We start from the raw sequence: 67,622 nt of genomic DNA, 5'->3' as shown, positions 1-67,622 counted from the left end.
GGAGGAGGAGGAGGAGGAGGAGGAGGAGGAGGAGGAAGGAGAAAGAGAAGGAGAAATGTTTCTAGTAATTCATCCTCAGAGCCATATAATCAAAATCAGCTTGAATTAAGGCAAAGAAAATACATTTGTAATGAATAGCCCAAGTGATTTTAGGATATGTGTGTGTGTATGAGAGATCATTATGGCAGTAAGATATTGGATACATGGCTAAACCTTAAGTCTCTCTCTTCAGGGGAATTAGGCCAAAGTATAAAAAGTAGAAAGAAGGACTAGATGATCTCATATTATCTCTAGAAACCTATGATTCCACTAGGATAATACAGGTTTTATCCATCTTCCTCCCTGTTTACCTCCACTTGTCTGAAGTTGGTGAGTCATGCAAAACCAAAATTGCAATACAAATGGCAAATTAGGAGAATAATTTGTTTTACTTACAAGAATTTTTGTGGAAGTATGACTTAAGCTTTTGTGTCTCAAAAGATGAGGTGAATTACCCTAGGAAAAGACTCAATAAACCCAAGGAAATGGAAGGTTATTTTGTATTAAATACTTGGAAAAAAACAGAAGTCTCAACCCATTAGTCATAAATGGATACCCAGTGATGGTATTTGTCCTTTTATGACTCCCAGAAAAACCATTTAAAAAAAATTGAACACCAACCATTTAAAGAACCAAGGGTTCTTTACTCTAACACCACTACCCATCTTGCATGATTGGTACCTACCTCCATTTTTCTGAGTTGTGTATCTCATCTGGTTTAACTGTCTCTAACCTACTTTTGCTCCAATCCATTCTGAACTACTGTATCAGAATACTTTTTCCAAAATGCTATTTTCAAGTAACCAATATTATTCTTAACCTAATCAGTATTATTCCTAACATCTTTATCATTATGTGCATAGATAAATACTATAAAATTAAAGATTCTCACCTGGAAAATACCTTATCACTTAGTACAGTAAGCTCCTCAAACCCAAAGTTCTTGGGTATTCAAGGCCTTCTTAGTTATCTACATATTAATCATGGCTCTTACCTAGGAATGACAGAAACTGGCTTGGGTAAAAAAAGGAAATTTTAAAAAATAAATAAAGGAAATTTGATGATTCATAAAACTAAACACTATAACCAGGACCTTGATCATCATTAGGATTTTTTTTTATTTTTCTGGTTGGTTATAAGACTTGAACTCAGGGTCTGGGCACTGTCTCTGAGCTCTTTTGATCAAGGCCAGTACTCTACCACTTTGAATCACAGCTCCAGTTCTGGTTTTGAGTGGTTAATTGGAGATAAGAGTCTCATGGTGATTTTTCTACCCAGGCTGTCTTTGAACTATGATCCTTACCTCTCTGCCTCCTGAGTAGCTAGGATTACAGGTGTGAGCCCCCAGCATCTGACTCATCATCAGTATGGATTTTTTGCTTGTCTGTTTCTTATTAAATCTTCTGTTAGTTCTCTTTCTCTATGGTCTGTGCAGGCTTCAGATTCACACTTTACTCTCATTAGGTAGAAAACAGTTCTTTTAAAGGACTTCCAAAATGTCAGAGGCTACAACAAGTCTTGGAATATCTTGAGTTAGGTCAGAATGGAGACTATTTATGGTTTGTTAGATGCAGTTAACACCATGGTTGATCTGGGGGCAAGGTGAGAGAAAGTAGTTCCCTAAAAGGAAGAATTACTTACTAGACAAAAATAAATGGTTCTCATAGACAAAGCAATTACTTTCACCTATCAAAATTCATAGTGTCTTAGAAATGAACACCTTCAATGTTATCTTACTCTTCTCACTGAATATTTAAACAAACCACATGAGGCTAACCAATATTTCATCAATATGGTATGAAACATTTGAGCCAAACCCCAGGGGTTCTCCAATACAATTTCTACTATCTAACTATGACATCTATATCTCTTGCCCATGGTCTTCTATAAAACCATGATCTGTCCTGGGATCCACACATGACATTTGATGGTGGTGCTGTGTTTATTTAACTCAACTGGAATTAAGCATATATTATATGGCATTAACAATTAATCTTGCTTGAATGTGCCCTGTATCCCAAACAGATCAAGCCATCTTCATCCTAGATGTATTTAAACTCAGATCACAGATAGAATTGCTGAAGACTATTATTATTGTTAATTGCTTGTTTTATAATTTCCCAGTTTGGGGTAGAGAAAAGTGGGGGTGGGGAATCACAGCAAGAAAGCCATGAAGAACAGAGTCTAGTTGTATTCAAAACAGACAACCACAACTATACTAATTGTGCCTATAATAACCACTGGGAACTTTAATCAGGGAAGGGAATTGTAAAAGTCTACCATTCAGATTGAGTTTGGGCATTGGTTCAGGAAATAGCTTCAAAGGGATAGATTATATTAGAAAGAAGCTATTTCTCTCCCTTGATAACCAAGAACTCATGTTTTTCTATTCTTAGGGCTTTTTCTTTTCTTTCACACTCACCTCTATTCTCATGCAAATGTACCTTAGTATTTGACAAGAATGTTAGACAAACACCAAATTAAAACATCAAAAGACCTGATGCTCCTTAAGGCAGTGAATATTTACAATTGTGATACCTATTTGGAACTAGGCATAAAGTACATGGTTTGAAGCCTTAGAATTTAGAATTCAAAATATTCTTTATTTTTTCCCCAATGAATTAGCAAGATTTTTAACATATAAGTAATAATAATCTATATATAAATCAGTTGTATGCAGAGATTTCTTAAGAAAAAATTATTAAAATAAGTGTTTCTTGATTCTACAACTTGTGTATATTTCTAAGTGAACAAGGGAAGACAGTGGATCTAGACTTGCAAGTGTAGTATTAACTTTTATATTAACTGTTTAAGCAAAAATGTTGAATAATATAAATGTTGGCTTTCTCTACAGTATGCATAGAACTAGAAAATGTAGAACTAGAATTAGTAGTAATATTCCTAAATTTAGGACTAAAAATAACCACAAAGTGTCTCCATTAAAGTCAAGGTCAAAAACTAAACTCTAGCTGGTGCTAGTAGCTCACACCTGTAATCCTAGCATCTCAAGGCTGAGTTCTAAGGACTGCAGTTTGAAGTCAGACCCAGCAGGAAAGTTCATTATTCCCTTATTTCCAATTACTCGCTAAAAAGCTAGAATTGTAGGTGGTAGAGAACTAGCATTGAACCAAAAGCTCCAAGACAGCTCCCAGGCCCTGAGTTCAAGCCCTAGAGTTCAAGCCCTTGGACAGACATTAAATAAATAAATAAATAAGCAAACTTCTAGGGAGAAGACACACAATTGTATGCTTGCTTGGGGCATAGGTATCACCTGAATCCTAATTTTAAAAAAAACCATTCAGCTAGCTGAAAAATTGAGGAAGGATGAATATAGGTTACCTCCATAGTATCAACTACTGGAGAGTATGACAATGAAGGCAACCTGCACCTCTTGCTTCCTCCTCCTTTCTCTGCAAACTCCACTGAGTTCCAACAGGATAGAACTCTGAAAGCCATAAAGCACTGGATGGAGGAGGAAGGGTCTCTGTCTGGAGGGTAAGAAACCCACACAGAAAAATGGAAGGGTTAACTCATTTGGGAAAGGGCAAACCTGGTGGCTTTCAGATACTGGTGACAACTCACTGCAGCTGAGGGAAGGCAACACGAAGCGGGAGGGGGAAACACCCATTCCTGGGAAAAGACTCAGGATTCAAGGCTGTGCTCACAATTGCCAGGACTGAAAAGACCACCCACACATCTAAGACTCAGCCTTAATCAGAATACAAGAGACTATGTTTACCTCTCACCTCCCACTGTGAAGTGAAGAAGCTTCTAATAAATTGCAAATCCCAGCAAAATACTACAGAAAAAGGGATTGCCAAGCAATGAGAATGGGCAAGAAAACTTCTTTGAGACACAAAGGAAGGATCTAAAATTCAATTAAGCAAACATTGCTAGGATATAGGCCTTTCCACTACCCTAGAAACACTATATGAAATTCAAATCTGTGGTGCATTCAGAGGAACCATAGTAACAAGAACAAAACAATCAAAGTAAGGAATGGGCCAGTAACTAATTGTATGAGTACAAGTCATCTATTTAAGTTCTAACAGGAAAAAAGAAAGTAATGTTTATGGTCAAGTCTAAAACACAGCAACATTTGTTTATAGTGAACTTCACAACCTGTAGCAATATTTAGCAAAAAAAATTATGAGGCAAGAGAAAAGCTTGTACATTTTCAGACAACAGCTCAATCATCAGAAATCACTTCAACACTTTCTATAAAGTGACAGTAATTTACACATTATTGGTAAAAGTCTAAATTTACTAAATGTAATAAAATGGAAGACCCATAGACACATGTGCACAAATAGTATCCATGGATTTTTTTACAAAGATGCCAAGGTAATTCAACAAAGAAATACTAATCTTTCACAAAATCATACTAAAATGTGGATGCTCATAAGGAAAATAAGGACTTCATATACTGATAAAAACATAAGTAGATGATAAGCCTAAATTTGAAATATGAAATTATGAAAGAAAACAAAAAAAACATTTAATGGACATGAATTTGGTGATGAATATTTAAGTATTATACCAAAAAGCACAATCCATTAAAAATATACATGCATATATAAAACCACAGTAACATATAGAACTTATCCTTCATGAAATATGAAGTAGTATTCAAAGGGAGGCATAGATTTAGGAACCATGTTTGTAAGTCACATATTTGTAAGTCACATACTTGTGAAAGGGCTTGTACTCAGAGCATGTAAAGTACTCTTAAACTCAAATAATATAATTTCAGTTTGAGGCAAGATCTTTACCAAAGAAGATAAAAGATTCTGGAAACAGATGAAATGATTTTCACATTATTAGAGTTAGAGACTTGTGTCCCCCAATTTATACAGAAAGCCCTAATCTCCAATGTATTTAGAGAAAAGAAACTCTAAAAGGAGATATTAGTCTAAATAAAGTCATAGTGTGGTGCCCTAGTCCCTAATGGCAGTTAAGGCTGGAGGAAAAGTAGAGAGTTCCTCTGAATGTATACTGAGACGAGACCCTGAAAGATCAAAGTAAGAAAGAAGCCATCTATGAGCCAGCAAGAAAGGGCTCTCCATGTACCAATCTTGACAGCACCTTGATCTTGGATTTCTAGCCACCCCAATCTGTAGAATTCTATTATGATAGCTCTAGCAGGTTAATGCTGAGGCAAATATAACTTACAATCAGCGAAATGCTACTACACAATACAGGAATGGCTAAAATAAAAACAGTAAACCTGACATGAGGTACTGTCAAGGAAATAAAATGGAAGGAAAGCAAAATGGAATAGCCAAGTGGGAAAAAGGTTGGCAGCTTCTTGCAAAGTTAAATACATACTCAGAGAATGATCCAGAAATGCCACTCCTTGGTAGTTTCTAAGCAAATAAAAATGTGCACATATGTAAACATCTCTATGAAAAACATTGATAGGAACTTTATTCACAATCACCCATAACAGAAAACTAGTATATTTCAACAGATGATAGCCAAGGTGGATGTTATCTTCTTGTATTTCTATGAACAATTACCCAGAAATACAAGGGAGCTAACTATTGATTCACACAATGTCATGGAAAGAATGTTAAATGTGTTTTGCTAATGAAAATATTCACAATAGATTAACAGTTTGCATGACTTAGATCATACAATATATTGGAAGGCAAAATTATAGGGATGGAAATTAGTTTGGTGTTGCAAGGAGTTGGTAGAGCGGCCAAAGATGACAACAGAGGAGCAATACAAGCATATTGTTAATGAGATGGAATTGTCTGGCTGCACACCCTGAACTTGGCAGATGTACTCTGATCCCAAAGCTAAGGAGGATCAGGTCTGCTTTGTACCTGGATGGGAGAGCAATGGAATTGTTACATGTAATAATAGGTTTGTGGTTCTGGATTTTGTACACTTGGACCTTTTAGTGTGCCACAAATAAATAAACACCAGGAAACAGGAACTGAAGGATAGAGGATGAAGAGAGGAAGAGGAGGAGAAGGCAATCATAAATTCAGTGCATACCTACCAAAATTAAACTGAGGGGAGGGTTAGGGTTAGAAGGGATGAGTGAGGCTGGTGGAATTTATAGACTGCTTTGTCAAATGGTAATTCCTTTGTACAACTACTTAAAGATAAGAAAAATATACAGAGATGTAAAGTGAGGAGAAAGAGTAGGAACTTCCATCTCAAGGGACCCAGAGTTGTTCTCTACCCTTCAGGAAGCTTGGAAGCCACCTGGAGTAGTTTCCTATGGCCAAAGTAACAAATTACCACAATGTGGATGGTTGACTATAACCTAACACTATGCCCTTATAGTTCTGGAGGACAGATAACCAAAATCAAGATATTTTCAGGGCTGCATTCACTATAGAGGTGCTTGTTTGAACCTATCCGTGCCTGGTCTTGCTTGGCTTCCTTGACATGTAGCAGCATCTTTTCCATTGCTCTGTCTCTTCATATCATCTACTCTTTCATCTTCCCACTTTGTGTGACTTCTATAAAGATACTCATCATTTGAGTTAAGACCCATCTGGATTGACCCTAAATAGATATTCATGATTTGATCTCAAAATCCTGAACACAATTGCATTTATGAAGAACATAACTTGCACAGGTTTTCAAGATTCTGATATAAACATATCTATCTCACCCAATCAATATACCACCCTTCCAGTGAATTTCTTGTTTCTTTTTTTATTTATTTTTATTATTGTTTTTAAGAAGTTGTACAAGAGAGGGGCCATTTAACAAAGCAGTTTATGAATATATCTTGATCAATGTCACTCACCCCTTTCAACGTTCTCACCCATCTTTCCCCTACCCACCCCTCACTCTTCTTAATTTTGTTAGGATATATATTGGATTCTTGACTGCATTTCCCCCCTCTTTTCTTCATTTGTCTACCCCTTTCACCTTGACCTCAGAATTTCTTCTTTTGTTTCAACTAAGTAGTGCGAGTTTCTGTGAATTGCTATGGAAAGAGCTTAGTTTGATCGCTCTGTGTCAGTGACAGCACTTATAAGTGACTTGTATCATTTAGAAACTAAACCTGACTTCAGAAATTCTCCCCATTTTGTATTATGAAAATGGCATTGCATCAAGCTAAAAATGAAAGTTTCTTGGTTCAACCCCAGAGTTTCTCAGCAGGTTGCTGAGAAATTGTGACAACAGCGACCCATTAATGGCCAATCAAATGAAAACAAGAGGAAACCAAGTGAAAAATAATTTGAAAACTTTAATGATGATGTTTATATAGTGACACCATAAACTTTTAAATAAGGTACATTCAATTTCTCAGAGCATCTAATATTCAGATAATTTATGTTTCATACACTTTTTAAAATGGAACAATTGACTAAATGATGCATGTTCTATACAATGATATTACAGCTTATACAGATAAAATTTATTATAAAAATACTCCACAAAGGAAAAATAACAATACTTATTAGAAAATCCTACACACTTTCTATTAAAAATATATCTCTTTTATTTGTCACAATAATAAACACAATATATATATTTTTTCCTTTTGAAAATTAAGTCTTAATTTCTCTTTAAGATGTTAATATGTACAAACCTTATATCTGAATGAATATAAATAGCAATATGATAATAGTGTTACAGATATCTTAGTAAGTTTACAGAAAAAAATGGCTTTCTAATAAAAGCCACTAGCGTAGCTGAAATCTCAAAGCTATTTAAGTTAGATATTCCCCTATTTAGAAAGGTACAATGAAGTCTACATTTTATTTTTGTATTGTTATTATTTCCAGTTGAATTACTGAAGGCAGTATTAAAGAAAAAATATAGTCAGTAGATATGAAAACAGATCTGATAGTTGGTTCAACTATTTTGGATTTATTGACCTTTTGAAGGAGATACTTGTTTTTCTCCATAGCATAGTTTCTTTTATTGCCTCGCAGCAAAAGTTAGTCTTTGGTGATGAGGCAGAAATCACTGCACTCCCTCGAGTGCCCGAGAAATAGTCCATTCATCCATCAGATCTGGCCCATCATCAGGAAATAGCCCAATGTCCACTTCCGGTTATAAGCAGCTTATTTTTACTGATTGCACCTGGTTCCCTATCATTTCTAGAAATAGCTTCTGATACAGTCTGTACATTGTGAAGCTGTGCAGGAACCTGATGGTCTTCCTCAGACTGTGGGTGACCGCTTTAGGCAAGTGGTATGCCTTCAAGTGCTTGAGTGCATGCATCAGGCCCTTCAAGGAGTCTTGGTCGCCATTCTTTATTCTCCACAAACTGAGCAGCTTCAGAAGCTGCTCGCTTGATTTGCACATCTTTCTTGTTCTTTCAATGTCTTCTGTTCCAACTTTCTTCCCTGGCAAGCTTTCTATCAAGGCGCGAAGCTGCTCGAAGGTGAGGTTTGCGTGCCCAATGTGCCGCTGCACACCGTTTTCACAGAGGTCAATATCTGCGTGCAGAAAAGGAACAAAAAAGGCTCACACCATTTACATTCATTCGATGCCATCAGATAAAGCCGCTGGAGCAAAAGGCTTTCCTAGGACTTCTTCATTTCATGTTAAGACTAAAATTTCTGTCCTTCCTTTTTCCTTTCCTTTCCTTTCTTTCACTCTCGTCTCTCTCTCTTCCCTCTTTCCTCCTTTCTTTCAGTGGCATAAGTGACACTAGTTATTTCTGAGAATTAAGATGAATACTATTTGTGTGAGAAGAAGATAATACACTATATACTTTCTAGGCATCCGACAAACGCTGTGTAAGAAACCTCTAATTTTGAGAGTTGACAGTAGAAAATTATAGATATCACTTTTAGTTTTCTAAGAAAAGTTTGAGACCTGAAAACCATGACATTTAAGAAGAACAGAAATAAAGATTCAAGTTGGAAACTTTGTAAGATAAATCTTATTAGTCAACATCTGACATGAAAAGAGTCACTTTAGCTAGTATCTAATAAATATACATAATTCTAGAGGAGTACCATTGTGAGACATGTTTGCAGACTCAATAACAGGAGTCCAAGGAACTGGAGAATATACCTAGCCTAGAGGATATTTCAACAATGAGTTTGAGCATAAACATAAGAAGGAGTAACTAACATTTCTATTAATGACATGAATCATTTACTATCTGTGAACCCTAAGGCAAGTCAGTTCATCTTTCTGGGCTGCAATGTCTGCATTTATAGTGCTGGGAATTTGGTCCTTTCAAAACTGATGGCTTGTGATGCTCTCTTTCCCTTTCTTTTTGCTTCAGGGCTAATTATAGGTTAAAAGAAAACTATTGTTTTGCAATTATATATATATATATATATATATACACACACACACATACACACACAACACACACATACATATAGAAGAAAAGTTATTGTGTGTAAGTTCACTGTCAAAAGAGGTTTATCTTCTAAAACACCTTCATCTAGTCTTAAATGTTTGAGGTTTTCTGAATAGTGCTAAAAAAAAACCCTCAGTCTTTGAAACACGAGTGAAGAGCAGACTGAATTTCTCATTGGCACGGTCTCCTTACTTTTTCTGGTATGTCTTCCCTATGGTGATAGAAGTCTGAACTCTTTCCATTATAGTGCATCCTAATACTTCTTAGTAATTCTCAGCACACATACTCCTAAAATCATAATTTTAATATTGTCTGTGGGGTGAAGATGAATGAGAGGATCCTGTCAGATACTTGGCACCTATCAGAAGGTAATCGACAAAGCATCAGCTATATGTATGCATATGTGTATATACACACATACATACATGCATATGTCTTTGAGTTGGAAATAGGAGTGAAAATCCAAAGTGGCTAAGGATCTTCTCCTATGTAGACCAGATGGAAGGCTAAGAAAAGAACCTTGAGCTGGAACAGATCCCTAAAGTCTAGTCTTATGTTTGAACTACATCATTCTTCTTTTAGCATATCCAAAGCACTTTAAGGAGAAATTGGGAGAAGAGGTAGCATGGCTGCTACAGGAATTGCATGTACCTTATCATTTGGTGAAAAATTATTCAGACTAATGAAGACTCAGAAAGGGAAACAGCCACACAACCAAATATCCAGACACATAGTCTGTTTTATGACCAATGGGTGTCTTTTTGACACCCATGTGAGTCTGATGGACTGGTTTATTTGGGGTGCCCATACCTTGGATGATCTTCTTGACCATATCTTGGTCTTTGTTTTGAAGCTTCCATAACTTCAGCAGTTGAAAAGTTTGTTCTTGTGAGCTATGTCGTCGTTTTATCCTCGCCACACTCTCTGCATTCACTTTGGTGCCAGGCAAATTGTCTACTAGTACGCTGAGCCAATTAGGTGTAAATTTCGTAGGAACAGCAAACCTGAAGAACGCCTCCTCGCAAAGGGTGACATCTGAATGGAAGTGAGAACACAGGGAGATTTACTCGATAATCACATTTCTGAACACAAAGCATAAAACATGACAGTTGAGCTTTCTCAGATATGATATGCTAACATACAAAGATGAAGCAAACAGCCTTCCTCCTATTGTGTGTTCTTAGTGGAAGAGACTTACAGGGATTATCTGATTTTTAATCTTCTTTTTTGGACTTGTTTTGATAGAAGAAATTTAATGAATGTTCAAGCAATATAAATAAATTATAGCTCAACGTTCTAAAATTCAATTATTAAATCTGTTAAAATTTGTGTAGTGCCCACAATGTACTTCGAGGTCAGTATAAAAAAAAAAGAGAGAAACATAATCAGTGCCTGTAAGGAACTTGCATAATAATCCATAATAATCTATATTTTTGTACATAGGCAAACATGTAGTAGTTTATCTGTGGAAACAAAGCAGGAGATAAATACTAATGTATTATGTTGGTATGTATGTGTTAAGAACTGGGAGATCGAACTCGATGAGAGAATGCTTGCCTAGCAAGACACTGTGTGTGTGTGTGTGTGTGTGTGTGTGTGTGTGCAAATAATCCAGCATAAAAACCATTCAGTAGAGTGTGGAGGTTTGCCCAAGTGTTTGGGTAGGATCAGTATAGCTCACAGGTAGAAATGGTCTTTAAATTAATCAGATCTGGGTTGAAATCCTGATTCTGCCATCCACAATTTATACAGACCCAAAGAAAACGTTAGAGCACTTTTATATTATTACTAAAGGTTGTATTTATCACAAGTTTATATCATTTCTACTTCTTAGATGCCAGTTGGTACATTCTTCAAAGTGCTAAAAATATACATACAGGGATTCCTCACCTATTCCGGGAAAATCCCTGAAGGAGCTGAGTTAGTAGTTATCCCTGGCTACATCACGGTTCACATATTGCTACTTCGCAGATTTTCACCTGTCGCGGGGGTCTCTGGAACGTAGCTCTCATGTGATAGGTGAGGGATCATTATTTACGTATTAAAAAACAAAACCAAACAAGCAGTACAGTGAATCTGCAATCAGTGAACCGCGATATAGCAAGGGACGACCGCAACTTAAATTCTGTCCTTTGAGCTCTGCAAATTTTGGCTCACACAACAAACTTGACATGACTCATGAGTAAGACTTGGTTTGAGCATGAGATGAAGAGAGAAAGTCAGGGTTGGGGATGCTAATTGTGAGAAGATGAAGGCTTTTGGAGAGAGATTTGAGTTGTGACATTAACAACTGTGAGCTAGTTGAGATTCAAGAAAGGGAAGATGTTAAGTTTGACTAAGAATGTAAATAGGGGCTATTGTGTTCCTCTCAGACAGAAATGATATAGTACAATGCTACAAAGGCAGATAGTTAGGAACATAATTACCTATTCCACATTTTTGAGTTGATTCATTACTTCTGGAACATATATTGTCATGTGTTGCATTTCCTTTCTGAGTCAGAGAGAGACCAAAGACACTGCAGTTTGTGTGTTTCCTACAGGGAGCTTTTGATGACGTCTCATTGGAGAAAAACCCATCTGGACATCTTTTGCAAACGGTATTTCGCTCTGGGGTTCCTATAGAAAATACCAAGCAATTTAGCACTTCTTTCTCAAATACTTTCATGGTAGATACACTCTTAGCACAGTTTTGGAGAGGCTTGGTTTTTACTGTTCCTATTCTCTTGCACAAAACTTGGGCATTTTCATTTTTCAGTTCATTAGACAGAGAGAACAAAATGTCTATAGTCAGCCCCTTAGGCAGTATCCCTTTCTTGTAATACAAATGCAAGTTTGTTTTGCTGTTACCTACAAAATGCTACTGAAATGTGAGAGGAAAAAGAGAGAAGGGTGCTCATTAGTCTTGCCTCTGTTGGAGAGGCAGTAAGGCTTGTTGACAACTGTATTCTTCACACAATTATTCCTGGAAAACCATCAAGATAACTGCCATGTGTCTGCTGTAATACCATTCTTCAAAATCAGCACCCATTGAATGTAGCATCGTTAAATTTCAATCAGTTCCTGCTAAAGTTCTTTCTTTCCTGAATCCTAATTGTGAAGCAACTCATAAGCATGCTAACCTTGAGAAGTAAAAATTTACAACATTATAATAAAGTTTTGAAGGTGGCAATAAAGTTGGCTGCTGACTCAAAAGCGTAAGTCTGCTGTTAAGCTCCATAGTAAATGTGAGATGATATACCATTGGCTAAAACTATGAGTAAAGAACAGTCATTAAGACTTCAGGAAGGGTTACTGCAAGGACATTTTATCCCAAGGTATTTGACAAATTTGAAAACATCACTAGTAGGAAAACTTAAACCAGTCAGTAACTAAAAATCCTATTGAAAATAAGTATCTGGAAACACTTAACTCCATTCTACATGAATATGATCATACGTTGTAGTGTATTTGCATATGAAAATATCTCCATCTAGTGCAAGCTGCTTGAACAGATTTAGATGTGAACATTCAAATGTAGATTGCATGGGCCAATTCTTGCTTATCCAAGTTAACACATATAAAAGAGATAAGTGAAAGCTACTGAAAGTCATTTAAGTTTATTAATTCAAAATTTCAGCCTCCTACTTCATTATACCTTTTGCCAAAAGCCAAAAGAGAGAAGGAGAGAGAGGGGGGAGAGGGAAGAAGTGAAGTAGAGAAGAGAAGGAAGAGAAGGAAGGAAAGAGGGAAGAGAGGGAGGGAGGAGGAGAGAAAGAGGATGAAGGAGAAAAGAGCAAAATGGACTGGTTCTAGTTTCATTTCCTATCTCTTTCTTTTCTAAAAACCCTGATGATTCATTGACCTGAAAAATTGACAAAGAAGTAACAGAAAAAATGGGTGGGGTGTGGAAACCACAGCCTGAAACCTTCACACATTGAATGCTATTTCTAACATTGTAGTGATCTTATCTTAGGAAATACCTCACAAAGCCAAGAGGGTTTTTTGTTTTCCTTTGTTAAAAATGGACTTTCTTACTACCTCTCTTTCCTTAAATGGAATCCACCTCTGTACTAAACTCTATAATGTAAGCAGAGATATTTGGGCTGGATCTCATGACTTTTGCGGTTTATTTATCGGGAGGAAATAACGTGGACAGGTGGAGTCAAGTGACCTGTTTGCCAGCTGCTGAATGTTCCTCACACTCTTCATTCTGTGGGTAGCAGGTCACATGCACTCTAACTACATATCTGCTATGTGTCAGTGTTTTAGAAAAGCTCTCCTTTAAAGCTCTTTAACAAAATCAAGAATGAGAAGACTAAAGTTTCATAGTATGTTTGGAGTTCTAATCTAATGGCCTTCAGCACAGGACTTAGCTTTTTATTACTGTTAGAACTTTTTATGTAAGAAAAGATGAATGGACCTGGTAAAAAATAAAGTGATGCTAAATTAATTGTCAGCCCCAGAAAGACAAAGGACACGTGTTTTCTCTCAGATGTGGAAGCTAGAACAAATTTATAATTATACAAGTATACCCATCAGGGTTGTAGGCAAGTATGGCTCAAATGTATTAACCAAAATATATTATTCTTAGGGAAGCATTCAAATGGTGTAATTCTTTAGAAAGACTAACTCATAGTCCAACAAAATGAATGCCAGGAAGCATGCACTTGAAAGGTAGAGAATAAGGTCAAGGGAGGGAGTAGACAAATGAAGAGAGGAGGGAAGGAGGGAAGAGGCAATGATAAAAGTCAATGCATGTCCTACAAAATGGAGAAAATCCAGGGGAGAGATAGGATCAGGAGGGATGAGGGAGAAGGATGGAAGGGGTGACATCAATCACGAGGCACTGTATTCATACAGTGATTTGTTGAATGGAAACTCCTTTGTACTAGTTAAGTATAATAAAAAAATTGTAAAAAGATCCATTCATCCAAGTAATGATTTGGCCTTATCAGTATCCGTGAAAATATTAGAATTACAATCTAGCAGGCAAAAATCTGAACTACTATAATGATAAGAGGAATTTGTCTTTATACTTCTAATTTTTTCTGCTTCTGTAGGAAGCAGAGGGCTAGCTAGTAGACGCAATGAAAGCAAAACAAAATAGAAAAAAGCCCCACAAAACCAAACAAGAATAATGTGACTTCAAAACAACAACAACAAAATGGTTATTAAATACATTTTTTGAATAACAGCACATAACATTTCCTTCTGTTTGGGCTGGAAACCTCTTATTTTCTATGAGGAACCACCTTGTGAGTTTTTGGGGAGGAAGAAGTAAATAAGTCTGACTGAAATGCCTTTGTTCTCAGCTTCCTGCTACAAAAGGGTTGTCATATCTACTAGGAAAACATCCTTGCTCACTCTTCCCATTATTTATTTTTACTCTAACTTCTAAGCTGCATAGTCTATGTTTAATGTGTGGGCATATACCACATACTCCATTCGAGTACATGGATTTGGTTTTGTTGAATGGGTTTTTCTCCTCCATAAGAGTTTTCTTAGCATTTGAGTCCCAAAGTACCAATCAATAAAAAGTAGGAATGTCACAATTCCTCTCTCCAAAGTTTTTACTAAAGACATTTTTGAAGGATTTTCCATGCAGTTTGTAACTTATGTGATTAATACTTTAAGATTCTCTACTTAGGAAGATGAATAGATTTATTTCTCTCTTTTTTTGTCCTTTGATTTTGGAGAGTGGGTCTTAAGTGGTCCAGACTGGCCTTGAACTCGGGACCTTCTTACCTGTGTCTCCTGAGTTGCTGGGATTACAGGTTTGTGCCACCACACTTAGCACTCTCTTTTTGTTTGTTTGTTTTTTACTATTAGACTTAGTTTTAAAAGTCAAATCCTGTTCTGTCTTTCCCAAGGAACTGTTGATGACACTTTTGATACCTAATTTACTTTTTCTGGTCATCTGTTTGTTTCAGTTTTTTGATACAGGGTCTTACTATGCAATTTAGGCTGGCCTCAAATTTGCAGTTCTCCAACCTCAGCTCCGGGGATTATAAGAGTATGCCACCATGCCAAACTTTAATTATTTATATGTTTCCTTTAGACCTAAGAACTTATCTAGTAATTAAGACTGTTTATTATAACTTTTGAAAGATAAAATAGTGACAAATACTGGTCACATACTATGTGAGTAGCTCTTAACAAGGGAAGATCTTGAGAACATTTGACAATGTCTAGAGACATTTTTGGTGACCACCATGGATATGGAAGGAGGGCTAGCGGCTGGGGATGAATATCCCACACTCCACAGGACAGTTCCCCCCCCACAAAAAATTATGTCAATCAAACATGCTGCCATTGAGAAACATTACTCCCAAGGGAACAATGAGAATGTCCAGCCAGCGATCACTCCTTTTCTCAGCTAAAGAAATAATTCTTAATGTTTCCAAGCCAGGAGACATTACATTTTATACTGCAGCTTTGTGAATGTCAGAGAAAATGACAGCCTTAAAGGATGCACTGCGCATTGGCCCTCATCTGTGCTGTTGGGAATGCAAAGAGAGAAAGTGTGTTGTTTATAGACAAGGCCGCCCTCTTGCCTTGGACAATCTGTTTTGTCTAAGATAAACAATCATCTCGTTCGAGGGACTGTTACAGTGTGTCTCCTCCCAGACACTAATTCCCGTGCCAAAGGAAGAACTAGTTCATTTGTAATAATGAAATGTATTTCCCTCACCATTCTCATTTTTTAAACATAATTAATTATAACCGCTCATTGTTAGTACTCCAGAGACTCATTAAGATCAGCATAATTGCTCTCTTGGTATCAATTAAGATTTCTGATGTTTGTCAAAAAGTCTGAAACAGTCCATGGTGAAGTGAAATGTCGAGGTATAGATCAGCTATGAATGATGCAACTTGAAAGTATGTTCCTTTAATTAAAAAAAATAGAAAGAAAGAAAAGAGCAATCCATCATGCATCTCATTAGAGAGCAATTTGTTGCATTTGAGATTCTTCACTAAATTACCCTGTAGCAGGACACAAAGTATTCCTCTGAGAACGGTCCTTTGGATGCAAACCAGCCACACAACACATACCCAACAGATCTCGTTAACCTTTGCAATTTGCTCTCCTGTAAGGTCATTAGGACCAAAGTTTCCCTGAAACGTTCACCCCTACGTGGCTTGGCACTGTCCCCATTGATTCTCACCATGTCTAGGAAGCAGATACATACCGGCCTGCACCACTCCCGAGCCGGGGGGACAGCTCCTGTGCTTCAGGCAGAACTCCAGCTCCAAGTAACGCCCTTCCTCGCACTCGCACACGCGGTTGTGGGTGCTATTGCACTCCTGCTTGACAGACTGCAGCTCCTTGCACACTGAGCTGCAGTACAGACACTCTTCGCTCGTGTGCCAGCGGTCTGTGTAGTAGTCGTCAGGGCAAGGGATGCACATGGTCTCCCGACTTGCGGTGCAGTGCTCTTTTAGGTAGGTGCCTGGAGGACATTTGTCACACCTGAGCTGATGAGAAGTTTCTGGGTCATAATGAAGGTATTTTGGAGGAAAGGATTCTTGAGTGGTCCATTTCATGGAGATGTCCAGGAACTAGAAGGAGAAAGGAATGGCAATGGGGAATTGAGCTTGGCCATAGGGTTGGTCTTTGGTGCAAAGGCAACATTTAAGTGAAAAGTTCTCTCCCCACGGAAGCATAATCCGCCTCCTGTCTAGTGAGAGGTGTCATGAAGTGAGTTCAGAAGCCACACTTTTTTGCTTCCAGTGAAGCTTCTGTTTCAGGATTACCTCCAGATTATTAAATGCATCTATCGCCATACTAAAATCATCTAGAATTCTTGTTAAAAATGGTGCATTTTGGTTACATTGGTTTGGAGTTAGGCCCGAGTGGAGTGGTCTGACACACTCCTAAGTATTCATTCATTCATTTATGTGATGAATAGTTAATATGTGACCTCTATCCTCAACACCTGGAACAAAGTCCCCATCAGTACAATAAGCAACTCTGCCCTCATGTAGTTTACAATTCGATTGGAGAAGACTGCATAGTGAATACATTATGTCAGAAGATAAATATTGTTTAAAATCAGCAGATAATGGAGATAGACAATATGGAGAGATTTTAATTTCTTTTCTCTAGGTATATATTAATTGCACAAATGTATCTTATTGCAGCTTACCATACCTGCATATAAGGTACTTTGATTCTATTCACCCCCTCAAATTATTGTCCCTCACTTTTTCTTTCTTCTTTTACAATATCAACGGGTTTCATTATTCTATAATCTTCATATATGCATGAATACTTCATTAATAATAATAATACTTCATTAATAATACTTCATTAATATTCACCATTTCATCATCTCTCTCCTTTCTCCCTTTTTACTGCCACCCTCCATTTCTAGGTGGGCTGGTCATAGAAACCACATTTTGCACTAGATGATATATATCTCTATTGACCTTCCGATTCTTGGGCTTAGTAAAACACTAACAGTTAAGGGTTGGTGGCATATAAATGAATCTAGTAAAATTTATTCTTAACATTCATTCATTCATTGATTCAAGCAATGATTCATGCTCCTAGAAGTCAGGCACCAGCACATGCAGGTGAGTCAGGTATAGTCATGGGCAACATGGTCCTACATCCATTGGAAAGATCCTTAGAGTTTTTAGGTTGACGCTTTCTCTATCAACTGATGGCCTTTGACCATAGGGAACAACAATCTCCACTCTGATAGGTGAGTTAAATGACTACCACTCTCAGGGTTCAATTACAGCAGAACTGCAGGAGGCCAGACAGTGTTTCAGAAGTTGCCATGTGTAAGGGCCTGAAGAGGTCCGAGGAGCAGGAGGAAGGTTTTGATCTCTGAGAATGTATTTTGGACACTAGCTACTCATAGGTCTGGATCTTGTTTGCTAGATCTGCAAAAATCTTCTAGGGGACATTGAGGAAATTCTTTACACCAAGTACAGTAAGCATGCACAGAGGAAAACAGCATTGTTTGTGTGTAGCGGGTGGTTTGTTGATTTTTTATTATTTGTCTTTTGGTCCATGGACCAACAATGACTATTTTCAGGATTTGGGAGGAAGTAAACTAAGGACAATATTGCGTCTTTGCAGAACTTAGGAAATGTTGCAGAAAGCTCCTGATATGGGAGAGACATGCCAAACTAAAGAAGTAGCACTGCCTTTTGGAACTAGATATAGCAAAGATAAAAAAATAACCTTTTGATTAGCATTTATAGGTTTCAATCTAAGTAACTTCATTCATGTCCTATTGGACCATGGCAAATGTGTGTGCTGACCAACATGAATTAACAAATGAAAACCAAAGTACAAAATATTTCCTCAAGGGACATGGATATTTTAACAGAGAGTAATTTTCAAGGAGTACTTTGATGTAAGGGATTCACAACCAACAGAAAATAGGACAGAGTACAACGTTTGGTTACTTCGGTGGTCTTTCCAGATACTTCTTGACCTAAGAGCATCTGAGGAAACCATTTTCTTGAATTTCCCTGGGGCTTTCTACTGACTTGAAGAAGAAAAAAGCCCTAGGAAGGGACTGACTTGCTAGTTGCTCATTCAAATATGTTATGAGACATCTTTTAAGACTTAGTTCAAGTATTTCTAAAAATCCTGTGTTGTAGAATGAGGTTTTCCTGACACAGTTTGTAAACCCTTATGAAAACAATGAGAAATACTTTCTTTCTCTGGTGGGAAATCTTGAAGGTTTCCTGAAAAGCCACTTTTGAGGGTTTAGTCTGCTTTCCTGAGGACTGCCTTAGAGTTGAGAGAGAGACCCTCGTATCTCACACACCACTGCCTTCGAAGTCCCAACCTGGTAGGTGGCAACCCTGAAATTTGCCTCCATGCACTTTTCTTTCATTGATAGTGCTTATGTTCTTTGCTGGAAAGAACTACATAAATACTGATAGAGGTTGACCATTTCCTAATCTTGAGATCCAAAATGGGGAATACCTCAAAATCCAAAACCTTCTGAGCATCAGACTAAGCATGTCTAAATTGGGATTTGGAGATTTGGGAACCTCAACTAGTAGAAATCTGTGCAAGTATTTCCAAACGCAAATCAATATGAAAGCTGAAATTCTTCTTGTCCTAAGCTTTTTAAATAACAAATACTCAGCCTGTATAACCATGAATTCCAATACCATCTGTATTTTTCTAGGTAATTGACATGATACTGATGGCTTCCATGGTTGGAAATTTAGCTGACCTTTTATTAAGATACATGAAAGTTGAAGTGAAAGGAGTCCACAGAGAAAAATAAATAGCTGAGGTCAATTCAAGAATTAGTGACTAATTAGTGAAGGCAATTTCTCAAAACTACCCTAAGAAATTGTCATAGGCACTTTTAAAAATCAGAAAGCCTGGAGTAACTAATGAATTGTTTCAGCAAGTTCAACTGGACCTCTGTGTTTCATTTGAAAAATTTTCCACTTTGGTCAAGTGTCAGAACTCTATGTGGCCAAAATTGGATGTTCAAGCCTTAATCTTTGGTTAGCCCCAATTCCCACACAGGATTTCTGGAATCTGTTACTGGACAGAAGACTCGGCAAGATGAATAGAGCTCTTGATCTCAGTCCTTTCTATCACTTTCTTTCCCATTTCTTGAATTGGGAAAAAGATGTTATGAGAAAGATCAACTCAATATTTATTATAGCTCCTTTGCCAGCTGATAATATTTAAAATCTAATGAAAATGTAAAACAAATTTCTGTGTAATGTAGAAATAATCACTGATAGAAGTTTGCAAAGAATGAGCACTTGTATAGATGTGTTTTCCAAAGCATGAAGTGCTTCCTTTAGAAAATGTCACTCTTCTATGTTTTAGTGGCTTGCTTTCTTTCTCTCTCTCTTTCTTTCTTTCTCTCTCTCTCTCTCTTTCTTTCTTTTTCTTTTTTTTGTTGTTGGTTGTGGGGCTTGAACTTTGGGCTTGGGCACTGTCCCATAGCTCTTCAGCTCAAAGCGATCGCTCTACTGCTTGAGCCATAGCACCACTTCCTCTTCTATGTTTTAAACTAGACTTATAAAGAAGAATAATTAATAAGATTTTCTCTATGTTTTTTGATTTCTTCTCCTATTCTCTGCTTGTCCACTATTTGGTACTGGGCACTATTACTTGAAGAGAATCTAAAAGACCTCCAATTCAGTGCTTTCTACCAGTCCAGAATTTGTTCTTCAAGCATCCATATCTCTTTCCTTGGAATCATAGCTAAGGTTGTATCACTAATAGTTTTACTACTCCCCACTCCTTCCATTTTTAATGTTGGGCAGTACTAAATGGTTTTCTACTTCAACCCATCTTTTTCTACCTATCAAATGTTAGCAGATGACGATAGTGGGAAATGATGGTGGATGGCCTGAATTACGCTTTTTCTTTGCCTTTTCTAGCTCTATCACAGTACTTTGTTTTGACAATTTATTTAGCCTATGAACTTGGAAACAAATGTCTTAGTCTTCCCTTCTGAGTTCTCGCTTCACTAGTGCCACCCCTTGGTATGCAGATTTAAAAAAAAAACCCTTACTTTTTCACCCATGCCTTCAATTCCCTTTTGCATCACAAGTGGTTGAACTACAGCATTCTCCTGGTTTATTCTTCTTCCCAAGGCAAAATGAAGTATATACTTCCTCTTTGGTCAAGTTTATTTTTCCATTATGCAATGCAGCCAATCCCATTCTCCTGGGCTCACTCTGGTATGCAGAACCATGAATGACCCAGTGGGTTTCTGTTTATGGAAGATTCATTAAAGGAACCCACGCAAAGCCTGAAATAGCCACTTGGTTTGGGAGTTCCTTTTGTAATCCCTCGTCATGATCTTTGCCACAGAGAACTATTTGAGAACTCTCCAGAGTTAGCTAAACTTCTGGTCAGTTTGTACACTGGACCACATTCTAGTTTATCTTAGCCATGATTATATATTTATACATTATATATATGCATGCAGTAGCCATGGTTGATATTCTGGTGTGGCACTTTCTAATAAATGCTTATAGAGTCAATGACAAAGTTTCTTAAGAATAAACTTTGTTCTTGTATGGGTTTATTTACTGGATATTTTTAGGGTCTTCTAATGCAGTTCCTCTCTTTTTATTCCCATTCATTCAACAATTAGTTTATTCATTCATTCACTAATCCAGCAAGAATGATTGGTGTTAGAACTGAGTAAGGTAAAACAATTGGTGGGCAGAAGAAAGGAGATGGAAGATCAATGAAAGACAACAGAGAAACAGGTCAGAAATCATGAGAAGTAATGGGATAGCTGATTGCATTGGGAGGGCTTGATACTAAAAGCAGCAAATGAAGAACAGGCCTTTGAATTGTAAACTCTAGGTATGTGATGTTGCCATTCATTTTGACAAAAGGAGAGCCAGAGTTGTAGAGAAAAAGGACAGATTTGGGTGGTGACATCTTCAACCTGAGACTCAGTTCATCTGATGATTCTTAGCAAACAGCTGGTTGAGAACTAAGGACAAAAATGCAGCTAAAGGCAAAATCTTCAGAGTTCTGAGCACATTATAAATGACTCTAGGAACAGAGAGAGAGAGAGAGAGAGAGAGAGAGGATGGAGTAACCCAAAAACATTGCATTCAAGTTGAAAGGGGTTAAAATCTTTAAACTTATGAATATTTGTGAGATGGGATAGAAAAGACAATGTACAAATAGAAGGTGATCATGTCAAATTTCAAAAGGGTCAAAAACAGTCATGAGTACGAAGTTTGGAAAAGTGCATGTTAATTCAATATAATTGTGAATTACTATGAGCACTTTTAGTTGCATTTAGCATATGCCTACTGGCCTCCAACTCAGTTCTACCATTAGCTTGGTATTATGGTTCACTTCTGAAATGAGAAAAAGCAGTATTTTTCTGGGTATACGTGTTAAATTTGAAGTCAATAGGGAAGATAGCAATAAAGCTGGTAAGGCAGAAAATTCCAGTCAAACAAGAAATATTAGTATATGCAAATTACCTGAGAGGTAGGATATAGGAAACGTGTAATCCAATTCTTTCCGTTTTGAGTCTTTTGGTCAGCAGGAAGTTACCTATCTAAAGTGTGCTTTTATCTGACTGCCTATGTAGTTCTCAAGTGTCTTTAGAAACAATATCTCTGACTTGTTAAAATTACTTTCAGTATCTTCTCAACTGGTAACATTTTCTTGGTCCTGTTCAAATGATTCCATGGAAAAGTTCAGATGGAAAAGTATTGGTTTCTAGATTCCTCAAATGTTTAGCATGAAGATATCCAAATAGTACGTGTTCAGTACATAAGATTAGTTTTATTCAATCTGGTAGCTAGCTTGAAAACCACACCATGTACATTTCAGGTGATACTGGAGACTATGCAGAAGCAGATAAATATCCCAGATTTGGATAACAAAACCTGTGTTTTTCCTCATCTGTAAAATGACAAGGATGGCAGAAGTTGCCTAAAGGAAGTTTTCTTTCATTTTGCATGGTGTTTTGCATGGACTGTTCCTTTTGGCTTCCATATTAAAGGTGAATATGTGAAAAAAAGATAGCTCATGTGAAAGTCTTATCTACTGCTACCAGATCTCACTCCAGGGCCAAGCAGTACTTACTAATTTCCACAATAGCCAGTTATTTGGCTGAGGATTATGTCTCTAGGTAAAAAAGTAGGAGCAAATGAATTAAATCTGTTCATCTCCACAAAACTGACTTACCGCCAACAGGTTTTCTAGGCAATGAGAGGGAGGATCAGACATGTGATTGATTAGATGCATCATGGGGCCAAATTCTACACTCGTTTGCTTTCCTTGGGGCAGAAGAACTGTCTGCAGGTAAAATTTAACTTTCAATATAATTTCTTGTTCTTTTCAGAAGTTTCCAATAGTTGTCTAGAGGCTTCAAAATTAATTAGCAGTAGCTTGTTTGTTTGGAATCAATCAGAGTTGTCAAAATGAATTTACATATGATGCTTTTACAGTTTTGTGGGAGTTTTATAGACAATTAGCATCGAACAGATTGATGAATAAAGATATGAAAAAAATCCCAAACTTAAAAAAATAATAAAAATCAATTGCTAGAGAAAAGTACTTATTTATACAAGTTTATAACCTAAGGAAGATATACATTTAGCTCCTAAACCTAATATTTTGCTTCCCTGTACTAAAGACATAACATTAATTCTGAAAATGAACTTCACTGTGGTGCTGGTTATCTTTTCTACCTTGTAAATAATCCTCAATTGTCTCCATTGACAGGCACAAGGCATTATTACCTCAGTTTTCCAGCTATAATCCCTGATATTTGGGATTCAGAACTCTATAGTGCTTTGCTTTGAAGAGAATGCATTGCTTGTAACACCTCATAGATCATGTTGGTTGTTAATGAAGCTTCTTGAAGTTTAATCAACATACCTCCAGGGGCAGCTTATGAGAGAAAGTTAGAGAAGATAAGGCCAGGATGGTGATGAGTGAGATAGAAAACTAGAAGTAAAAATGGAATCAAACAGCATCCACATTAATCCTGTTGATACTGACTTTGTGCCTATGATGTAGGAAGCCTCCTATTAGAAGTTCCAGATGACCTGGTGATAACAGCATAATAATATATTCTGATATTATGTAACAAGCTCCTCTATACTAAGCCCATTCCTCACATATTGCATCATGCAATCCTGTTAACCACATCTGATCATATATAGGTATTCTCATTTCACTGAGTGACTTGTCAGAGGTCACGGAACTAACACACTTTTAAGCTTGGATTAAAATTCAATCGTGTCAGAACCTAAGTCTCTAACAACTAACTCTTCTCTTATAAACAATGAGAGTTTGCTGTCCTCTGACAAAGAAGTCAACTATAATGCAATATAAAGTTTAGTGATATATCTTTTGATCTATTGATCCATTTTCAACTATCAACCAAACTATTGAACTATCTATAGTCTATCAATTTATACATGCATCCATCCATACTGATGAGTAACTCCTCTTTTATGGCCATAGCCCTCAGAGTAGTAGTTCACAATGTCTTATGTAGATGGTCCTCTGAGATTGTGCAGTACCTTATACTTTATAATAAATACTAGGTTCTCAGTAATACATCCATGGATTGGCATCCCCTTCCTTCTCAGTATGTGCTCATTTCTGCCTCCTCAGGCTTGTATTTTATAATAAAGTAACAAAATGTAAGCTTCTTATCTCATGCTCTGTTACCTAGAAACTACGAGCTTAGGCTCATCTTCAGTAAGCAGACCAAGAACTTTCTTTCATGATGGCAAAGAGCTGAATGAGCTCCTTTGAATGATCCTAACCAAGAGTATAAAGACTATATTGGAATAACCTTGTTTGAAGATTTGAGGCTAATTAGCTCTATCTTGAGCATTCTTTACTGAGAAAATCCTGAGTTAAGGCACCCCAGAAACTTTGCTCTGATTCTTAACTATTTTTCACTAGATTTGGGTATTTGATTTTTAGCATAGTCTGCAATGAAGCAGAAAGCAAAACAAGACAAAACTAAGGGGGGGGGACACCAAAAACCAAAGCAAACAACAACAAAAAAAACAACACAAAAACTGTCTTAGGAAGTAATTTTCCTAGGAAAAATTACTAATCTTTTCTGAAAGTCCATTTCCTTGTCTATGAAATATTGACACTAATCTCTGGACCATCATATTTTTGCATAACTTAAGTACTCAATATGTACCATCCACATGTGACCTGCATTTAAAAATGATTAATGTGGGGCTGGGAAGGTGGCTCAGCGGTAGAGTGCTTGCCTTGCATGCTTGAGGCCCTGGGTTTGATTCCTCAGCACCACATAAGCAAAAAGAAAAAAAGCCAGAAGTGGTGTGGCTCAAGTGGTAGAGTGCTAGCCTTGAGCTGAAGAGCTGAGGGACAGTGCCCAGGCTCAGAGTTCAGGCCCCATGACCAGATGCAAAAAAAAAAAAAAAATGATTAATGTTGCTTGTCACCAGTGGTTCATGCCTGTAATTCTAGCTACTCAGGAATCTGAGATATAAGGACTGTGGTTTAAAGCCAGCTCAGACAGGAAAGTCCATGAAACTCTTATCTCCAATTAGCCACCAAAAGATCTGGAAGTGGAGCTGTGGCTCAAGTGGTAGAGCATTTATTTGCCATGAGTTAAAAAAAATTACACCTTCCTATTTTGTGTTTTCCACTTTTTGGCATAGTTTAAATGAGTTGAAAGTGAATATGGGTGAACTTTTACAAAGGAGGGATGGTTGGGATCAAGAGGGAAAACCCTCTTGGTCAATCTCATATAATGGAGCACTTGACTTGGTCTACTGCTAAGAATCTATTTACTTTCTAACCCTACAGCCTAAATAAGCCTTCATGTAACTGCTGGTGCCTAAATTTTGCTTTGTGATAAATGTAAGAAGGAGGTCTTCATTTTTTCATGAGTCCTTCTAATAATTACTTTGATGATAATCTAAAATTTAGACTGATGATCTAAAATCATAGATTTAGATCATTTCTGGTTTTTAAATGCTTTGTGCAGTTACTGAACCTCAACAATCATATATAACTGGGGTTTGGATAGCAAATCAGTCAGGACTGATTGGGTTTCATGCTGTGCAAAGTAATAATTTCAAAATCTCAGTGGCTAAAAAAGAACATCAAAAGTTTCTCACTTAATGCTACTGTCTATAGGTGTTCTGTTCATGGCTCTTACATAAATCAGTACAATATGAACTTTTAATATCTAGAAAATTGCTCATTTGAGAAGCAGCAATAGAAGAAAATGAAATTTCAGGGCTGCATACATTGGCAATTAAAGATTTTTTTGGGAAGTAATGTAGCATTTTAACTCAGAAGACATTGGCCAGAACTGTGCATATCTTTTCCCATTCTCTCTTTACCGAGCGGAATCTGGGAAGCACAGTCCTGCCAAATTTCTGAATGGGAGAGCCAGAATAACAGGCAAACAACACTAATAGCTACATTATCTGAAATACATGTTTCATACATTGCTCATAGTTTCTAGTTCACATCAGCAATGGCACAATCTATTGTTTTTTTTAATTTTCCTTCCTTTATTTTTATTTTACTGGACATTAACAGAGAAGACAAAAAGGAATGTGGGAGCAGAGGTCTTCTATCAGCCTGGTCTATTATTCAACTGTAGTTTCTAATTGTCTTTCCTAGCTACCTCTTATCATACTTAGGATGGCTGAAGGTTTGACATTTATTCCAAAGAGCGGTGTGCAGTTGTCAACGCCTTCTTTGTGAATACAAATTCAAAGGAAATTCTGCTCAATGGGTCTGAGATTGCTAGTGACCATAATTATACCTCTTCAGTAACTCCCAGTGGAATCTCTTGGACTTGGCTTTTAACTAAATGGAATATGAAAAAAAAACATATTAACAACTCCTATGCATACCAGATAAACACAAGAAAGTCTTGTTTCTGAATGAGAAAATATTTTTGGCTTAAAAGACTAATTTGTGTTCCTAAACTATGCAAGTCTTACCACCTAAAAGTAGGCAACCTTTCAAAATTTGCTTCCTCTTAAGGTCTCATTGACTTAAATAGAATTTCCTATGTATGAACCCAAGGGACAGAAACTTGGAAAAATGAGATAAATGACCACACAGCATTCTTACAATGATATTATAAATAAATAAATATGTTTGATTTTTGGAGTAGACCTAGTACAATTGGTCTTTTTATTTTTGTTTTTCAAGTCAGATGACAGAAGTTTTAAGTTACAGCAGACTTTCCATATGTGACCTGGCCTAACTCTTCTGTTTTGGAGATGCATGACATGGAGTCATTGATTTAACTTCAAAGACAAGGACAGACATAGGAAATTAGAGCTCTTGCCTCTCACTGCCTTTGATGTTGAAGAATATGTTCACAACACCTGGCAATTGAATTCTTAAATCCCACTGTTATGTCCAGTGGTGCTGATGCCAAAAGGAGGAAACTGATAAAAGAATAGTGTCCTGATATTTTCTAAAAATAAAATAGATGTTTTGAACAAAAACTTAATACCAAGGTTTACATTCAAACAAGTAAGTATAAGGTTGAGCCCAAGAACAAGACAAAGACAAAAATAAGAACTGACTAAAAAGAATGAATAAAATAATTGAGCATGAAACATGGCTTCTTATTAAATAGGAAGTCATGCCAAGGGAATTAAAGTTTTAAGGTTAAAGGTGTTGGGCTTTTTTTTCAGGGGAGGGGCTTAATTTACCAAAGGAAGTCATCAAGCTTAGATACATTACCATCTTATTTTAAATCTACATTCATCTCACCACCTATTTTTCTGTTGTAAGTTGATTACCTAAGAAACTGTTACAGACCACGCTGCCAAAATACAGACTGAATTGAAGTACAAACCTTAAGGGTATTCTTTTTTTTTTTTTTTTTTCATTTTTCATTTCATTTCAACAGTGAGGAGAGTGGGAATTTCCAGGGGTGGGGCAGTGAGAATAAGATGTTAGTTCAAGATAGGAAGTTTTAGTCTGAATGAATAAGCTCTGGAGACATTAACCGGATATAGTAATATTTTGTGACAACTATGTTTAACAAAGCTATTGCATGTTTATCTTTCCTAAGAGAGCAGATCTTAAGTGTTCTTACCCACATAAACAACAAAGGCTACTTTGGAGCAGATGGAGGTGTTCATTAGCTTGCAGTAAATATTTCACAAAATAGATGTGTATCAAAACATTGTATCATATGTTTAGATAAATATGAAAGAAGATACTTTGAGGAAATTAAACAATATCTTCAAGGTAAGACTATATTTAGAAAAGTCACTTTTGAAAAATCACATGAAAAAGCGGTAAGTCAAGGCCAGAACAACCCACTGCTTTTTGTTTTGTTTTGTTTTTCTCTCAGTTCTGGGACTTGAACTCAGGGCCTAGGTTCTGTTAGTTGTTTTTTTTTGTTTTTGTTTTTTTACTCAAGAATAGCACTCTACTACTCCAGCCACCATTCTACTTCTGGCTTTTGAAAGTCTCATGGCCTTTCCTACTTGGGCTAGCTTAGAGCAGAGATCCTTAGATCTCAGCTTTCTGAGTAGCTAGGATTAGAGTTGTGAGCCATCCATGCTGGGATAAGACCCCTGAGTCTTTTGCAACCTCTATCCATTTATAGTCTGCTGCATTCAAGTGCTTGTAAGAATTTTTTATAAATAAAAAAAGAATTTAGCCAAGCATCTGGGAAACGATGTTTCTCATTGCAACATTGTTGGTTGTCTTGGAGAACCTATTTAAGTGTCTGTAGTGTTGGAAAATTAATTAGAAAGGGCAGGTACCTATGAGGGAGTGTATACTTCTTACCTAATGTTCTTTAAAGCTATTCTTATCCCTTACAACTGTCTAAAAGAATTCCTTTTTTAGACTTTCTATGCTAGTTACCCCAAAGTATTCTGTGGTAGTGACTTCCAAAAGTAATTACATGTCACATAAAAATACGGCTCTTGTATCTATTTCAAGTTGGCCATACCTCACTCACTCTTCTCACACAGATCGTTTACAGATGGTGCTGGGACTTCCGATTCCTTAGTTCCTGCTATTGTGGCTTGCTAAGTTTTATTTTGATTTTTGTTTGCTTTTCTTAACATGGCTGACATTGCTGTTCATATCTGCATTTTGTTTACCAGATTATCAATATTGGAAATAGAATCCCAGAGTGTCTTTATCTTCTCCTCTCTTGCCGCATGCAATCATCTTTCACTAGGATGCCCCAAGCTTCTATCATCTGGAGTTTCTTGAGTCTAATGACTCACTAAACAGGTCTATTGGGATTTTTATAAATATACCCCAAATGAGTGCTTAATGCTTTATACCATGATCCTTGTTCTCTGCTTAGTACAGCATCCAATGAGATGGAAAAATCAAAAAGCTATTGCAGCTATGTTTATAGTGAACTGCCAAGGTCAATATATGAATATATAAATCTTGTTGACTTTTGTTACTTGCCTAAGAATGAACTTCAATGGAACTATTGATGTGAATGGTAGTAGACATGTACACAAGATATTTAAAATATTGATCAGATGGATAACGTGTTATATGACTATTTTGAAAGAGATAAAAATCAACATCCTATTACTAAATCATCACCAGTATGTAAATTCTGGTGGAACATTCATGGAAATTGCTGGCAGATTACCCAATGTCCTAGAAAAGTCTCACCTTAGCTCTTTTAACTCAGCAAACACAAATTATGTCAGTTACTGTAAGTGAGTAGGATAAAAAGCTTGCAGTAGAATAAAAAGCTTGCAAAGAGCTCAGACTTTACCACGGGAGCCATGCTATTGCTTTAGAGAAGTTGTGGAAATTGTGGGGTACCTCTAATGGCAATCTGGCTAGTGGTATTATGTCTCCAGAACAAGCAAAAATAATACTATACCACACAAATCTTCTGCAGTACTTTTGACAATTGATACAAATAATCTACTTGTCATTATCCAAGCCTAGATCAGAACCTCATTTTATGTATATACAAACTACTTTTGCATAATTGTTCTAAAGCTACTCAATTTCCTAAGAATTTAAAAGCACAAAATCTGCTAGACGATTGAACTTGAGCAAGATTTTCTCAGCATTTCAGAAAAACCAGAGCCAATGCGGATGCAGCTTTTGGGTCACCAGTACAATTCCTTGTCAGTGGCTGTTAAAATGCCAGCATCACAAGACTTCTTTATGTCTCCATGAGAAGCTTGTTTTATTATAGATTAATTTGCTTTTATTAATCCGTTATAGGTGCACCAAAATATAGCTCTAGCACTTGGCACAGCATGCTTTCTTCCTCTCCCAGTGGTATTTGATACTATTGTTTCAGCCTAAGAAGTAAAATTTTAAAACCAAACTAAAATTAGCACCTATGTTTGAAGGTAGTTAGAAGGCTAGGAAGGTTGCTATGGATAGGGATCCAGACTGGGTGAAGTTGAGTGTATGTCAACTAGGGAGTATTCATTCTTTTTGAAAGGAAAACAAAAACAAAACAACAACAACAAAAAACAGGCAAATCCATGAGCTCAACCACTAGGAGAAAAGTGGGGAGGGAAACAAACAAAAAAATCAAAAAGTCAGAGTTCCCAAAGAAAGATGGTTGGTGAAGCTTTCCTTAGAAGAAAACTCTTCCACCCTCCTACTCCTTCACCCCATCTCCTTGTATCATAGCATGAATTCAGAGCTCAGCTTTGAGAAATGGCATAACTGTTCTGGCACTGCATCATGGGACATTTCAACCACAGGCTAGCATGTTTCCAACACACCAGCAGTACTATAAGGCACGATCGTGAAAGAAATGAGTGGGTGTTGCTATCTTATCCTGCAGAGCAGGTCTCTGCGTAACCATACAGGGGATCATACTAGGAAAGCCCATGGCTATCGTATTCATTTTAATCATGACCCTTCCCCTTCCATCACTGCTCCCCAGCAGCAGATCCTCTGCTCTTTACATGAAATCTAGGATATTAATTTGACCCACAATTTTCCCTACTGCTATTCTGGTGCTTTAGGTTACTTTGATTTTATCCCCAACAAGACAACATTCTGCCCATCCCTCAAGGAGATGGTAGATGGTTGTCCCTCCTTCCTCTGAGTATCATCATCATCTCCTACATCATTCACTTGTATCTACATTGTACCTTTATTGTCTGTGAATGTAAAGCTCGACGCTAGTGTTGACACAGAGTGGGAAGATCATGATGTGTCCTAGATACATGTATAACCTTGAACACAGTTTATACAGAAGAAAACTAAAGCTCATGAGAAAAGTAACTTGGCCACTGTTGATGCTCAGGTAGAGATGGTGCTGAAATCCAAATTTAGGTCCAACGGGCAACTCCTTCATGAAACTTCCAGGTTGAGCATTCATATTCACAAGTCATCCAGGGGATTTCTCTTTTGTAACTCTAAATACATAGATGCAATATTCATCTAAATGTCTGCTTTCTTGTTTAGGCTATGCAGACCACAGGACTGGTGTCCATCTTTTCTCTTTGCTTTTATGTTCCTGGGGCTTGAACTCAGGATCTGGGTGCTGTCCCTGAGGGTTTTTGATCAAGGCTATCCTCTATCACTGGAGTCTCAGCTCCATTTCTGTTTTTGTTCATAATTAATTGGTGATAAATGTCTCATATATCTGCATCCTTAAGCAGTTCATATATGAAATATTTGTCTACTAATATTTAGGAACACTTCTTAAGAATGCATTTGATTGAGTAGAAATCATGATTTTCAGACATCACTGATAGTATGCTCATTATTGCACCTTTAAGTGAATACAAAGGATTAGGAGGAATGAAAATATCCCCAATATAAATAATACCATTACTTATATAAGCTAATATCTAGAATGAATAAATAACTCACATCTTTCAACAGTGAAATACTATACAGTGATGTAAATGTACAAACTATTGTACCTCACAAAAAGAACTTTGAATGTAAAAGCCAAATGCAAAACATTCATAAAAATCCATGTATGTGTAATATATATATAATATGTACATTTGATTAATGCAGTATTCTTGGACTCCTGTCCAACTTTTCCTGAGTGACTGTCATGTATTACCTATTTATGTTTGTGGATCCCATGGCTAAGTGTGAAATTACCTAGCTTTCCATTCATACTTTGTAGGTTAGAGGTGGAAATTCAAACATTTCCACCAGTAAATCCAAAACACAAATAAATGTGGCTTAAACATGGATTTTCCTAGCCTGGTATGAATGTCTGATTCATGACTTTAAGCACTCCACACTCTACTGACATGAAAGAAATATTGTTTTTCATAGAATAGCTTATATACAAATCATAGATTAGTGTATATACAAATCTCCATAATGACTGACAAAGACTCTAACCTAAAAGAAAAAAAGAAAACTAATGAAAAGTAAAATAATAGAAAACTTCACTCATTAACACATTATTTTATTTCCCAAAGAGCATTTTAACAAAAGTTTTAACTCTACTTAGCGCGGCACTTAAGTTGTTTATTATATTCTTAAACACCATTGACCTCATTCCATCCAGAGTTTCCACATTACATGGGTGTTGAGGACTGGAATGATTTCTGTGAGTGATCAAGCTTTATTAAAGTATTAACTTGCATAATTAAGTGTGTGTGCTTGAGGAGAGAGAACTCTTTCCTCCTCTGCTAAGGGTTCAAAATGCTCTGTACCTTATGTATGATATAGCAAAACCATGGAGACCTAAAATAACCTGAGGTGAAGAAGGCGAATAGAAAAGAACCCATTCACACTAAGAAGTCTCCATCTCCCCCTTCTCTCTCCTGCGCAAACTGCGGGAACTTTGCAAGGTTAAAGGCACAAGGGAAGCAGGACACGATGAGAAAGAGATTTCCTAGCCCCAAATCCCTCCAGAGAGAGCAAAAGAGAGAAGTGGGAAAGAGAGAAAGGAGGGAGGGAGAGAGAGGAGGGGAGGAGGGAGAGGGAGAGAGCTCTGGGCTTGGTACCCATCCCTGGCTGGAGGTGGGGAGAGGGCAGGCAACCTCTCCAAGGGAGGCCGGGGACTCACCAGGAGCGCACAACACAGCCACTGGTTCATCGCGGTTTGGTTCCGGGGAAACCTCAGGCTCTGGGCGGCGGGTGGCAGCAGCTGTGTGGGGGCCAGCAGCGCTAGGTGCCTCTGTGGAAGCCAGGGCTTCGGTGAGGTTTTATATATAACGCCCCAGTAACAGGAAGTGTCGCTGGCCTTGCCTTTAATCAGTCATTTCTCTAGCCTTTACCAATTTTGCACCTTTCCTTTTTAGGAACCCTGGGAGCGATCGGTAGGGTGGGTGGTGGTGAATAAAAAAAAAAAAAAAAAACTCCCGGCTTAACCCTTTCAGAGCCAAGTGGAAAGAATCCCTTTGGAGAGGTGGGGCACTGGGCGGGATGTCTGGCTTTGGCAAAGGGGTGGGGAGGTGCGGGGCCGGGGCGGGACGGAGGGGGTGAGAGGGGCGGGGAGGCCACCAAGCGGTGTGGAACAAGGCAGCTGCAGTCTGTGCGCCCTGGCTCTGAGGTTTCCCAGCCTCTTCCCGCCATTGGCCAGCCTCCTAGCAGCTGGGACTGGCGGGGGGGAGAGCTGGGCGCACGCTGGGCAGCTCCTCCACCCAGAGCCTCCACTGAGCCAAGATCCGGAGGCCTTTGGAGTGTCCTAGACACTGCCCCTTCTCAGGGAGAAGGCTTGCCCTGTCACCCGGCCCCTGCGCTGTGGGGTTCTGAGAGCTCCAATAACAAGGCCTGTTATTTATGCGTTGAATTGCAGGAAGTTTGTAATTATTAGTCCGCGAGGTGGCTGAGGCACTGGAAGAAGCAACTGTTCCAACTCCGATTGGCTCTGAAGCTGGTGTGTTTCCCCATTCATTCCTGTTTTCTGGGGTTGTCGGTCCCACGGTAAAAGCAGTAGAATAAAACTTTACTGTCTAATTCAGGAAAAGCCTTGTAAGCCACTAAGTTCTTCGCCAGCACTATCCTTAGAATGTTCCTGGTACCTTAGCATCCTCAACGCTGACCTTGTAGATCTTGCCTTGTTAAGGCGGATTCCGCTGCTCAAAGCTGTTGAAAAGTTCGGTGCTTTGTATGAAGGGTTCTTGCCCTCCCCATCAACCTCCCAGCTGTCTTGAAGTAGGACCTGATGGCTTCCATACTGAACTGCCCAAGTACCCAGAATTCCAGGGCCAGAGATGTCAGGCTGTCACATGAACGCTCTGTTTTCACATGGATGAAAATAAAAATCCCAGAAGAAGCAACTTCTGTCCTGACTAGGTGGGATCCTGCTCCACAAAAGTTCAAGGAAGGTGAACCACAGAGACTTCCTGAGTAGGGGGATTGTTACCAAGGAATGACAATCGAAAAAGCAAATGAATGTCACTATATATTCTGGGGGGGGGGGAGGGGAGTCTTCGTGCTCAGCTTTGTGCTTAAGAGTGAGACACACCAGCACCTTAAATGAACTAAGGCAGATCAGTGAATGAGAACAAATTTGTATGATTCCCTTTTGGTCCCTCATAGGCTGAATTTTTAAAATATCCATAACCAGAACTACTAACAGGCTTATCCTGAGACTCAAGTAAATCCAATGGTAGTAGCAAAACCCTATCCAAATGGCAGTAGTATTGTTTCCAGTTGGGGTAATATTTATCTAGGATATAGTGTGAAGTCATTTTAGTTCTCAAAAGAGGCTCATAGGATTTCATCCTAGAAAATGTCCGTGCCTCTCTAAGCCTTAGTTTTCTCCTTTGTAAGATAAAAGTAAAACTGATATTGCGCAGAAAGCAAACAGAAACATGTTTTTAAATATGGTACTTCTTCTTCTTCTTTTTTTTTTTGCAAACAACTGTAGTAACTCAGTTGTGATCAGCAAATAAAATAACCTAGGTAAAATAACAGCCCAATGCCCAGCAGAAATTTACCTAGACTTGAGATCCCCCCCCATTTCCTGCCTCTGTAACCATAGACAAATTGACTTACTTATGTTTCCTTATCTGCATAATGACAAGAATAATCACATGTTATGCGTGGGATTACTAACGGTTGTTATGAGGGCTCAATTAGATAAAACATGCAAAGCACTCAAAATAGGGTCTAGCACACTAATGCTGTTTTCGGTATTCTTAGTGTCTGAAGCCCTTGGGATATTTATATGGGAACGAATGATCTAAGGTCTGAGAACAGGAACCTTGTATTTTCCCATGGTATTTATTCTCTGAAGCTTTTAGCTTACCCTCTACTTCCCTGTAATTCTCCATAGTAGCTAAGAGCTAGAGTGGTAGCTCCAAGGAGGTGGTAATTAGCGGAAATCTTGACATAGATCAGGGCATCATTTATCTAGAAGCACAAAATAGACTGAGTATTGACTGTGTATCCCAGACCCTGACTGTAGGCCATCCATTAATCACTTGCTGGCAGAAAACTGACAAGAGACCATGAGTTATTGGTCATTTCATTTGTTATGTTCTGGGACCGATCTAACCACCCCCCTGGGGTACTCCTGAGTGATCTGCTACTGTGTGCCCTGAACACTGAAGCTAGAGTTCATCTGGAGATTTAATTGGAATGGACCTTGGGATTCTGAACCGAACCCAAGGGCAGATGTTTAAACAGTCACCTGGCAGACTGCATTCATCTTCCTGTGACAGAAAGATCACTCACAGGCAGAGGCCATTGGTGACATTAAACAGTTAGTCCTCAAATTAACTTTCCTTTCTAGGTACCAAATACATGTGATGCCAACTTTCTGGGGAAGACCTCATCAGCAATCCCCCATATTCTCTGAATGGAGTCCTGCTTTGAACACACTTGCATTGCAAACATTTCTGATTATTCCCAACAACACTGTCCATCTCCTTCCCTCCGCCCTTCAATGTCAGTTACTTCCAGCACTAGAGAAATGGTCCCTGCATAGTGGGAGCTCCTAGGGGAGAAGTTCTTCATCTCTTTAGCACAGCAGCTCAGCACCTCATATAGAAAGCCATTTATAATCATCATCATAATGGGAATAGCTGAAACTCAGACAGCAACTGATTTAGGTGATTTGAGAGATCAGGCAGGCTCTGAGGTGACAAGGACTCTGGGGTGACTAATCAACTATCTCAAACATCTTCTTCCTACTTCCTCATTTGAAAACCAGAAATACTCATTTCCAAGACAGATAGACAGACAGACAGACGGACAGATAGATAGATAGATAGATAGATGTATACATAGTATTAATTAAAATCTTCATTATTCCCCAAATTCATGCAATACTTATGATATATAATGTGTAATATATACATATATATATGAAAGGATATTAACTTGAAGAACAGGAACATATTCCTTGTTCACTTTATGTTCTAACATAGCAAAAGAAGATTAGAGAGCTAGTTCACTGCTCTTTTACTAAGGCACTAATCTCCCTCTGAAGGGCTTCATTGAAATGTCTAAATGTCCTTCCTTTTAATACCATCTCCTTGAGCAATAGGGTTTCAGATAAGAAATTTGGGCACGGGCCAGGCACTGGTGGCTCATGCCTCAGGAGCCTGAGATCTGAGGATCGAGGTTCAAAGCCAGCCTGGGCAGGAAAGTCCGTGAGACTCTTATCTCCAGTAAACCACTAGAAAACCGGAAGTGGCGCTATGGCTCAAGCAGTAGAGTGCTCGCCTTGAGCTGAAGAGCACAAGGACCGCACCCAAGCCCAGAGTTCAAGCCCCACAACTGACAAAAAAAAAAAAGCAAAAAAAAAGAAATTTGGGCACGATTACATTCAGTCCATAACAGAATACCATGAGCATCTGATAGATCCACACATAAACATAAAACAGAACACACTCTGAAACTGGAAATTACAGCCAAACTTCTGGTCAACCTGTAGACATTGGGCGTAGAGAAATAAGGAGAACTTCAACAGGAAGGAAGAGAGGGTCTATTGGTCCAATCATCAAGAGGAAGACAAAATTTGTGACCTCTCCTGCCAACATCACGCATTATTAGAGTTTTGTAAAACTCAATGCTGGCATGCTACCACTTGAGCCACAGCTCCACTTTTGACATTTTTTGTCAGTTGTGGGGCTTGAACTCCAGGCCTGGGCACTGAGCTTGAGCTTGGGCCTGAGCTTTTTCACTCAAGGATAGCACTCTTCTGTTTTGAGCCACAGATCTACTTCCAGTTTCCTGATGGTTAATTGGGGAGAATAGTAAAACTTTCCTATCCCAGCTGGCTTCAAACTGAGATCTTCAGCTCTCAGCCTCCTGAGTAGCTAGGATTACAGGCGTGAGCCACCAGTGCACAGCTTTGGCTTTGGCTCCAACCCCCCAGTTAACTGGAGATGAATCACACAGACTTCTCTCCCTAGCTGGCTTGCCTCAGTTAACAGCTTCCTGAGCAGCTAGGATTACAGACGTGAACTAATAGGAAAGTTTTATTGAGGAGAAGCCTATCATGGCAAGTTAGTATAATGATGAGTGGCTAAGAAGGATTACTCTAGCCAAGCTTCTCGTGAAAGGGCTCACTGAAGAAGCGATATTTGATCAGACAGAAGACACAGCGGGCCCAGATATCAGTGAGCACGGGGGAATGAGAGGGAAATCGGGACCGGCTGTGGTATGGCTACAGGGCCATACCACAGGCAAGAATGTGTCATGACACTAGGACCCCACTGGTGTGTCTTAAATGTGAGAGAAGGGACCTGAAGGACCATCTTCTGAGAGGGAAAAGTGGCTAATACAATGCAGGACACTGGGTAATGATCACTGGAACAACCATCCTTCAATCTTTAGTTACAAGAGAGGGAGAATGAATCTTAACAGGCAGGAAGAGAGGGTCTATTGGTCCAATCATCAAGAGGAAGACAAAATTTGTGACCTCTCCTGCCAACCTCAAGCATTACTAGAGTTTCATAAAACTCAAAGTATTTCTCTCCTTGGGTTTGATAAGGTCACTTGGTGACTCTTGAGTTTCTCCAGCCTCTGAGTTTCCCAGTTTGTAAAATGAATATTCCAGTCATGTAATAAAGCTATCTGTGCCTCATGGGAATTCAAAGGAATCAACAGATATATATGAAAGAGTTTACAAGTCCTAATGCCCTATGTAAATTTCCATCACAACAAATAAAGGGCACTTCTTGGGTTCGACTTTGTAGTGAGCACCCAACACGGACAGAAGGGTATAAGACAACTACATGGCAAAACAGAAGAGATAGAAGAAAAAGACTTCAAGAGCTTTTGTATAGGCTTGACTTGATTTGGATACTATACGAAATGTACATGCACTACAGTATTACATGATACCTTATAAATACTTTTTATGTATCAATTAAAAAGTATCCTTCAAAGGACTGAGAACGTAACTCAGTAGTAGAGCACTTAGCTTTAAACAAGGCTTGGGATTCAATCACCATCATCACAAACAAAAGAGAAATATATATATATATATATATATACAAATGTATATACAAATAATTATACATATATATGTGTATACCCAGTTTTTCTGCTTGGTGCATATTTTAACCTTATTTATTTTTTGTATCTACCTATTTCTCTAGATCCATGATACTTATTGTTCCCTCAAATAATAATGGTGTTTGAATGCACGTCACTAACATCTCACATGTATTAACTACTCTGACATGGACACTATTACCAGTCTTCTTTAAAAAAAAATGAAGAAGAAGACTGAGGCTCAGATATGTTAACTAACTTACATAAGGTCAACAGGTGCTGGATAGATCTGAGCTCAGACAGTCTAAATTAGACTAATTAAACAGACTAATTTGTTAAGAAACTCTGCTGCCCATGATAAATTTAAGGATTTTTCTAAAGTACAAAGTTGATTTTATTATGCAGAACTTTAGGTCTTTGGGATCTCTTCAGGGCAACCAAGAGTTAGAAATAGGTCATGGTTGGCTTCTCTTCTTAGACACAACTCTGCCAATGTATGCATGCTTATTAGCAGTCTGTCCCCAAGTAGTCACCCAATGTGAATTAGCACTTTGATGAAGTCCTAGCTTTCATCAATTTAGCAGGGAGAGTTCTGAACATACTTTGCATAATAACACATCAAGCTGAATCAAATGTGACAATCTCCAGAGGCAGAATGAAGCTACAATGCCTCTGTCTGTACTTCCAGAATCAGAGATGGAATATAGGACAGTTCAAGACTCAAACCTAGGGCATCAATTTAAAAATAAAGACAAAACTTGGCCACATTCTGTATTCAGACAAGGGCGTAGAAGAGTTGTAAAATGCTTCAAACCAATGTTTCTCCATATTTTAAAAAATTATTAACTCCACTGAAAAAAATGTTCATCTTAATTTTTAATATTCTTATTATTGGCTTATATTAATTATACAGAGGGGAATTTCGTTGTTACATTTTTGCACATTTGTATTTCAATCAATCTCACCCCTTCTGTCACTACGTTCTTCCCATTTGCCCAAATAATTTCAGTGGGTTTCCTTGTTTCATGGTGGCAAACCATGTATTTCAACCATTTTCATCCTCTTTCAAAATATATTTCAAAATTCTTTACCCTCTCTTATTCCTTTTCTTTCCCCCTTCCCCATCTCCTCCTAAGTAGTGCCCTAGTTAGATTTCTTAAATCTAATTTAGTTTAATGTGATAAAGACAAAGAATAAGATTTTAGTCAGGCTTGAAAGGCCAGGACACCTTAATTTTATCTCATACTTTTTATTTATATCCTTCAACCTTTAAAGATCAATTTCTTCCCACTTGCAGAAAATCTTACTCTTATTGGAAATGTGTGCTTTAGCCAGTCCCACACTTGAATATCCATAATTTCACCAGTGATAGTCCACTGAATAACACTCTATTAAGTAACAAAGCTTTTGGCATTACAGGGTGGAAGGTCTGGCATATGGAACTTTTAATGAAATTCTGGTTTCCTTCCTGGACATCCCTTTAGACAGATGCTCAACTTGACTACTGTGTTCACAGCTCTGATGCTAAAGACATTTTTCATATGATATTGAATTTTATTTCAAGACATCAATCTATTTCCTTGAAAGAGGAAAGCTTTTCTTTTGTTGTTTATTTTCTTTTTTATTGTTGAGGTGATGTGAAGAGGGGTTATAGTTATATGAGTAAGGTAGTGAGTACATTTCTTTGAACTTGTTATCTCCTCCCTCATTTTTCTCCCACTTTCCTTCCTTCTCCCCCCCCCCAGTTGTACAGATAATTTCCAATGTATTGTCTTGTATCGCTGTTGCATTGGTTCCCACTTTGTCTTTTGTCTCACCATTTTGTTGTTCCCCTTCCCTTCCCTAATTCAGATAAATGCATATACTATACCCAGGGTACCAAAATCAAATACAATGACAACAGGGGATAAAGCATAGTGGGGAAACACACACACATACACACACACACACACACAAAAGAAAGAAGAAATCACACAGTACCTTAAATACAACAACAGTAACAAAGGAAACCATTCTGGAAAGCAGTATGGAGGTTCCTCAGAAGACTAAACATAGAGCTTCCCTATGATCCAGCAATCCCACCTCTGGGATACTTCAGTGATGAGTTCGTGTTTGTGGAGTGTTTATTGCTTGTCAGGCACTGTTTTAAATGCCTTCCATATATTTTCTTGGAACAAGGACCAGAAAGTAGATACAGCCCCTAGCTTCTTGGTTTCTGGATGAGGAAATAGGGGCACAAGAGAAATGGAAGGGCCACGCTAACAAGCAAATGAGCATGAATCCACAGGCAAAGCAGTCCAGCTTCAGAGCCTGAGTTCTACCTACTTTTCTCTTGTTCTTAGCCTATAAATCCTTCACAAGACCTGAGACTATTTGCTGTTCAACTGCCAGATCTCTATCCGACACCATCCAAGCCTTATCATATGTTGATTTATTTAACAACCATAAAATTTCCCGTGGTCCATACTTTTCACTGCACTTGCTGTTGGAACTTCTGCTTTTGTCCTCCTTTCATCTCTCCTACATCTAAACAACCACTAAAGAAGAAGCCGAGCTTCCTTTAACTATAATCTGTGGTAAGTACCCGGCTGTTTGGAACCCAAGGAGCTCCTGAATCAGTTACTGTTTGCTGTATCCTCTAACAAATATCTCTTTGAGATTCTAAAATGAATGACTTAGTCACACTTCCCACACCTGCCAACCAGAATGAGCCATCCAAAGATCTGAGCTGTCCCGAGAGTTCACGATTTCAAAGGGTGAACCCATGTATAAACTTGCTTAGTATAATGATACACTAGCTAGAATAAAAGACAACCCTCATTTATAAAACACTGAAAATTCACTATCAGTATTCTGGACCAGAACCCTGGAAAGATAAATATTGAAATATGACAAATAATGATACAATAATATTATTATTAACCAAGGTACAAACATCTCTGTTAGTCCAAGCAGCAAAATGTTTCAACACATTCTAATTAATTTCCCCACTGGATCCCCACTGGATGTGACCCTTTGTAAGCCGAATAAGAAATTGGTTTGAGTGTGCATACATTTTTTGGTAGGCAAAAGGCCCTACTTTTCATGAATTTAAAAGTTCTAATCATGAGACTTTGTCTTGCCATGAAACCATTTTTGCCATATACAGGCTGGAGTTAGAACAATAAGGCAGCATTTGGAGACCCAGCATAATGCTCCCACCTGGTCTGACTTAGGCGTTCAAGGGTGCCTGGCTTTTTGGGAACTCCTCCTAGTCAAAGCAATGTGTCTCTTGAGAAAGGACACCAAAGCCCAGATGAATCTTCCTACCAGAAGCCAAAAGGTGGCCTTGATTATTCTCAGATTCCTCTGCTCTCTTATTCCTAATTCTCAACCAATACTATGTAGTACCTACAGAAATATGAACTTCAAAGGCCATTTCATGTGCAGAAGAAGGAAATGTAGGGAAGATGACAGGCTGCTTTTTTCTTTGGGCATTGTTTGTACTTCAAACCTTGCTCTTCCTTTCTCAGACTCTATCTCGTCTGGGCTATTCTCTGCCCACAAATCTCTACCTACACACTTGTTCTGAATTCCTTTTCTTTACCTGATTCCATTCTTTTCTTTCTTCCTCACCTCCACCCATTTTGGTGACAGGCTATAGTCTATCACTCACATATCAGCCTCCCAAATGTTGGGATTACAACACACACAATCATTCCTGGATAGATTCTTCTTATGTCTAGAATTCACTTTTTAAAAAAGTTTTAAGGTCATGTCTTAGAGTTCATTTCACTTAACATCATCTTAGATGCTCATATGTACATAGCTATTAAGCTACTCTGCTTATCTGCTAGGCATATCCTAGGCATATACTAATTATTACAAATGAGAGAAACCATGGGACCTATGTTTCTCTGGGTCTGGCTTACTTCACTTAATAGGACTTTTTCCAAGTCTTTCCATTTCCTTACTAATGGGGAAGTGTCATTCTTTCTGATGGAGGCAAAGAATTCCAGTGTGTGTGTCTATGTGTCTGTGTATTACATTTTCTTGATCCATTCATCTGCTGAGGAGTATCTGGGTTGGTTCCATATCTTAGCTACAGGGACAAAACTGTCAAGGTCATTGAATGCAGGAAATTTATAATTTTAAAGAGAGTTCATTCTACAAATACAACTTATTTGCTAGCATAACACAGATTTCCAAACATCCCAACAACCTTGCTGGTCAAGTCAGGTGAGAATTACCTGCCCACAAGTGCCTAAAAATGTGTTCAGTCCCTCACTTGTTACTGTAGAACTCACTGATGTTTGATCTCTTCCTGTCTTCTTCGTCTCCTATCTGATGCCTTAATTGGAGCTTACTATTACACACATTTCAGAAATTTCTGAAATAGAGTTAAGCAGAGGTTAGGGGTTAGAGGACGTAACGAAGGGCATAGGGTACAAAGATTGCAGAAGTTTAGAGGATGCATTTGAAATGGGATGGGGATGATATATGTGAAGGCTTCTACAAAGATAGGAGCTTTGGAAAGCTTTGGGAAGGAGATAGAAGAACACTAGAATCCCAGGTTTGGAGAAAGAAGGTTATTGAAGACTCAGAGGTGGGTGGGGTGGTGCATGCATTGTTCATGGAGGAGTGTGGGCCCAGCAGAGGCAGATATGCAAAGCTGAAGGAGGCCTAGACACAGGTGCTAAAGTCACAGAGAAGGAAGGCAGGGAGCATGGGGAGGATTTTGAAAGCTAGGCTGTATTGTTCTCTGAAGCTTCAGATAGAAGCTTCAGGCACCATTTGTAAAGTAATTTATTCTTTTTTAAAGTATCTTTTTTCTTATTTTAATTTGTCCCAAGGGCAAGACCGTACAATTCAGGAGAGTCAGTGTGTGTCTTATTTTACCCATGCATACCATACCCATTGCTCTTAGACCACAAAGATAACGAGGTTGTTGTGTTCCATGTTGAGAAAGGATTAAAAGGAAAAGTAGCAGACAATATGAATGACCTTGGACTAAAGCTTCCTCTATTCTGCAAAGTTTCATGTTTGGAAAATCTCTACTTTTGTTCCAGTCTATGTGAAAAGTCAAAATAGGTTGTGATATCATTAGTCATATAAATAGATCTGTTATCCTCCTATCTTCAGCTATATGCTACCAATTGATCATTGAAGCCACAAGACAAAGTCTAATTCATTCACACAGTGCTTTAGATCGTTGACAAAATATCTTTACATCAGTTTATCATTTGGCCTTTCAAGTTAAATACAGGTTAAAAATAATATTACTAATGTCTATACTAGAGATGAGATAATACTCAGGTTGAATCAGTCTAAGTGACATGAGTAGAAATAATGAAAGAAATGAAAGAAGAGCTTGAACTCAGCTGTGGCCTAACATATCTTGAGAGCAGTACTGCCTAACTTCATTCAAGACATTATCAATACATCATTTGAGCATAACTTGTCAATGATATTTAGTCTTAAAGGTGTTTTTAACCATGCTTAAAATGCTCCTTCACTGGTGCCTGGTTTATTGGGAGCCTGGGGACAGATGCCAAGTTGGAAGAATACAAACAACTCATCTGATTCGAGAGCTGGCTTTCTCTGCACAGTGCAGAAAGTGGTCAACAACATTGAGGGATTGTGCCACATTGACTTGGCTATGAGACATGTTGCACTCTGTTGATTTCTTGGCTTGCTGTCCTCTCCTCCCTTCTTCCACTTTTCACTCCCAGGTTAGAAGAGCAGGAGGAGCCCAACACGGAGCCTTACGTTTTTGGCCAGCTATCCATTTACGTCAAAGTGGTGTTGGCTTTGGTGCTTGGGTGGCTGGACTTAAGACCATCCTCAAACAGTTATTATTTTTTTTCAAATTAGTTTTTTGACCTGCAAAGCCAGGAGAAGGTCAGTTGTGGTTAGAGAAAGTTCTATATTTCGAAGGTAATTTCGGTCTTGGATACCTTTGGTAAATGCCTTAGTCAGTTCTTAACATAGGAGAGAGGCTAATTCATTTTCAGAGAAGTGCTTTGCAAGTTGGCATATCCACCAGTGGGCCTATTGCTCCTCAGAGCAATTTCATCTAAATAAGGCTAGGAAACCAACCACCCCCCAGTTGTTTTATATTACCTAAGAGCCTACACTCCAGCAGGGAGTTACATCTGTAAATTTACATCTGTAAATTCTGGCACCCATACAAAAATGTTGGGAAACATGTGCAATCTCTTAAGAACCTTGTAAGGCTAATAGCTGGCTGTGGTCTGCCAGGGAAGCACATAAAAATCCCTCTGAGAGTAGTCACTGCCTGTGGTATGGATGGGGAAAGCCCAAGCTCAGTATCGATCTATCATTCCATTGGGTCTTCCTGATCATCCCAGCTAGTCATTATATCCTGTAAAGCTACTCATTTAGTACTCAAATGAAATTTCATTGAAAGAATATCTAGATGTCTTGTATTTCAGTACAAAGGCCCTAATGATAATGTATGCTTTTCTTGGAACAAATCCAATAAATTACGTGTGTGTGTGTGTGTGTGTGTGTGTGGTGTGTGTGTGTGTATGTGTGTGTGCTGATATTGGGGCTTAAACTCAGGCCCTTGGTATTGTCCCTTAGTTCTTTTTCTCAATGCTGGTGCTCTACCACTTGAACCACAGCTCAACTTCTGGTTTTTGGTGGTTAATTGGAGATAAGATTCTCATGTATTTTCCTGTCCATTTTGACTTTGAACCATGATCCTCAGAGCTCAGCCTCCTGAGTATTAAAGGTGTGACCTATCACCTCCCAGCTTTAATTATTACTTTAACATCTTTATTGAGACACAGTTGACAAATGACAAACTATAAATACATAATGTGTACAATTTCTTGTGTTTGGACAGATGTAAACAATTTGTGATTATATCACCAAAAGCTAGGTAATACTCATAGGTTCCAAGGTTTCCTTGGGTCTTGTTTTTTCTTTTTGTTCTTGATCCTTCTAACAGATTTTGAACTTATTTGAGCTTATAGGATTGTTAACTATGAAGACTATGCTGTCTAGTACATCTTCACAACTTAATCATCTAATATAATCGAAATTTCAAACTGATCAAACAATTACCCATTTCCTCACTCTTCAGCTTGTGGAAAACATTACTGTGTTCTATGAGCCTATGAGTTTGAGTAATGTAGATATCTCATATAATCAAAATCAACAGTCTTCTGGGACTGGTCTGTCCAAAGTTATTTCTCTACTCACTCAGTGAGTATTTAGTTGCAAGGCATTTGGTATAAATGTCTTGACTCCAATGCATAAAGAGTTAATTTTTTGCTTCTGAATAAAATGATGGAGATAATTAAATCATTAACAGTATATCTTTTTAATTCACCATCTTTAGTATATTTTATCTTTTCTTTTTAAAAAAATAAGAAACTGAAACTAAAATCACTGTATGCACATGGATACAAAGTTGAGCCTGGATCTGTATGTCAATTTTAATGATCATCCATTTTCCCCATACTTAATACAACTTCATTCATGTGACAACTCAAGGAACTCTCCTGACCCATCCTGTCTACTTCTATTTTACATTAGCACTTATCATCATTTAACACGCAACATGATGTATTTCATCAATTGAGGATTCCCTTTTATTCATCTTTTCTATCTATGAAATGAGGGCACATCAAAATGTTGTTCTGGCAGCAACTGACTTTCCATTGCTTATACATAAAGCCAACAGTGCATCTTCAAAATGATTTGGCTTCTGAAATTCCTAAAACGTGCCCCCTTTTATTTACCTTTATTTATCTTCTTTTTTCTCTCCAGTCTAATATAAATTCTAAGAAGGCATAACTTTTCCCCCTGCCATTTGCATTTTCCTGTCTGCTATCCTTTGGAAAGTTGGTGAACAAATTAATAAGCTAGTAAGTGGTGAGTGCACACTGTATGTTGGAAATTATGTGAAGTGCTGGATATATGATGCAGAATAAAATAAACATTTTTTTGCCATCCTAGAAGAGACACAAATTAAACAGGTAATTGGATAAATATATAAACATGTGATTTGATGTGGGGAATTGAGAGCAGTGGAATACTGAAAGTGCTGAAGAGTGAGTAATAGGGGCTACAGTGTTTTCTAAAATTAGGTTAAAAGGTCCTGGAGGCCCTCTCCAGAGAAATGCCATCAAAGCTGACACATGTGGTGAAGGCTGTAGATCTAGGAATCGATGCTGCTGTGCTGCTGGTAATAGCCAGTTTTGATCATTCTAGCCAAAACCATTCTGGTAGGAATGCATGACACTTGCATCTGCAGGCACTTGGTGTTTACTAGGAAGAAGTATGTATGTAAAGGGAAAGGAATAAGTGGAATGATTTCTGTCATTCAAATTCAGCAAAGAAGGAAAATGGAGTTACTTAGTGATCTCATGCTCAAGACCTAGCACAGAGCTTAGCTTTCTGTCCTGGAGGCATTCTGTTGATATTGTTTGATGGTGGAATCATTATCATGGAAATAGAAAAATCAATATCAGGTCAAGCAAATGAGTTGTCAAAGCAGCTATTCTTTACAAGCCATGACCAGATGAAAAATAAAATTTAATTTTGTCACTTGAAATGGGTGACTATTGATTTTTTCCAGTGGGTGGTTTTACTGAAACACATATTCAACATCAGGAGAATTGGTGGTAGTATTTCTTAAACCATATCTAATTTAATAACAGCTCTATAATCTAAGACCAAATCAGGGGAAAGGCTGAGATAAATGGAATAAACCAAGAGAGAAACAGATCTTAGGAAATGAAAGTTCATTGAGAATACTATGTATGGAATTTTAATAAAAACAGTAACATGTAAGATGAATCTTGGGAAATTAAAAAATGCAGTACATCCTAATAAAATACTGTTTGTTGATTACACATGCAAACTCTCAGTAGATGATACTAGATTAGTTCATTTCTAAAAATCAACTACAGCAGCAGACAGTGCAATTTATAAACAAACTTCCTTTGCCTTTCCCACAACTACAAACAAAATAGAAAGCCATAAAGTTTTTTTTTCCCACTATATCAACAACAAGAATATCACATACAGACTAAAAGAATAAATGGGTTATTTTGTTGCAAAGGGTGAATTACTTTACATAATTTGTATGAAGTCATGCAGGGAGCTTTCAAAACCAGTCTGAACTTGTCACACAGGACACTAATCCTTCAGAAAGACTTTTCTCTATATCTTTATTTAGCCTGTAAATTCCATTTTGCAGAATTGTGAGAGCCTGGCCAGAAAAATGGAGCTGAATTTGGGATTATTACCCCTGCTCTTTGTTGGATAAGAATGCTCCTTTTTTCCCTTAAATGACTGTGCCTATTTAACTCCCATCACAATGTATTTTCAGTACTTTTTTCCCCATATATCTTTCTTCTCATGAATGCAAAGGCATACTGTAACATAGTGACCACCATCACTGTAATAAAGGGACCACAAAGGACCAAAAGAGCTCATTTTTCAAAGGTTTCCAATAGCACAGTGTATCAGGTCAGTTATCACCTTTCCATTGCAAATTTTTCTTTCCCTATGAGCTAGACTCACAGTCTTTTTGGAATTGTCATATGCTGTTGGGTTGAATTGTATTGATCAGCTTTCTAATTTGACTTGGAGTTCCTAGATTTCTCCAATTGTAAATTGTGACATAATGATACACTTCTTTCAAAAATAATAAGATCTGGTGAAGTGGTTCTCTCCCAGGAGACTGTAGTGAAGTAACATACAGGTGACTATTAGACTTGGCATGTAGTAACATACTAGGTGTCTACTGGCCTGTAAAATCAGAATCTCCGAGTTGTGCCTGAAAAGAATATCTAGAAACTCTTACTTGGGGTATTTTGAGGAAATCTCAAATATATTTTTTGTGGAGATAAACATCAGCTTTTCCTTAACACTCAAAGTGCCATTCATTTATATCCACTTGAAGCCCACACCTGGTTCAGAACCAATAGCAGATTAGTATTTATTAATTTACAATGAAAACAGAATATAAAAGAAATAGATTAAAGAAGTTGAAAGGAAATCATTGTAGACTCTGTGTTTTAATAATATCTTGCCACTGTGTTACTATGAATTTACCATAGCATATTGGTTTAGACACCAATCCCCTGGCTAATATATTCTTCTGCATAATCTGAACAAAACTCACTATCTTCTCCAGGCCTTAGTTCTCTAAACTATAAAATGAGTATAATAAGAATACTTGCCATCATTTTTTGGGTTAAATTCTGGATTACATGTATGACTGAATAATTGTTGGAATAACACAATTGCTAAATAATGCCAATTGCTTCTCTTTGTGACTGCATAAAGGCTCAGATGGGAAATAACATAGTATGGTCTAAAATATAAAAAGCACAAATTACTGTGAACAAACAAGTTTAGTGATCTGCATGAGATTTTTGTTTTATATCTTACATCTTTTATCTTTTATATCTTTATATCTTATATCTTTATATCTATAAATGGTGGGTCATTATTTCAATTTAAATAATTATGATAAAATTGAAAATGCCAGAGTCCTCTTAATGCCAGGTATCATAAAATGGAGGAATAAAATGGCATCTAGCTGAGTGGCAGTGGCTCATGCCTATAATCCTAGCTACTCAGGAGGCTGAGATCTGAGAATCGTGGTTCAAAGCTAGCCTGGGTAGGAAAGTCTGAGAGACTCTTATCTCCAATAAACCACTAGAAAATCAGAAGTGGCATTGTAGCTCAAGTGGTAGAGTGCTTGCCTTGAGCTGAAGTGCTGAGGGACAGTGCCCAGGCCCAGAGTTCAAGTCCCACGACCAACCACAACAACAATAAAATGATATCTAGAAATTAGTGGCTTGCATAAGTAATGTTAATTTTATTTCCTACAGGCTAGAAATATTTAAGACTAGATTATCCAATAAGAATTCACTTATTGCAACAGGAAATTCTAACAACAAAATGCCAGTTGTGAAAATAAAAGTATTCTATATAAATATTCCAAAAAAAGCATTCAAGTAGAAATCATAACTACACTTATATATTTGTTTTAGCTCTTTACATTGACTTTGTGGTTTAAAGTTTTTTGTTGAATTCTTCATCAGAAGTGAGAGAGAGGAATTTTTCAGGATTGGAGGCCCCTGTGGTTGTTAGTCTGTTCAGATTCACTCTAGGAGGTATGAATTCTGCCTCAGTAACTTCTTCAGATAATGTTCTCTTGCATTGACACCATTCTTGAAGGTGAAATTAGTAGAAACTCTGTAACTAAAATTCATGATCTTATCACTAATTATATGTCATAGACACTAAACTTTTGGTTCATCCAGTAGACAAAGTAAGTTCAAATATGAATCTCTGACTTGCTATAGTAATAGCTTTGTCCATTTTGATTATAAAACTCTGTAAGTTTTATGGACAACAACACCAGGTGTCCTATATGTTCCATAAAGTTGGTATCAGTATTATGAGCATCCCAGAGTTCTAGAATTTCAGCAATCTTGTGGGAAGCAAAATAAAATGGCTAACTAAGGATTTCTCCATTCTAATACTCAAAATCTTTGAATATTTTAACTTCCATGGTTAAGTGGACTTTTCACTTTTGATTAAATTCAGGATCTTGAGTTGGAAAAAAGATCTTATATTACCCAGTAAGTTGAATATAGTTATGGGAAGGAGGCAAGGAGTTCAGTCAATAGAAGGAATTGTGATAATGAAAGCAAAGACTGGAGTGATGGAGACACAATCCATAGCCTCTCCAAAGCCTCTAGAAATGAAAAGAATCAAGAAAGAGATTCTCCACTAGAGTTTCCAGAAGGAATTAGACTGGATGAACTGTGTGACAATGAATTTGTGGGATTTCTATACAAATAAATATAGTAATATATTACCAACAGAACAGGAATCTAACACAGGTTTCCTAGAACATCAAATTCAATCTTTTCAATTCTAATTAAGTGGTAAGACCATGACATATTGGGCTTTCATTTATATATTCCTACAAAAGCAATTTATTGAACTGCTAAGAGCTTCCAGGCACTGCTTACAGTAAACATATGATCTATACTATACTTTTCTAAACGTTTCTACCAGAGCCTTGAGATTAAAGTACAGAAAGGAGAGAGCCCCATATGACAGTGGAAAGCTGAGGTAATCTGATGGTGGTACATTTACTCCCTATAGCTATACTGGTTCTAGTCTGACCTGAACCTAGTGGATTCATGTGTCTTTTGATTTCTGAATCACCTTTCCTGCATCATTACAACAAATTCCTTTAATTATTTGAATTAGTCAGAATAGATTTCTGTGGTCTATACTCATTTCAGTAATGTATCTGGTCTTGATGGTATACTCTCATCATTTCAAGAATTTTTAAGTGTTTTCTATCAATACTTTCTTTTTTCAAAAAGATGTTTTGCTTCACAAAACTATTACATATATCATTAGCCTGCTGAAGCTGTTATTTTCAACAAGCTAAGTCTACAGCTTCATCTCAATATTTGAGAAACATTTTTCTCTGTGTATGTAGAAAAATATGATTGTGAAACAGTTTACAATCCTCTGATGGCTAAGTAGCTATAACTTGATATGGGAAAATGTGTTTTATTATGAAATGAAGTTGTATAATAATGTCCATGGATATTATCTATCACTAGTAAACAAGAAATTTTTCTCAGCCAGATAATTGTTGACAATAGCTATGGAAGGATTTCTAACAGATGAATACTTCATTAGAGAAGTGGTTACAATCCAGCTCAAGGAACAAGATTTTCCAATAATGAAAAAGGATGAATTGGAAGTACCCAACTCTGGAAGTGAATTCAAAAATTCTAACACATAGTGCAAAGGACTATTTATAATGAAGCATATTAACAGGAACTCCAAGTTCTGGGAAAAAGAGGCTCTCATTAGACCCTCTATATCATTTGTTCTTTTTCTCTATTGTTGTTTTCCCTCATTTCCAATAATTAGTAATTTTATCAGATGAGCAGAAAAGCTCAAAAGCTATGTACATAGGACCATGGAATATGATGCTAAGTGAAACAAACCCCAAGATAGGGACACAAGCGGTTCTTCTTTGTTGTTGTTGTTTTTTAATGTACTATGTGATTGTTGTGTTTCTTTTGTATGTTCTTCCCCCTGTGGTATATCTTGATATTGGTACCTTGCATCTTGTATATACATTTGTCCAATTTGGGGAGGGGGAGTGGAATAACAAAATGCTGAAACAAGGGCACAGGATGACCCATTGCAACAATGATACCCACAAGACACTATATGGGAAATGAACTTTATTACTTTGGGTGGGGGGGAGTGAGGAAAGAAGAGGAGGGAAGGGACAGTGGGAGAACAACAAAGGAGGGAGTAACAATTCTCGACAAGAAATGTGCTCGTTACCTTACTCATGTAATGGTAACCCCTTTGTACAGCATCTTTACAGTAAAATAAAATTATTAAAAAAATTCTAAACTTGGTCCCTTGACAACTCTGGTCTCAGGTATCCCGAAGCTTCACTGTGACTGGCCCTCATTAACATTGCCAAGGCAAGATGGTAACAAGATTCTAAGGCCTTGAGGGTAGTTATCTGAAGAAGCTGAGAAGTGATAAATACATGGACGATGTGCTAGGCTCCTTTTCTAGAACAAATGGAATTTGGTAACACTTAGTGATAATTGCTACTAAGTTCCTGACAAAGGGTCTGGCTGTTGGCCAAATGCCATGTTTGCCATGTGACTTTTCAACATGGCTCCCTGTTTCAAAGGGTACTTAAGTTAATGAGTGCACTAGCAAGACAGAAGTTACGGTGTTACATAAGCAAATCACAGATGCAACATCTGAACACCTTTACTCCATTTTATTGGGTAAAAGCACACCATAGGCCCTGCTCATACTCAAGTGGAGGAGATGACATGAGAACACTAATACCAGAAGTCGAGGATCATTAGATGACATGTGAAAAGCAGTTTATTATATCCATCCTCAGTTTATTTGTTATGAAAGGGCTGGAGAAATCCTTTGATGCAGAGATAGGTCATGCTATACCTCTGTTGTGAGCCTCCAGTTATTTCCTTAATTAAAAAATGTTTCCATATCCCTCACCATGGCTTACAACTGTGCTTGTTTTAGGCTATCCCCTCTCATGATACTCAATCTGATCCAGATGTAATCACTTTCTTCCTCAAACCACAACCACCCAGCAGAATTCCACTTCAGGACCTCTAGACTGCAATTGATTCTGCTTGGAGGTCCTTGCCTCAGGTTCATCCTTAGACAGACTTCCATTTAATGCAAGCTCTGCTCTCATGTCATCTTCTGGACCATGCAATCCAGAATACCAATTCCTTCTTTGCTCCCTGCTTCCTTATCCTCCTCTATTTTTATTCCCAGTATTACTTTTCTCTATTTTTATTCCCAATATTACTTTTAACCACAGAACATATAACACACCATAAATAACTATGCCCTTTTCAGTACAAAAAGGAAAACTTAATGAAGCCCAAAACTTCTTTTTTATTCATGAAATATATAGTGACCAATTCTGTAAAAGAAAGAGGAAGTGTGTTAGAACAAACAGAAATAGAGAAAGGGAGTGTTGACTTCTTTTAACAATTATCTTGTAATCATCCAAATGACTAGACTACTAGGGAGCGGTATATCTTCCTTTAACCTAAAAGAGAATGGAAAGAAAAGGGTGGGTGAGTAGAGTCATAATTGCAATGTACATATGTAAAGATAGAACTAGGTTACTTGAAAGGATGGCTGGAGCCTGGGCCAGATGGGGAAGATGATGGAAAAGGTAGCATTGACATGTTGAATTAAAATACCTTTGTACAACTAGTTAAAGATTTTTTTTACAAAAATATCTTAAATGAAATAAAAGAGAATGTCTTCAAAGATTTTCACTTCCCTTTTCAGCTGTCTTACCAAGCATTAATTTGGTTTGGTAACCACCTTGTTCTGACAATAGCTATGAAGGAAGGGTTACTGGGCATGAAGGATAGGCTCACTAGATTGGTCTGTTCTTCCTGTTCGAAAAGTCCACCTTGGGAATTAATAAAGTGACGTTTGCAAGATGGCATCAAAGTTACTCAAAATGAGGAAACTAATTATAGTTAAGGACCTCAACTTTAGCATCATTACCTCCTCAAGAGGAGGCAGCAGTGATGAAACGTCTGTAGCAAACTTATCCAGCTCTGTCCATCGCTTTCATCTGGGTATTCTAAAGAATACCTTCTGAGGACACTAAATTCAAGTTTATGTTTGTGTTGGTGCAATAATTGCAGATCTCCTAAACCTGAAGGAGTTTTAAGTTTATGCTTATTGCTGGGGGAAAAGAGACATTTCTGCAGCACTGGCCACAAAATTTACTTTTCATAGACAGATTTCTCATTGCAGAAATTTTTCTTTCAGTAGCTGCTTAGTACAGCCTAAACTGGCCCAACTCCATGTCCTTCACAGTTCCAGAAATACAAACAGGAAGTTAACATTTCCATAGCAATAATGGATCTGTAATAAAAGCTGAGGAGGAACAATAAAACAGAAGGTCAGGATAAAAGCAATTTACTTTTTATTAACATCTTAACACTACAAAGAATAGACTTTAAAGATTAAGATGGAGTCAGAGTATAAATACAAAAGTATTTGTCCCAAATTACTTTTATTTATTTGACTATTTTTAGGGAAGGTTTTCCTTTGATGTTGGAGTAAGGTGCAAACTCGTGCAGCATTTCTAAAAGCCCTCTGCTTGTAAACTCTGCTCTATCATTTTTATGGATCATTTTTTCTGAAGTTTGTTGCATTTCTCTATTTTCTTTCCAAAGAAAAAGCCCATGATTCATTGTATTATTCAACTTATTATTGTAAGAGACTACACACTATAATGAGTGTAATGAATTCAGCAATTTGAGGCAAGTCAATTGAATTCTTTCAGACATTGTCTTTTAGTTATGGATATAGCACATCACTAGTAAAGTTTTCAAATTCCCAGTGGCCTACACCTTTTCTTTCCACACTATTATACATGTCTTCCCTCTGGTTATGGATGACACAGATGACTTCCTAAAAGAGAATAAGATAGATACTTTGACATTGTTTGTATAAGGAAAGGAGAACTGGATGCCAAAGAGAGAGAGAGACAGAGAGAGAGAGAGAGAGAGAGACAGAGAGAGACAGAGAGGAATATGACATATGGATGCATGTTGTAATGTGATAAACTTTGATAACCTCCAAGGGTTTGAAGGAAAACATACACAAAAGTCCATGCATAATGTTTAATACTCTTTACATGAGATATTTAAAATATATAAATCCAAACAAATTTCTGGTTAACAGGTGCTGGGATAAGGCAGGCATGAGGACTAATGGCTAAGTGGGTATTGGCAAAATGTCTTTCCCAAATTCATACGTTGTAAACAATCTGGAATGCAATAGTATTGGGTTGGTGGGACCCAAGAAGAGGTGAATTAGATCACCTGGGCTTCTCCCTCAGGAATGGACTCGTGTTGTTACTCTGAGCAGTAGCTGGTTATCATGAGGATGAGTTTATTGTACAGGTGAGTTTGGCCTCTTCTTACTTCCTACTCTCACATTCTTGCTGTTCTGCGTTCTGCCATGGATGCCAAAGGGACCTACTGCCAAAGGATTACTTACTGGATTCCAGCGCCCTGCTATTAGAGTTCCCAGTCTAAATAATAGAAATAAATAGAAATAAATTCCTATTCTTTATAAATTACCTGGTCTTGTAAACTTATAACATAAAAGTCACCAACACAGAGATACAGATTTTTAGGTGATGAGAGTGGTTTGAAATTAGAGGATACATTAATATAAATATAGTGAATATTCTAAATACTACCAAATGTGCACTTTAACAGTTATTTTTATGCTACGTAAATGCCATTGATTTTGTGTGTGTGCATATGCATGCGTGTGCGTGTGTGCATTGAACATGCTAGATAATTGTTATACAACTGGGCTTTGTAACCCCTCATCTCAATTTAAGGAAAGTTGGAGGGAGGAGGAGAGTATTTTGTTCCATTTCCGGGAGTGAAAAAAATAAGGCACCATGCCTTAATGAAGAGTAAATTCTAAAATCTTCCAGTTGACCACAGATAGAGAAAGATAGATTGATAATTGACTCCTCATTTAAAATGAAAAACTGGGCTAAAGAAAGCAGTTTCTACAATATCTTCAATGTACTGAGAAGGTTTAAAGATTAGGAGCTTTAAATTTTATGTCCAGATCAACTATCATTTACAGATTGTCTCCACTTAATACACTTACCATCCACAAACTCTAGTTGAAAAGTCTGTTAAAGTTACACTTAACAAATTGTTTTAAAAAATAACTGTATTTTTATCATATCACAATAAACAAAGAAACCAGTAAAACTTTTTGTGCGGAATAAATATTGCTCACAAGATCTAGGCTCACAAAGCCTAGGTCTTGGAAGTCATCTCCCTATTCTTACAGGAAAAAGCTAGAAAACTGACAGAACTGTAGGGTATACTAGGGTATATACTGAAATCTGAAGAGACAAGTGCATCCTAAAAACAGAAACCAAATGTATTGTTCAGAAGCAGATTCCGCTGAAGTCAGAAGCTGATGTGGGCACTTAAATGGAAATTTTAGAATGTGGTTTCACACTGACTACGAACTAGCACAGGAGTGAGAAACTGTTGGATGTCTCAGTCTTAAGAGGTTTCCTACACTTTTATGTATTCCTTCTCCAGGGACATCACATGTTCTTACAATGAGGTCCCACTAACAGTCTGGTGGATTAGAGGCGAGTAACAGTTGAAAAACATGTCCACACCTACTCTACAACCAGGGCACACACTTTAATAAAAGGTCTTTGCTGGAAAACTATTCTGCAACCATATTCCAGCTGGAAACGAGGAGTTCTTTCCTAATCTAGCCCCTCCTGACTTTTTGTCACAGCCAAAGGAGTCACCATGGTCAACAAAGGTTAAGGCTTCAAACAAATAGACCAAATGAGACAGGTAGGGAAGGGAGTAGGAAGCAGAAGGAAAAAGAAGTATCAAACACCTAGAAAGGTCACTGCCCTGAGATGCAGACCAACCAAAAGACCAAGATCTAACTGGAAGATTATAGGATGCTCCTCTTCCACATTATACCACTCACTCACAAGTGTCACAGAGGAATACAGCTAAGGCCTGAGCCACTGGCACAAGGCTCCACAGTATTTTTAAGTAGTTCATCTGCTAAATGATGCTATCGAAAAAGACGAAGATATGAAGTGACTGATGAATGATATAAGTAGATAGATATGCTAAGAAAGAAACCGTAATGTGCAATAAATTTCACAAATCTGTATACATAGGTGTATATATACTGTAAAACTGTCAGTATTTGAAATCAACTATATAACTTCTGAATCACTGGATGAGAAAAGAGAAATGAAAAATAAAACCTTATCAATACCAGGTAATAGCTATGTTGAAGAATTTGTGGCACACAAAAAAAGTTAGATTTATGTTCACAAAGATCAAACTATTTTTCTCCTAGCATTCAGTAAGGGACTTTATATTTCCATAAATACATATATGCATGTAAATGCATCATAAATGTACCTGTGGGAAGGGGGAGGGAGAATTGGTAATTTCCTACCTATTTTGTTTGAATAGATGTATGTATGCATCTATAGCTGATGAAATTTGGAAGATGATTTGGTTCAACTGCAATGTCTCCAAAAAGATCTTGTTTTAATATTGAACCAAGGAACAGTGATAACTGAATTTCTTCTTTTTCATTGTCCATGTTTAGACAAAGCTAATGTTCATAATTTGCAAAAATACAAATTATTCTTCTCCACAAAAACCTTCAAATGTGATATTCAGAGCTAGAGCTTCAAAGGGAAGTGATTTGTTCCTGGAACACAATTTTTCACTTAAACACAATCTTCATTTTGTAGAGAAAACAAATGGGAGCAATATGACCCCACTGGCCTTGTGCCCACTCATGTACCACAAAGGCCATAAAAACCATGAAAGAAACCACATCAAAGCAGATTAGGCCACTGCAAACTTCAAGGAAAGGATGGCGTCCACACATGACTGATCTGTGGACCTTCGGGAGAAGGGGAAGCAGAGTGACCCAGAGTAATGGAAAAAGTCATCAAGTCAGTTATCTTTGGAAAAGACATGAAGGAAGATGAATCCAAAGAGCCCAGAAAAGCCATCAATTCTGTGGGCTTGGTGTACATATTCTCTCAGTGAATCAACTCTACCATAGTGCTACTTGTGGTGGGATTAAAGGCAGTATTATCCTTACAAATTAAAAACTTATCTATTTTTAGGCTATAGCAGAAAAGTGGTCACATTTTTGTACATTATTGATCATGTAAAAATATACTGATTTGAGCTTTTTTCTTTTTCAATATTGGAGGTTGAACTCCAGAGCTCACCCTTCTTAGACAAGCACTCTGGTTTTCCAGAAACAGCTTTCAACTTTTTCAAGGTAGACCCTGAACCTGAATTTACCTACCTCCATGTCTTGACCTGCTGACATTTCAGGTATATACAACCACACATGGCTATGATTTCAAACATTTAAAAAATATTCAAGAGCCAGGTGCCCGTGGCTCATGCCTATAATCCTAACTATTCAGGAGGTTGAGATCTAAGGATTGCAGTTCAAAGCAGGGAAGTCCATGAGATTCTTATCTCCAATCAGCCACCAAAAAGCCAAAAGTAGAGCTGTGGTTCAAGTGGTAGAGTGCCAGTCTTGAGTAAAAGAGCCAAGGGAGAGTGAGAGGCCCTGAGTTCTAGCCCAAGGACTGGCACACACACACACACACACACACACACACACACACACACACACAAATTTCTGAAACTTCACAGGCATCATTCATGATTTAGAAGTCAGTGTTGAGAAGTATGCTAACAGACTGGGCTTGCCAGGTGCCAGTGGTTCACACCCATCGTGTTAGCTACATGGGAGACTGAAGATCATGGTTCAAAGGCCAGGCAAGAAAGCTCATTGGACATGAGACGCTTATCTTCAATTAACCACCACCACCAAAAACAAAAACAAAACCAGAAAACACAGAACTTGGGCTGTGGCTCAAAATGGTAATATGCAGCTTTGAGTGTAAAAGCTCTGGGACAGTGCCCCAAATCCTGAATTCAAGTGCCAGAACCATTACACACACACAGACACACAGACACACACACACACACAACTGGACTATAAATCACACTACTTCACATGGCATCCCAGAAACACTATTTAAACCCATGTGGCATTTTAAAAACATTTTCTACTGTGAGAATTGAAAGATACAATAATAAATCTCTCAAAATCTACCTTGGTACGAATTAGCACTAGCAAAGAGCAACAACTGAAATCTTTACCTCACTCCCATGAAGAGATCTCCTTCCCACAGGCAAAGTCACTGAGACCTAGAAAAGGAAAAGTAATGGATCCTAGAGTGTATCTACGCATGGTGGTTGGAAATGACAGAAACAGATTGCAAACCTACTCTAATCTGGCTCCTGGATCTTTAGCCTCTGAACTCAATGAAATATCACATTTCATAAATTTCATTTACTTATCTTTTGCGCTTTCCCTTGAGCATTAACTCTGGTATGGCAGGGGGAAAATGTACTTTCTTGGTGTAGGAAATTGACATTTATGAAACATTTATATACAGTTGCCAAGAACTATGTCCACTAGCTAAAACAAATAACATTAATATTTAAGCCTTGCAAAAATTACAAGAGGCTCATGTCATTATTCTTGCATAGATGTCATTTAGAAGACAATTGTTTTGACTTAAGCCTGTAATTCAAAACACACAGGAAGCTGAGATCTGACAATCTGGGCTCAAAACTTGCCAGAGAAGACAAATCTAGGAAACTTATTTCCAACTAACCACCTAAAAGTCAGAAGTAGAAGTACAGCTCAAGTGGTAGAGTGCTAGACTTGAGCAAAAAAGCTAAGCAAGTACATGAGGCCCTGAGTTCAAGTCCCAGGCTGGCACAGAAGAAAAGGAAAAGTAGGCCGTAGAGGACAATTGCTCTGTCCTTGGTATGTGCGCTGTGTCTTTGTGAAAGGTACACAGTCATTGATAGCCCAGACTTTAAGCCAACCATGCTACGAAGCTTGATTGTGAAGCTTATGAGTGACAGTATAGTATTTGAGTCATTAAATTTCTCTGAGTCTTATTTGTAAGATATAAAAAATGAAATACAGCCTACATAAATGAGTTGAATATACTAAATAAGACAATACACTAAAGTCCTATACTGGAATCATAGTAAGTACTCTATAAATGTTAGCCATGATGATGATGATGATGATGATGATGATGAATATAGGCTTGAATGGAGTCAGCTAAATTAAATGATCTTTGTTAAATTTTAGCCAGGCTGCCAGTGTGCACTTTAACATGCAAAACATACTCCCTGTAGAAGAAAAGCTTTGGGGTCAATTGTTCAGATGATTGCATCAACTTATACAACTCCACTGGATAGGCTGTGTGTACAATAATCAGTACAGGGTAAGTAATATTTTTAAATTTCTGGCAGGAGTATGGCCTATAGGAATAGGAAGCTTATGATGTGTGGACAGAAATCTGTGTTAACAAATACTTCTTCTCACGCTATAGAAAGTAAATTTTAAAAAAATCATGAAGCCAAAATGTTGGAGATTTTTACCATCAGTTGGAGGTTATTCTTCAGGTATTCAAAATCCTTTAGAGAAAAAAAAACACTACAAAACATAATGTTTTTCATCTCACTTGACTTTCCGAAATAAACAACCTCTTATCCAGAAAGATCAGTAAATTGAGAGTGTTGGCTAGGCTATAATCAAATATTTGTCAGGTGTCTCAAATTAATTAAAAGGTAGACTATTCCAATCAAGCTTTCTATTGTAAATAGTACATATAATAGTATCATATCAAACCTCTGATGAAAATGCTTGGTTTTTTTTCCTGAAACTTCTATATTCTTATAGTACCAGGGTTATTCTTATGAAGCTTTATTGTTATGATACCAAATTTTGACACAAAATAAAAAAAATTCTATCACAAAGAAGGTAGTTCCAACAGAGGATGAGCTAAGCTGTAATTGTGTGGATTCTGTTTGCAGGGACCTTCAAACAAAGTCTGCAGGATTACATGTCTGGAAAGACATGTATTAATAGTGTTTTATGAGTCAGAGCACAGTTTCCAAGACTTAGTGTACCAATTTACTAGGGCTACTATAACAAAGCACCATAGACTGAGTAGTGTGAACAAGAGGAAGTACTTTTCTCACAGTTTTAGAGTTTATGTTTCTAAGATCAATGGGGTTGGTAGCCTCGTTTTCTTCTTAGGTCTTTGGCTTGTCGATAGATGTCTTCTCCCTGTGTTTTCCGTCTTCCATCCGGGTGTCTGTGTCCTGATCTCTTCTTACAAAGACACCAGTGACATTGAATGACTTCCTTTAACTTTAAATATCGCTTCAAAGACTCTGTTTCAACATGGAATCATCTGAAATATGGACTTTAGGACATTTTTTATTATAAAGATACTGTACAAAGGGGTTACATTTACATGAGTAAGGTAATGAGTACATTTCCTCTTGAACATTGTTACCCCCTCTTTGTTTTTCCCCTAGTATCCCTTCCCTCCCCACCTCCCCAACTCCTCCCTCTCCTCCCTCAAGTTGTAAAGTTCCTTTTCATCACAGTGTCTTGTACGTCTCATTGTTACAATGGGTCGACCTGTATCCTTGTTTCAGCATTTAATTATTTCCTTCCTCCTCCTCAAGTTAGAAAAATGTATATACAAGATGCAGGGCACCAGAATCAAATACAGTGACAACAGGGGTCATACCATGGGGGAAGAACATACAAAAGAAACAAAACAATATCACATAGTGCATTAAAAACAACAGAGACAAAGAAAAAACTTTTTGTGTCCCTATCTTGGGGTTCATTTCGCTTAGCATCATCTTATATGGTCATATGTACATAGCTTTTGACCTTTTCTGTTTGTCTGGTAAGATTATCCTAGATGTACACTAGTTATCGCAAATAAAGGGGACCTCTGTTTCTTTGGGTCTGGCTTACTTCGTTTAATATAATTTTTCCAAGTTTTTCCATTCCCTAACAAATTTTCTGTATGCCAATAACGAGAAGAGCACAGCTGAAATCAGGAAATCAACTCCTTTTGTAATAGCCCCATAAAAAATAAAATACCTAGGAGTTAACTTAAGAAGTGAAGGACCTCTATGTTGAAAACTTTAAAAAACTGAAAAAGGAAATTAAAGCAGAACTAATGAAGTGGAAAAAACCTCCCATGCTCCTGGATTGGGAGGATTAACATTGCAAAAATGGCTTTAGGACTTTAATATACACGTTCTGAGGTCGAATCACTTACAGACTCACCTTCTGTCTTGAGTATCAGTCAGCTCATTAGATGAATGGGGCTGTGTGTTTAACAAGTGTCTAATAGCTAGAGCTCTATCCCAAGTTGGCACTCTGAAAATAGAAAAATGTGTTGGCTTACACACTGAACATTTCTGGATTTTTCACTATGAAGATACCAGGTTTCACTAGAAAGCCAAAGAGCTTCTGAAACCTATGTATATAGTCCAAGCTGGCGTCAATTTTGATCCTTTCCCCTTAGCCTGACTAGGGCTGGGATTCTAGCTCTGCACCATCACACCCTGCTCACACTGAATAATTCAAGAATAAGACCTTAAGGGTACCTTGATTAAAGGGCCTCAATAATACCGCATCAGCTTGGATTCTTTATTTATGTATCTTGCATCTGCTTTCTATTTTTCACTTTCCTCATTGTTACAGGATGCCTCGATCAGGTCAATTCTCGTGTGACCAGAGCTTCATATTTAAAGAAGCTGGAGAGTGGGTTAATCAGGTTAACATTTTATCTCTGAATTGCCAAGATGAATTTTAAGCAGCAAAACCTGGATTTTAAATGGTAAAATAGATAAGGCATAAATAGAGACCAGTTTTTGTTGTCTTTGGATATGGAAGAGCCATTCACTATTACATACAGATTCAAAGTCTAGAAGCAAACACAGTATAATTCAAAGTTAGATATGAAATAGAGGCAGATGAATTGTTCCAAATACACTGTAATGTATGCTAATGGAAAACAAAGCTGGGAGTATTTCTTTAGTATTTCCTATGTGTTGGCAACTACTTTGGTATATATTTAATACTCATTTATATAGTATTAATTGCTATGATTTTCATCATTGTATAGATAGGAAACAATGTCTCCAAAAGGTTCTATCACTTGTCCAAAGCAGCAAAGTTAATAAGTGTTAATAAGGCAACAGAGATGGGATTCAAGTTTTTGAAGTTCCTATTCACAAATGCTACTTTATCTTGCCTTACTAACATCTAGGTATCGATGGTAGCTCTCTTCAGCAGATCTGAATCCACTCAAATGTTAGCAGCAGCAGCAATGATGTCACATTGTGATGACAAATGTCTGGGATGAAATGAAAGTATTTATTTTAACCATCTGTGTGCAATAGAAAGACCCTTATGTGACTTTAGTTTGAAAATTGTTTCCCAAACTTAGTTTACAGTGGCTCAAGGAATCTCACAGTGCTAGCAAAAGGAGTCTTTGGTAGTTGGCTGCTAACTCAAGATTTATTAATTCAACTTAATATGAAAGAAAGGCTAAGGTGAGGAATTAAATAATGTCTTTATCTCTTCCTTAAACTATGAATGCTCTTGGATGATTGAGTCAGGGGATAGCCTTACCATCTAGGAAGCTTTAAAGCCTGGTATAAACTAGGATTTTTGGTCTGAGTGAGCTGCTACAAAGGTGTAGGTCTTCCCCTGGAATTTGAGCGGGTGCCTCCTCACCAAGAAAATGCATATAAATGCCTGAGTCAGTTTAGTGGTCTTTACCAAAAATAGCTTAGCCTTTTGACTCACCCAGGCTGCCAGTAAACTCTGCTTATTTTTCCCCCCTCTCCACAGATAGGCTAAATCTAGTAACACCAGGTCAACGTATTCTGAATTGCCCACAACACTGAATTTGTTTGAGTATAAAAAAAAATCATTGTTATCTGTTCACTCTGGGACAAGAAGAGTTGGAAGAATTTATTAGCCCTGACTTGTAGGCTTATGGATAAGAAAAGAGAAGCCCAGAAAAACTAAGGGGCCCACACAGAACCATGTTGCTAGAAAGTGGTGGACCTAAAATAACAGAACTCCTAGTGCTTGAAACAGTCTGTCTTCTACTAGAGTCTCAGCAAGAGGGTTTTATGGCTATAATAAAGTCCATCCCCTCTAAAAGCAGTTTGGAAGCATAACACAAGGTACCCTTAGTATCCTTTTTGTCCCTTGTGTTTTGATCTATCACGTCTTCTCTGTCCACTCTGCAGATAGCTCAGTTGTTTCTAGTTCTTGGCTATTGTGAATAATTACAATGAACACAGGCCTCCAAATGTCTCTTCAAGATCTTGATTTCCCTCCCTTCCTTCCTTCCTTCCTTCCTTCCTTCCTTCCTTCCTTCCTTCCTTCCTTCCTTCCTTCCTTCCTTCCTTCTCTCTTTTTCGTTTTCTCTCTTTCTCTTTCTCACTTTCTCTTTCTCTCTTTCTTTCATTGTTATTGTAGTTAGAACTCAGATCCTGGGCACTGTCCCTGAGCTCTTTCACTCAAGGATACTGTTCTACAAATTTGAGCTTCAGCTTCACTTCTGGTTTTCTGGTGGTTAAGTGGACTCATGGACTTTCCTGCCCAGACTGGCTTTGAACTGCAATCCTCAAATCTCAGCCTCCTGAGTAGCTAGGATTACAGACATGAGCCACCAGTGCCCCACATTAGTTCTTTTCAGTAAATACCTAGATGTGGGGTTGATAGATCTTATAGTACTATTTTTTTAATCTTAAAGGAAACTTAGTGCTATTTCTTTATTTTACCTTTCCACCAACAACATACACAGATTTGAAATTCTTGACCTTCTCCCTGGCAACACTAGCTTTGTTTTCAAAATATCCATCTTAATAAGACAATATGTCATTGTGATTTTGACTTGGATTTTCCTGATGATTAGTGAGACTGGGCATAGTTTCATTTACCTTTTAGGCTTTGACATTTATACAAGATACATCCAAGACTATCAAAATGGTTATAATTTGCAATTTATTTATTCATCATGATTAACTAAAATACTCTTTACTGAGCATAGTGATGTTTAGATGGCATTTGGGACATAACAAGGGATAAATTACTTTGGTAAGAGCATAGATAGATAACTACAATAGCTGAGGCCAGAATCCAGCCATTTTCTAGAATTAGGAGTCTGATAAAAAGTAGTGAGGAGGGGAAATTGAGGAAGTGCCTTTCAAGATGGAAGATGAACAAAAACATGATCTCAAAGGCCTAGAAAGTACAATTATTTGACAGAAGGAAGTGGTCAGATTTTTTCAATTCTACTAAACTATTGAGTAAAGTCAGGACAGAAAATTGGCCATTGACTTTGGTAATTCTGATAAAACTCATTTCAGTTGACAACAGTTCAATTATAGGGCTCAGTGGCAAAAAGAATATGCAAAGGTGGAGGTAATGGATATAGAAGTGTACTTATTACCTTACTTATCTAACTGTAACCTGGCTATCTATCACCTTGATAATAAAAAATTTAAAAAGCTTTTAAAAAAAGAGTTTTGTTGTAAAGGAAGAATTTAGCAAAACAACAACTGTGATTGGGATCCTTGAAGAGATGAATGACATTTGTGCAAAGAGAAAAGAAAGGGATTCATGCTGCTTTCCAGAACACTGAAAGGAAGCTGGCCTTGGCTGACGCAGAGAAAGGCAGAGGAGTGTGCAGGTGCAGATACCAAAAAGAGCTCACGGGAGAGATAAGAAGACCTGGCTGTTCTCTTCTGATGGTATGTATTTTTTCTGATAGTAGTCTGAAAGTGGAGCTACAGCAAAGAAGGAACATTTCTGGAGAACTGTGGGTGGATTATCAGACATTGTGGAACACTAATAATAGATCATGGTTTGAAGTATGGTGACCATCAGCAGAGCAGCATAAGCTGTCGGATTTCTCTTCCAGCACATGCAGCCTCTCAGGGATAGACCCAGAGCAGTTATACAGGGCAGCTTGACACAGCTTGGATACCATCCGACAACACTGGCAAAGTAAGGTAGATACACTACATTCCTGAAGATGGCCTCTAAGTAGGAAAAGGAACACAGTTAAGATGTAAAAGAGTGATGAATGTTTTATAAAAGCAAAGTGATATGAGAAAAGAAAGAAGGTCTGAATGAGGTTAAATATTAATTTAAATGGACAGGAATAAGAGAGCATTTCCAAAAGGGCTCAGTTATTAGAAAGAATAAATACTCAGCCAACTAAGTGCTAAGTGACTGAGAAGACTGAGATCTGAGGACTGAAGCTTAAAGACAGCTTGGGCAGATAAAGCCAAGAGACTCATCTCTAACCAGCAAAAGACTAGAAACACAGGTCTGGCACAGCAACCAAGGGAGAGAGTGAGACCCTACGTTCAAGCCCAAGTACCGGCCCTTCCACACTACATGCATACCACATACATGAAGAATAAGTATTCTTATATGTGGATAGGTGAGAGAGAGTGGAGAAAAAGAAGTTCAGAATTGAGAGATGGGCAGCATTAAGAATGGCTGCAAGAAATATGGTAACGTCACCTATGAAAGCAAAGGGAGTGATGGGGTCCATGACCTATTCATGTGAAATTCACTTAAGAGAAAGGTTGTGAGCAAAAAGATAGAGGAGTCACTGTCTGAATGCCACTGTGATGATTGGGAAGACGCTGTTCCTCCAGCAAACCTTGAGCTGTGACAGATGCAAGAAAGTAAGATTGTCATATGACTGAGCTCTGGGCTCAGTATGACTTTAGGAAGCATTAGGCCATGTAGTTGGGGACTCTAAGCATTGAACTTGAAACTTTGGTATCATAGTGGAAAAGTTTTAGAAAGAAATGAGGATTAAAAGACTAAACCAAGAACGAGAAATTATGACAGCGAAGTACAGAGAGAAAATAAAGACTGGTATTTTGATGCAGCAAAAGTATTTAAAACTAAAATAAGTTAAACTCTATGTGGATATTAAATTTTAATCCTGACCTTGTAGATTGGAGGGGAGAAGAAGTAGAAAAGCCTATGATAATTTAGGTAGCATCTTGACAGAAAGACTGTCTCCAGCCATAACATATAGGTGACTTTAAGAAACCAAAATTATGGACCAATTTGTCATGTGGTAACAACAGCCCAAGAGAGATGCACTGGTCCTAACAAGGGTAACAAATGTGTGCTCAAGAAAACACCTGGTTATTGAACAAGTACTTCTTTATGGGTAAGACCTCCAAGATTTATGAACTCCTTCAAACTCAAGTCTCATTCTTTATTCTACTTTCAACGGGGCCAGCCAATGGAGTAAAAAGCAGTGATTCTAAAAGTAAGAATTAATACTGAGACTCACGTTTTAACCTATTTGTAAAGTCATTTATGTATAAATTTGGAGGAAGAAGTGAAAAAGCTCCGGCTCTTAAAAAATGGAAAGTTAAAAGAACCTAGAACCCCTCCATAGTTTTAAAGTTCATGACACCAAAACTTGACTGGATGAGTCTGGCTCAGGTAAGAAGCCAAACTATATTCAATTGATCAAAGGCATTCCAAAAATCTCCCCTCCATTCAAAAGCAGGAGCTGAGTGATAGTCTGTTTCTTACAAATGAAGGTTCATAATGAAATTGGGGTTATATTTATGAGTGACTTGGGAGAAAATCAATCTCCTTTATAGTTCTACTTCAGAAACATCAATACTCAATTATATATTTGATATGGCTTTATGTGTTCATGGGTAGACTTTTTGTGTATATATTCATACAGTTTTAACACTTTTTGCCAACTATATCTTGCTAATTCTGAGAATAAATCTCATTTAAAATAAACAATAATTTGCTATAAAATGTTTTAAAAATAGTATCTGTTGTGAGAATGTTGAAGAGGGTGCCTTCACTCAACATGCATTGTAGTCACAAACTGCTTTGTTGAGTGACATCTCCCATGTACAGCTACGTGAAGATAAAAGTTAGAAGTAATAATTATCTATCTATCTATCTATCTATCTATCTATCTATCTATCTATCTATCTATCTATCTATCTATCTATTTTTTGCCTGTACTGGGACCTTGCAATCAGGGCTTCATGTACTCCCTGGGCTTTTTCACTCATAACTAGAGCTCTACCACTTGAGCCATGCCTCCACTTCCAGATTTTTGCTGCCATTTGGAAATGAGAGTTTCAAGGACTTGTCTGCCTAGGCTGATTTGGAGTCAGTATTTTCAAATCGCAGCCTCCTAAGTAGCGGGGATTGCAGGTGCTGACCACTGGTACCCAGCACACAAAAATAATAGTGTTATTAATAAAACATCCTGGATATTTTAGTATATCTTCTTGATAGTTTTGTGGCCTTTTGTGTT

The 67,622-nt window shown here is 37.6% G+C and overlaps 1 protein-coding gene across 2 annotated transcripts; it reads right to left on the bottom strand.

Moving 5' to 3' along the window:
- Positions 1–7,238: 7,238 nt before the first annotated feature.
- On the bottom strand, positions 7,239–32,923 carry Tnfrsf11b (tumor necrosis factor receptor superfamily, member 11b). 2 transcript variants are annotated; one of them, XM_013032220.1, is made up of 5 exons: positions 32,802–32,923; positions 16,512–16,881; positions 11,767–11,958; positions 10,151–10,375; positions 7,239–8,459 (listed from the first exon to the last, which is right to left on the bottom strand). In XM_013032220.1, exons 1-5 carry the CDS (start codon positions 32,829–32,831, stop codon positions 8,071–8,073), a joined length of 1,206 nt encoding a protein of 401 aa, XP_012887674.1. In that variant the 5' UTR covers positions 32,832–32,923; the 3' UTR covers positions 7,239–8,070. The 2 variants fall into 2 exon arrangements, with proteins under 2 accessions (XP_012887674.1, XP_012887673.1); XM_013032219.1 differs by lacking the exon at positions 32,802–32,923 and adding an exon at positions 24,343–24,405.
- Between the last annotated feature and the right edge of the window lie 34,699 nt (positions 32,924–67,622).

Source organism: Dipodomys ordii, unplaced genomic scaffold (genome assembly GCF_000151885.1).
Source record: "Dipodomys ordii isolate 6190 unplaced genomic scaffold, Dord_2.0 Scaffold151, whole genome shotgun sequence".
Lineage (NCBI taxonomy): Eukaryota > Metazoa > Chordata > Mammalia > Rodentia > Heteromyidae > Dipodomys > Dipodomys ordii.
Note: the sequence above shows the minus strand (reverse complement) of the source record. Positions and strands in the feature narration are given on the sequence as shown.

Excerpts from the sequence above, each read along its gene's own strand:
- Tnfrsf11b (XM_013032219.1), bottom strand. The coding sequence starts at position 24,396 with ATGCCAATCCATGGATGTATTACTGAGAACCTAGTATTTATTATAAAG. Across the intron at positions 11,959-16,511 it reads CTCGGGAGTGGTGCAGGCCG|GAACCCCAGAGCGAAATACC; the intron begins GTATGTATCTGC and ends TATTTTCTATAG. Across the intron at positions 10,376-11,766 it reads AACTCAAAAATGTGGAATAG|ATGTCACCCTTTGCGAGGAG; the intron begins GTAATTATGTTC and ends ACTTCCATTCAG.